This window comes from Hylobates moloch, unplaced genomic scaffold, assembly GCF_009828535.3.
Source record: "Hylobates moloch isolate HMO894 unplaced genomic scaffold, HMol_V3 SCAFFOLD_5, whole genome shotgun sequence".
In the NCBI taxonomy this organism is placed as follows: domain Eukaryota; kingdom Metazoa; phylum Chordata; class Mammalia; order Primates; family Hylobatidae; genus Hylobates; species Hylobates moloch.
In genome coordinates, this window is record NW_026652280.1 from 102,381,354 (window position 1) to 102,453,289 (window position 71,936).

A 71,936-nucleotide genomic window follows, 5' to 3' on the forward strand; every position below is an offset into this window, starting at 1 on the left:
TGGGCCCAGACTTTTCCCAGAGGTACGATCTTTTGGTAGCTGGTGTTTGAAATCTAAAGCTCAGTAAACTCAGCTGGTTTGAATTATCATGAAGACTTCGGGTTATGAACTGTGTCATATCTCTCATCTCACATCTGGCACTCCAGCCAAATTGAAATTCACACCATTGGCAAGTACCGCCCTTGTTATGCATTTGTTTATGCTGGATCTTCCACCTGGATGAACTTTCCTCTTCACTGCACCTCCTAGCACCAAAGTCTGCTATCTTTAGAGGTCTTGTTTAAATGCTTCCTGCCCCAGGGAGCCTCTTCTCCCCACTCCCAAGTGGGATACTCTCTTTCCTTCCAAGGCCTGGGAAACCATCTTTGATCCACACCATCAGAATGGTTCTCCTCTCTCTGCTGTCTTTGACCTAAGGTACTTTTTAAATTTCGCTTTAAGTTCTTTTGAACACAAATTGAGAGATAAAAATGAGTAATCAACTAAAATGATATTTACTAATCCACTTGTTTCTATCTGAAGTGTCCATTGCATCTCCTACTGGATTATAAGCTTTCTAGAGCAGGGACAAATTTCCCACTTACATCTGTAAACACAGTAAGTGCTCAACATATTTTTATTGTAGTCTTTGGTGCTAGAATCATGCAATGACATGGGTTGATGGCTGTGAGGCTGCTGGAAACTGGGACATAAATCTCAGAACATCTGCTTCTTAAAAATACCATCAGCTGTCTTAAGAGGAAGGAGGAGAAGCACCATGCACTTGGGTTGAAGCGGGGGTCTCAGCACATCTGAGCAGGGGTCTCAAGGACTCACAGAAGTCAGGGCTCCAAGTAAAGCAGCTTTATTGTGGCTGAGCTGAAGGGGTGAATGGAAGAGAGCAGTAGCAGCGTGGCTCAGCCTAGTTCTCGCCTCTCTAGGGCTGGGGATCAGGAAGTGTTTCTCAGCCCAAATGAGAGGTTGAGGGCCTGGCTTTCCAAGGGGGAATTAGTACTAAAATATGGGGTAGGGAGAGAGTAACTGCACCTGTGCCTCAACTCTTCTGGGCTCAGTCGCCTTCACACTCTTCCTCTTTGCAGTGGTAGATTGTGCCCCCACTTAGGCAGTGCAGCTTTTGATGAGCCCTCCTAGGCTTCTGAACCTCAGGCCTTTGGGAACTGGAATGACAGCCTTCTGAATGGGGAGCACCACAAGGAGTCGAGTAGGGAGCTAGGCAGGGGTTTGATCTTCGGGGAGGGGAGCATTTGGGAACATTTGGAAGCTTCCAAGATTGCTGCTTCTGCTGTGACATTGCTTGGCTACCAGGTCGAATCTGGAAGAAAAATAGTTATATCAGGGACCCAGGCAGCTTGGGCTTCTGTTTCTCTCCTCCATGAACTGGAGCTGTCAAAAATGGAGTCCAGCATTTACAACCCACTGAACTCCATCTCAGGAGGAGAAAAACAGACTTGAAAGGACTAAATATTTGGGAGTAAATCTTCCCAGGGGACTCACTTACTAATAACCATGTTAATGATATATGCTTCCTTTTTAAAAAAAAGACAAGTTTTACTTAGTTTAGCTGACAGTTTACTTTTCCCAGCCCAATGTCCACCTGGTCAAGTGCAAAGGAGAGTCAAGTCTCTGCTCTTTCTTTACTCTGTCTTATTCTGTACCCAGACTCCTAAGACTGACTGTCCCATCTCTGCTTTTCTGGCCCTCTAACTTCTATGGCTTTCTCCCATGTTAGATTATTTGAGGTCTTTCTTTTGCAGGGATCCACTTCCCTTCCCTTCTTTCTACCCCAAGCATCTCCTACCTGGCTTTTCATCTCCCTGGGAAGAGACAAGAGGAGAGATCAGGACTGCCTTAGCAGCACTTGAGCTACATCCAAGTGTCTCCTCAGCCAGAAGTAGCCTTACCCTAGTGGAAGATGTGTGGACAAGTTATCCCAGGAGGAGTCTGGAGGCCTTGTGTTGCCAGGAAGTAAGAGGCTCTTTAATATATCCCCCAGTTGAAGCCTCCAGGCCACATGTCATTGGAGGAGAGTCATGGAGCGGATGATTGATCTGGATATTTCACAATTCCCAGTGCTAGATTCCTCAGCTACATGTAGCTTGGATGTGGTTCAAAGGCATCTGCAGGTGCGTGAGTGAGCAGAAGTCTGGGTGGGTACACTGGCTAAGTCTGGATGATGTCCTTGTGGGGCTGGGCGGGTTGCAGCTGCTGTTGAATTATATGTAGGATTGAAGGGAAAAATCAGGTTCAACATCACCCAGGGTCTGAGGAAGACCTTCCTTGTCTACTCCTCACCCATCATCCATGACTGTCAGCATCCCATTCCGTGTCATCACCTCTGTGGAGATTGGCCCATTGCTCTAGCCACATGTGAGTCCTTCATCCTCTGACCTTTATAGATACATCTCACAGCCTTTACTATTGCTTTGGGTCATGTGACCAAGATACCTATCCTATCTCACCTATTAAACTGTTATTTGATGACAGGGACCTTGCCTTTATCACTTCTGCATTCCTAGAGCCTGATGTTGTTCCTGGCACAAAGAAAAGACTCATTAGTATTTGTTGAATGAAACAGTCTATGTGCCATTAGAAAAGACTTTGTGTTTCCGGAGAAAAAAAATAGGAATAAAATAAAGCCCAACTCATTTTGTTTTGTGGACGAGACCTTGCCTTCTTGTTTCCATCATTCTCCCCTAAGGCATTTGTGAACACCCTTTCATAAATACTACAGGGAACTCTGTGGGTGGACCTCACCTTACACAATAGGCTGAGCAGAGGGTGGAAAGCAAAACCTTCACACACCTGCTGTCTCTTAAATGCAAAAGGGGAGCTGTTCTTGGAATTATCAAGGGATATTGTGGAAAAAGCCTTCCACAGAGTGAAAAGTTCTTCTTCACCTTTCATGAAAATTGAGATCATCATGTTTTGGCAATGCTTAAATTGGGAACATTCTCATCTAAACACAGTCCCTCACCTCTGGATGCTTCCATCTCAGAATCGCTCCTAGTGTGCACAGCTAAGTTAAGAGGCACTGATGAAACTCCCTGCTGCTCAAGACTGTGCCTCACCTGCCTCTGGATTCCTGATGCCTGACACACAGTAGGTATTCAGGAAACAGTTGGGTAAATAAAAAGATGAGCAATTACAAGGAACATTCTGACTGTAGGGGCAGTCCTCAAAGGCCTTCAAATCATGTATAGGACAAAGGTGAGTAGGGTTGGGGTATGGGAGAGGGTATGAAGACCAGGGTGGAAAATAGGACAAGGCCAGAAAAGGAGCAGCTATTGGATCCCAAAATCCAGCAGGGCAGGATCATCAGGTTTCAATTGCTTCATCTGGGAAAACTTTGAGATGCAGTTTGGATGGAGGAAGAGAAGATCTTTGTGAGTGAAACAGCAGGTGGGAGAATGGTATGAAACCTCGCTCACCCTGTTAGAGCAGAGCCCTGGAGAGAGAGTGCCTGATTTAGACAGCCTCAGGGATAGACCCCATCTTCCTTTACTTCCTTTTCCCTCTTCTCTCTCCTTCTCTTTCCTTCCCTCAGACACCAGAAATAACTCTGATGGCGCCTCAGAAATGCTTTCCTTGCACTAAGCATTAGTAGGAAGGCAAAGTAACACTGGTCTCAATGCACCAGTTGCTCCTTTTCCCCACCCAAGACCTGCACCACTTAAACACATGCTTCAGAGACCTCACCCATCACAAATGCATTTCTTTCAGGTTAACTAGCAAGTACCCAACCCTTACTGTCTCTACCTAGGGCTGAGGGTTCTTTCTGGGTGCTCTGCCCTAGGCAAACTACACTTCCTGCCTCTTCTATATCTCTCCCAGACCACCTCCCATAATAAATTGCCCACAAAAATCTCTTAGTCCCCTCCTTTTCAGTACAGTGAATTTCATCACATATAGGATGGAGTGTGTCCAGCATCTAGATTTGCCTAGCTCATTAAGTGAGGCTGTTTGAGGCTCCTGAGCTGCACTGTCTTCCAGATAAACTTAAAAGTCCAGCCAGTTTTAAATCAGGACCACAGAAATGTAATGTTCTTATTCTAATCCCACTCCACTTCTCTTCCTGGTTCAGATTGTGTCTATAATTCTGTGATTTGATATTTATTAAGTCCCAACTGTGTATTGGATACAAGAAAGAATAAGATGTCTATATTATGTTTCAAAGCTTTCACTCTCCAGAGGGAATACAGACAAATTAATAGGTAACACAAGCTTGTAACTGAAAAATGGGCAAATAGGCAAATTGTAGTTGTAGCTTGAGAATAGAACTAGTCCTCTTAAATGTACCAAATTAGAAAGGTAGTGTCTCAAGTGATGTAGCTCCCACCATTATCAGAGTCCCCACCTGGTCTGAAGACAGGAGCCCATCTCTGAGAATAATCCCATCTCATTCCTGGTCTCCATTCAGGAGACTGTTTCTCTGAGCAACAGATATCTCCAGGTCCCCAGCCTCAAGTGAAGTTGCTTGGCTTCCCAAGTGTCTGGGTTTCTCTTTGGTCAATTTCTTTCTGATATCTCAAATCATTTGGCTATTCCTGAAGTAACTCCTCAAATATATTTTTAAAATCTCTTTTATTTTGCTTTATGTTTTTAATGAATAATTGCCCTGACTGTTAAGTGTTCATCCAGAACATTCTGATGTCTTCAGGATAAACCTAAATTCCTTTAGCCAGCGTTCAAGTCCCTGTGTATACTTGAACCTATCCCATCGCTTTATGCTTAGCTTCTGGAACTTCCTTTCATTATGTCTCCTCCTCTGCTGAATGGATGGATTTATTGTATGGTGAACTGGCTTTTATCCTGTCTGATGTCTGTCTGTCTCTACCTCTCTTTCTTCCTCCCTTTCCCACTCTGTCTCTTTGTCTTCCTCTTTTTATTTCCTCAGCCTGCCTGCCTTCCTTCTTCTTCTCTTTCTTTCTTTTTTCTTTCTTCCTTCCTTCCTTTTCTTCCTTCCTTCCTTTCCTTGCTTCCTTCCTTCCTTCCTTCCTTTCTTTCTCTCTCTCTCTTTCTTTCTCTCTCTCTCTCTCCCTTTCTTTCTTTCTCTCTCTCTCCCTCCCTCCCTTTCTTTCCTTCTCTCTCTCTTTCTCTTTCTTTCTTTCTTTCTTCTTTCTTTCTTCTTTCTTTCTTCTTTCTTTTCTTTTTTTCTTTTCTTTCTGTCTTTCTTTCTGTCCTACTTCTTGTCTTTCTTGGTTCCTCTTCTGAGAATACTTCCGAGGGCCAGTCCAAATCCCGTGTTCTCTGTAATGAATTTCTAGACAATGCCTGGCTGATAAAATCTTTCAGAGCATTTATTGCTTGTTATACATATAATTTATTATCATAAACGATTGTACTTGTATGTGATATTGTTAATGCCTTGAACATGGGGCTATGACCTGTATATCTCATGTCCCATTTCAGTGTACACAATGGTTCATTACAGTTACTAGTTATTAGGTTTGTTAATTATTAAGTTTTTAAAAATCCCCATCACAGATGTTTGCAAAGAACTTTAGTTTACAGAATGCTTTTCAAATGTTATGTCCTGAGTCAATTAATTCTGATGAAATATAGACTCAGGCCATGACGAAATCAGATACTTACAGTGAGGTTGGGATTGTCCACATCACACTGTGGACACCTCAACTATATTTCCTGAACACTATTATATTTTTACTTAGACTGTGCCAAAGAGTTTAGTTTGAGGGGAGTGTTCGAGAAATCTATATCATGTTTTCTACAGGTACTTCTTATTTTAGAACCCAGCCCTGCTCATGTTTTCTTAGAAAGAAGTGCCAAGAGATCTGGTCCTACCTCTTTCCTCCGGGTAGGATAGTATCCAAACCACTAATTATCCCTACTTGTACTCAAGACTGTAATATCATCAGAACTGGCTTGTTAATCTAGGCCAAGCTTGTTCAACTCCTGTGGTCCCCATGTGACCCAGGACGGCTTTGAATGCGACCCATTACAAATTTGTAAACCTTCTTAAAACATTATGAAATTGTTTGTGATTTTTTTTTTAGCCCATCATCTATTGTTAGTATTATTGTGTAGCCCAAGTATTAATAGTATTTTATGTGTGGCCCAAGACAATTTTTCTTCTTCCAGTGTGGACCAAGGAAGCCAAAAGATTGGATGCCCCTGATGTAGACCATTGGATATAAGTGATTTAGTTTCCATTTCAATAGAATAAATTGTCATTGGCAAAAGAAGAGCTTACTGTAGTGTTTTCTTCATCAGACGAGTAAGTCTCTTTTTTCCCTTTCTCACCATCCAAAGAAAGAGAAAAGAAAGTTTCTAAGATTTAGAAGAAAATAATTAAAACTGTGTCCACAGTAGGAAGGGGAACATCACACACCGGGGCCTGTTGTGGGGTGGGGGAAGCGGGGAGGGAAAGCATTAGGAGATATACCTCATGTAAATGAAGAGTTAATGGGTGCAGCACACCAACATGGCACGTATATACATATGTAACAAACCTGCACGTTGTGCACATGTACCCTAGAACTTAAAGTATTAAAAAAAAGAATTAAAAATAAATAAATACAAAAAAAACTGTGTCCACAGCTTAGGTTGTTCACAACTCTATGTTAAAAAAACTTTTAAAGACTAAATTATAAAAGAAATCTATAAGTACATAAAATCTCAATTCAGAGTATTTTTTAAAAGCCTTGTAGAAAACCTAAGACAAATTAAATAAAAATACCTTTAGGGAGGACTTTCAGAACAGTGGCATGAAGAACTCCTTGGACCCTTCTCCTAGCAAAATAACTAAGACTTGAAAAAAATTTTGCAATTGTCCTTTGCAAATTGTCCTAAGGGTATACAGCAAATTAAAAAACTTTTATTCAAGAAAATCTACTAAATCATAGTAACAATAGCAATAGTCTGTGGCACTTGAATCACAACTTGCACCCTCCCTAATCTCTTCCAGTTGGGCATGATGGTAGCTCCACTCTTGGAAGATGCAATCAATGAGATAAGGTTCCAACCCCCTTTAGTTCCAAATCATGGCCTCCAGTGTCTTCCTGTGATGGGGAGGCTGCCAACATTTCTTACACCTCTTCCCCTAGTTCTGTGGTATAGAGGCTAAATTCCAGGAGGGCGACTCTAGGAGATTGGGGGCTTTCTTACTCCCCGTCTCCCACTCATGGGGCAGGCAGTCACTCTACCTCAGGTGCAGCAGGGCAAGAATATTGGGACACCAAAGGCCTTTGTCCCAGCTCACTTGTAGGGTGGAGGATCGATGGTGGGAGAAACAATCCAAGAAGAGTAGTGGTTGCCACCCCGTTAAAGTGTTCTGCTCATTAATCAGCAGTGAGCTCCAGGAGACATTTGCCCTCAGCTCAAAAGCAGTGGCTAAGATAATTTGTCCAGGGAAGAGGAAGTCCAGAAAACCCAGAGAACTCCAAAGTTCTCACCAAAGGAACTGACTATATTTGGAAAAGAGTGTGGGGATGTTCAAGCATCAAGGCACTTTGGTAAATGGGAGAGATTTTGTTGGCAAGCATTTAAGAGGAGGCTGTTGAGTCATAAGAACAAAATGCTAAACCACAGGGCAGCTTGCTTACCAGAGAAAACCAAGGAAAGTGAGAGCTAAGTAGAGTCTTCCTGGGTTTAGAACAAATTTCAAACCTGGCCTCAAACACTACCCTTGCAAAGGGGCCTCACTTAATTGGCTTCAATTATGAAGCAATTTGTGTTCCAGGACATTATCAAAAATAATAAAGCAATCTGTCAGCAACTGTTGTGAAGCCTAACAGTTGTGTGTGATGCCAACAGAGATAGCTTAGCAGAGAAATCATCGAAGAGACAACCAAAGAAAGTTCTGCTAAACCTACTGTCATTCAGGGTAACTGTGAGCAAGCCCAGGGTTGAGTCCCCTGAGGAGTGACATCAGAGACATCATATTTCAGGAGAAATAGAATTTACTAATATAGTCTATCTAAATAGTCAAACAAATAAACAAGCAACGGCACACCTTGAAGGGAGAGGAGTATCATTACACAGAGTTGCTACATTCTAATATCTAAAATAACCACTTTTAAAGAAAAAACACATGATACATGCAAATAAACTGGAAAGTATGACCCTTACACAGGAAAAGAAGCAATAAACAGAAACTTCCTGGGAGAGGGCCCAAAGGCTGGACTTAATAAAAATTCCAAAGTAGCCATTGTAGCCACTTTTAAAGAATTATAGGAAACTATTTTTTTTATTATTATACTTTAAGTTTTAGGAACAGAAATTATAACAAATTGTCTCTCATACCACAGTGCAATCAAACTAGAACTCAGGATTAAGAAACTCACTCAAATCTGCTCAACTACATGGAAAAGGAACAACCTGCTCTGGAATGAATACTGGGTACACAACGAAATGAAGGCAGAAATAAAAATGTTCTTTGAAACCAAAGAGAACAAAGACACAACATACCAGAATCTCTGGGACACATTCAAAGCAATGTGTAGAGGAAAATTTATAACACTAAATGCCCACAAGAGAAAGCAGGAAAGATCTAAAATTGACACCCTAACATCACAATTAAAAGAAGTAGAAAAGCAAGAGCAAACACATTCAAAAGCTAGCAGAAGGCAAGAAATAACTAAAATCAGAGCAGAACTGAAGGAAATAGAGACATAAAAAACTCCTCAAAAATTAATGAATCCAGGAGCTGGTTTTTTGAAAAGAGCAACAAAATTGATAGACTGCTAGGAAGACTAATAAAGAAAAAAAGAGAGAAGAATCAAATAAATGCAATAAAAAATGATGAAAGGGATATCACCACCGATCCCACAGAAATACAATCTACCATCAGAGAATACTACAAACACCTCTACACAAATAAACTAGAAAATCTAGAAGAAATGGATAAATTTCACGATACATACACCCTCCCAAGACTAAACCAGGAAGAAGTTGAATCTCTGAATAGACCAATAACAGGCTCTGAAATTGTGGCAATAATCAATAGCTTAGCGACCAAAAAGAGTCCAGGACCTTATGGATTCACAGCCAAATTCTACCAGAGGTACAAGGAGGAGCTGTTACCATTCCTTCTGAAACTATTCCAATCAATAGAAAAAGAGGGAATCCTCCCTAACACATTTTATGAGGCCAGCATCATCCTGATACCAAAGCCTGGCAGAGACACAACCAAAAAAGAGAATTTTAGACCAATATCCTTGATGAACATTGATGCAAAAATCCTCAATAAAATACTGGCAAACTGAATCCAGCAGCACATCAAAAACCTTATCCACCATGATCTAGTAGGCTTCATCCCTGGAATGCAAGGCTGGTTCAACATATGCAAATCAATAAATGTAATCCAGCATATAAACAGAATCAAAGACAAAAACCACATGATTATCTCAATAGGTGCAGAAAAGGACTTTGACAAAATTAAACAACCTTCATGCTAAAAACTCTCAAAAAATTAGGTATTGATGGGACGTATCTCAAAATAATAAGAGCTATCTATGACAAACCCACAGCCAATATCATACTGAATGGGCAAAAACTGGAAGCATTCCCTTTGAAAACTGGCACAAGACAGGGATGCCCTCTCTCACCATTCCTATTCAACATAGTGTTGGAAGTTCTGGCCAGGGCAATCAGGCAGGAGAAGGAAATAAAGGGCATTCAATTAGGAAAAGAGGAAGTCCAATTGTCCCTGTTTGCAGATGACATGATTGTATATCTAGAAAACCCCATGGTCTCAGCCCAAAATCTCCTTAAGCTGATAAGCAACTTCAGCAAATTCTCAGGATACAAAATCAATGTACAAAAATCACAAGCATTCTTGTACACCAATAACAGACAAACAGAGAGCCAAATCATGAGTGAACTCCCATTCACAATTGCTTCAAAGAGAATAAAATACCTAGGAATCCAACTTACAAGGGACGTGAAGGACCTCTTCAAGGAGAACTACAAACCACTGCTCAATGAAATAAAAGAGGATACAAACAAATGGAAGAACATTCCATGCTCATGGGTAGGAAGAATCAGTATCGTGAAAATGGCCATACTGCCCAAGGTAATTTATAGATTCAATGCCATCCCCATCAAGCTACCAATGACTTTCTTCACAGAATTGGAAAAAACTACTTTAAAGTTCATATGGAACCAAAAAAGAGCCCGCATTGCCAAGTCAATCCTAAGCCAAAAGAACAAAGCTGGAGGCATCACGCTACCTGACTTCAAACTGTACTACAAGGCTACAGTAACCAAAACAGCATGGTACTGGTACGAAAACAGAGACATAGATCAATGGAACAGAACAGAACCCTCAGAAATAACGCCACATATCTACAACTATCTGATCTTTGACAAACCTGACAAAAACAAGCAATGGGATAATGATTCCCTATTTAATAAATGGTGCTGGGAAAACTGGCTAGCCATATGTAGAAAGCTGAAACTGGATCTCTTCCTTACACCTTATACAAAAATTAATTCAAGATGGATTAAAGACTTACATGTTAGATCTAAAACCATAAAAACCCTAGAAGAAAACCTAGGCAATACCATTCAGGACATAGGCATGGGCAAGGACTTCCTGTCTAAAACACCAAAAGCAATGGCAACAAAAGCCAAAATTGACAAATGGGATCTAATTAAACTCAAGAGCTTCTGCACAGCAAAACAAACTATCATCAGAGTGAACAGGCAACCTACAGAATGGGAGAAAATTTTCACAACCTACTCATCTGACAAAGGGATAATATCCAGAATCTACAATGAACTCAAACAAATTTACAAGAAAAAAAACAAACAATCCCATCAAAAAGTGGGCAAAGGACATGAACAGGCACTTCTCAAAAGAAGACATTTATGCAGCCAAAAAACACATGAAAAAATGCTCATCATCACTGGCCATCAGAGAAATGCACATCAAAACCACAATGAGATACCATCTCACACCAGTTAGAATGACCATCATTAAAAAGTCAGGAAACAACAGGTGCTGGAGAGGATGTGGAGAAATAGGAACACTTTTACACTGTTGGTGGGACTGTAAACTAGTTCAACCATTGTGGAAGTCAGTGTGGTGATTCCTCAGGGATCTAGAACTAGAAATACCATTTGACCCAGCCATCCCATTACTGGGTATATACCCAAAGGACTATAAATCATGCTGCTATAAAGACACATGCACATGTATGTTTACTGTGGCACTATTCACAATAGCAAAGACTTGGAACCAACCCACATGTCCAACAATGATAGACTGGATTAAGAAAATGTGGCACATATACACCATGGAATACTATGCAGCCATAGAAAATGATGAGTTCATGTCCTTTGTAGGGACATGGATGAAACTGGAAACCATCATTCTCAGCAAACTATCACAAGGACAAAAAACCAAACACCACATGTTCTCACTCATAGGTGGGAATTGAACAATGAGAACACATGGACACAGGAAGGGGAACATCACACTCCAGGGACTGTTGTGCGGTGGAGGGAGGCGGGAGGGACAGCATTAGGAGATATACCTAATGCTAAATGACTAGTTAATGGGTGCAGCACACCAAAATGTCACATGGATACGTATGTAACAAACCTGCACATTGTGCACATGTACCCTAAAACTTAAAGTATAATAATAATAAAACAAACAAACAAGCAAAAAAAAAAAAAAAAACATCAAAATGCTGAGAAGGAAAACAAAAAACAAGAATCAAAACAAAACTGTCAACTAAAGCTGCACACAAAGACCAGTGGAAGAGAATTGAGTGTCAAAAATAAACCATAAATTGATGGTTTAACGATTTTTTGACAAGGGTGCCAAAAATTTGACTGTTTCACCAAGGAAACAATAGTCTTTCAACAAATAATGCTAGGGCTACTGGAAAACCACAAGCAAAATAATAAAATTGACCCTTATCTTATAACGTTAAAAACATTTAACTCAGAACGAATCAAAAACCGAACTGAGGGCCTAAAACAATAAAAGTTGTAAAAGAAAATATACAAGAAAATCTTTATGACCTTATGGGAAAACACAGTCTTGGCTTTCATGGAACTCTGGTCTGAGATGGCTATATAGCAGCTGCCCTTAGGGAGCACGCAGTGCAAATTGTGGAGAGAAAAACCTGGACCTTAGCGTGTGTCTGGTCCCAGCTGGAACATTATTTCCTTTCTGGGGAATGGTATCATTTGTCATTTTGGCCACCAGTCAGCTCCATACTTATTAATATGCTAATTGAATTATTTGGAGAGGTCACCCAATATGTGCAGTGCTTGAGCTCCTTCTTGTTACTGAAGCCAAAGGGAATATATCCCTCATCTAGTCTCCTGGAATAGTCAAGAAGCAGGCATATGGCTGAGAATCATTGTACTGGATGTCCCTCGGGTGAGTCACCAAAGACACAGGGACATCTAGAGGTTGTATTAATCAGAGCATTTGTGAGGTGGACATCAGATTATTCCTACATGTTCTTGCTGTCTGATCTGCCAGACACCAGGGGGTTTTCATGGATTAAAAACTAAGTGTAGGGTATTGCCCACTTATCCAGTTCATAGTAAAACTATTGAGGCATAATACACACAAAATTAAATTAACAATTATTCAATCTCATGTAAAATTTGTAATTGAAAAAATATTGATGGAAAATCAGGACTTCTTCACAAAATATAAAGAGGAAATGTTTGACTGGAAAGATTGGACCTGGGACTCTGGGAGAGAAAACAAAGACATTGATTTTTAACATACTGACTCCTTTTCTACGGATTTTTAAGTTTTTTCAAATCGTATTTACCACATGTTCTATGCATACTTGTAGTTAGACTAGTCTAAGATTCATGGTCTATTTGCAGAAAGTTTATGTATAATTTCCTAATATTTTTTACTGAAAGAGAATGAAATTTGGGAGTGAGTGGGCAGTATTGTAAAGGGGAGGAGGGGTAGATGGATGAAAGGATGGGGTGCACATCTGTCTCCCTGCCACACCCTGGAGACCAAGTAGGACCCTGAAGAAAGTCCAAAGCACAAGGCTCTGTGTTCCTGAAACACCAGGAGGATGGGCACAGGCAGAGCCACGTAGTGATTCCTCTGACATAAGGTGTCAAAGTAGGAGCCAGAGATGTTTTTCTCTCCCCCCCTCCCTACCTTTAGCCATGCGACTAGCACATCTTTGATTTCCAAAGCTTCCAGGCAGCAGGAAAATAGAGAACAGTGAAAAAAATATTGGAGACACAAACAGGCAAGGAACAGTCCACAATAAGTGGCCAGAAGATCTTTTGCTTTATTGTTTCACTTGAGGCTGCAGGAAATGAGCTGGAGAGTGAGTTTGTGGCTTGGGATCCCAGAGTAAACAACACAGTTGGTGTCAGGGGCAGCAGATAGGTTTGTGGGAGAAGAGCCAAGTTTCTGGATCCCAGGGCAGAGGGATCCTCTAGGCCAGAGCTCAGAGCCTTCACGGGGGCATCTCAGCCACTCTTGCAGGCCCAGGAGGAGAAAGGTGAGGAGGAAATGTTTGATCATTCATTTCACCCAAGTCTGCTCTTCTAGGTGCAGAGTCCACTTCAGCAGCAGCCTCCAGAGTGCTGGCTGCTCCCCCCTCCACAGCAGCTGGAGCCCCCCGAGGGCTGGCTGCAGCAGCCAGAGCTCTGGGGTCTGTGGCAGTGGGACCTGCGGCGCCTATGGTGGCTCAGGCAGCAGCCACCTCCCCCAGAGCTGCAGCAGCCCCCAGAGCTGGAGCCACAGCCGCCCCCAGAGCTGGAGCCACAGCAGCTTCCAGAGCTGACACTGCAGCAGGAAGAGACTGGAGGACACTTAGGGGGACACTTTGGGGGGCACTTAGGGGTGGGGCACTTGGGAGGGCACTTGGGGGTGCACTTGGGAGGGGGCTGGCACTGCTGCTGGCTCTGCTGGCAGGACATCTGGGCGGTGGGTGTTCAGGAGCTGAAGGAGAATCAAACAGCAAGTTAGAGCCAGGCACAGAGGCCACCCTTATTGCCTTTTTACCATCATTTATTTTTGCTACATTTTTAAAACCTGTTCAAGTAAGTCAGAGAGAAATTATCTCTAAAATTGTTTGTCAGATGCTTTCACAATGTCTTATAGGATCATCAGGATGTTTTTATAAAATAGAAATAGACTATCTTATTTTAACCAGGCAACATAATGAGGACAACTGTATTAACAAACTTGCCCAAAATTAATGTCCTTTAAGTGGAAAAGGCAATTTGACATTCACAGAATCTGACTGAAGTCTACCCTTCTGCACCACTTAGAATTCTGAAAATGTCCAATCTAGGAGCCAGTTTAAACCTGCAGTTCTGCTTTTTAAAAAATAAACAAGACCCTATCTCTAAAAAGAAAAAATAGCTGGGTACGGTGGCATGCACCTGTAGTCCCAACTACTTAGAAGACTGAGGCTGGAGGATCATTTGAGCCCAGGAGGCCAATGCTGCAGGGAGCCAATGCCACTGCACTGCAGTCTGGGCAATAGAATGACACTTTGTCTCAAAAATAAATGAAATAAAATAATAAAATAAAAATAAAGATTCCTTTTTGGAGGAGCTTCCCAGATGGCTGTATTTGGTTGACACAAACACACAATATATTATAGTCAGAATTGCAAAGGGTCATCATATGAGTTGGCTATCCCAACTCATATTATAAATGGAGAAATGAGGTCTAAAGCTAATTGTAGCAAGCTGACACGTGACCCTAGATTTCCCGGTCTGGTGAACCGATGCCTAGTGAAGCTCCCTCTTAGAACCCACAGACTCCTCCATCTGCCACCCTGGCAACCATAAATTTCAATTTGTTATTTGCTGTTCAACACTGGGGCTTCTGATACAGATGCCCAGACACCACTCATGACTAACTGACTCCTGATGAAGGTGTAAGGGCCATGTATCTCTGTGTTTATCAAGCTCCAAATATGCTTCCTCTGGTCTCTGGTCTCCATTATTTGAGAACCACTATAATCCCAGTACAGGCTTCGGGGAAGAGACACAGTTGAATTGCTAAGATCTACACTCTGAAAGGAAAGTTTGTTTTAACTTATCTGGAATAGGAGACACTAAAAAAAATACAGAACTAATTTGGATTAGAGCATGAAGCACAGACATACAAATCATCCAGGTGCTTCCCATCTCTCCTGCCCCACAGCTTGAACTCCATCAGAATTTCTGGACATTCTCTACCTCTTCTAATCCAGCTACTCCTCCCCAACAAAGCCCTGCCCAGCCTTCCCTCCTGCCCTGGTCTGGGCATCCCTCTGTGGAAGCCCCTGCTCCTTTTCCCAGTGGACACTTACCGAGGTCACAGGGTCCTTCAGCACTTCAGGAGGTGAATGGATGGGGTGCTCCGGTCATGAGCCCTTTTATCCTGGCCTGGGCTCTGCCTCCAGCTGTGAGACAGGGCCTGGGAATGAAAGGATCTGTCTCCTGACACCCACATGGGTCCTGTGACAAGGAGTGACTGGCAGCTCCACATCTGCCTTTCTCTACGGGGCTCAGGGGAGCGGTTCCTAGTGTGGAATATGACTTAGAAATGGAGTGGGAGTGAATTCCTACCACCACCTGGCACCTTATTCTCTTAGAGGTGCCTACCTCTCAGTTCTCGCTCTTGAAGTGTGGTCCCCCAAATATTCTCCTTCTTCCTCTAGCAATGTTAATTTATGAGCTCCAGGCATCCAGGTTTGAACAAAGAAACACAGAAGCCTCTTAGTTTTTTCACGTGTCCCACCACTTTGCCACTGGGAGTTGTGTACGTGTGTGTGTGTGCCTGTGTGTGTGTGTGCATGTATGTGTGTTTCTTTTTTTTTTTTTTTTTGAGACAGAGTCTCGCTCTGTTGCCTGGGCTGGAGTGCAGTGGCAAGATCTCGGCTCACTGTGAGCTCCGCCTCCCGGGTTCATGCCATTCTTCTGCCTCAGCCTCCCGAGTAGCTGGGGCTACAGATGCCCGCCACCACACCTGACTAATTTTTTTTGTATTTTTTTTAGTAGAGACAGGGTTTCACTGTGTTGGCCAGGATGGTCTCAATCTCCTGACCTCGTGATCCGCCTGCCTTCACCTCCCAAGGTGCTGGGATTACAGGCTTGAGCCACCGTGCCCAGCCATGTGTGTGTGTTTCTTAGTGTGGCGTGTGCATTAGGTGTGCATTGTGTGGAGCACACGTTCAAAGTAGATCTGCCTCTGAAAATCAGCTTGGGCTTGGAGAAAGTACTTGGAAGTTAGCTTTGGGGATTTGGAGCCAGACATCTTGAGGATGAATCCTAGCTCTGATACTACTTATATAATGTAAGACAAACTAATCTCACTGCCTCAGTTTCCTTGACTGTAAAATGGGGATTTTAATAACCTCCCTTTATGAGTTTTTCAGGAGTATTAAATGAGATAACATACTTAAAGCTCATAGAACCGTTCCTTGCACATTTTATGCATACTACAAGTTACCATTATCATTATTTCTAAAAGTGTGTATATATACACATATATGTATGTACATACATATGTATATACACACACATTTATTTTTTGGTCAGGCGTGAAGCCAGCATTTGCATAGCACTACAGAGTTTATGAATAGTTATTCCACACGACTTAGGCTATCAGCATAAGAACCTGGAGCATGCAAACACACATGCTGAGGGTATGTCATCCTGCAGAGATCTGTACCTATGTTGCTTGAGTGTGACTCTTCTTTTCCTGCTCAGGTTGTTACAAAAGGCTTTGTTATAAGGGAGTGGCCAGGATATCAATCCCTTGGCTCATAGGTAAGTCTTACTCTGAAGCAGACTCACTGATTCTTAGAATACTTGGCCTGAGGGATCACATGATCCATGCGCCTAGTGATGTGGTACCCAATATGTCAATCAGTCTGATTTAGATCTGGATGGTAAGTTGGCAGCAGGTTTGAAACCTCATAAGGATTGGTCTGCTTGCTTTAATTGTATGATGTCAGTGACTTAAGTTTCATAAAATTTTTATTAAGCAAGTGACTGGCTTTTTAGATCTTCTGTTATCACGACTTGGATGTGGACATGGCTGAGATCTAGAATGTAGCTATGAGGCAAATCAAAAGTAAAGCATTATGTCCCACATTGTAAATTTATATGAATGACTGTAATTTTTTTTCTAATTGTTTCTATGTCCATCTGTAAACTGGTTATTAACACATTTATGGAAATGTTCAATTTTTAAAGAATCACTCGAACTTCATACTGAGTGGTATTGTACTTTATGCTTTGGAATCAGCACCTAGTATGTTAATGGGTTATTTTTTTCACCCATTAGATCCTTTTTTTGTAACATACATTATTAAATAACACTCTTAAAGTAGAAAAGGATAGTTCATTATTTCTTATGCCTGGTGGCTCCCAAAACCATGTTACAAAAGGAAAATGTGATGTTTATTTACTTCTGAATAAAAACTTCACGTAGAAAAGAGCAACATGTAAACACTCCTGAAAGAGAAGTGACCAAATGAGAGGAAATTACATCACATATCTCAGGAATAAGATTAACACTGTTGACATGCAAATATACTTTACAAAAGTAATAAGAAAAAAATTCCATGAAAATAATGGACAAAAGAGATAAGCAGGCAATGCAAAATGTTAAATTTATAGTGAAAAATACATGTATAAAAAGACTTATCTTTTATTTTTCTCTATGGAATTTATGCATTCATATTAAATAGGCAAAGATTTAAAAATTTTACAAACGAAGGGTGGATATGGGAGGGAAAAGTTACTCTGGATGGAATACCTTTCTGAAAGGCAAACTGGTTATTGATTCATTCAGATATTATTTACTGGTGAGTTCAAATAATTAAAATGTAGAATGTATATATATTTTGACCAAGTAATTCCAATTCTCAGGCTTTCATTTTGTGGAGGTTATTATAAAAATGTGAAAATCTAAATACTCAAAGGTTTTAACTATGGTATTGTAATAAGGTAAATTGGAAACGCTTACTACTAAGTACTTATTTTAATACTTAGGGTATTAAATTGTGAAACAGGCATATAAAGGCACATATGGCAATAATTAAAATTATTTTGTGGTTCTATATTTAGGCATAAAAAGATATTTCTTGACTGAAGCTGTTATGTTATAGAACACATATACACCAACAATAGGAAATTGTTATTTAAAAATAAAACCATAGGTATCAGTAATAAAAATGTGAGACATCTAAGAATCAATATCTCTAAAAGATGAACAAATGGAAAAATTACAACATTTTATTGAAAGGCATTAAAGTAGACCATAATAGAAAGAAACATTGTCTTAAAGACGTCAATTTTCTACAAGTCAACCTGTGGATTCCATGTAATTCTAATGAAAACCACAAGAGGGAATTCAACAGAACTTAATGAGCTGATTCTACGACTTGAAGGAAACAGCAAGAAGCCCAGAATAGACAGTATAACCATGAAGAAGAATGCATGGGAACTTATCTCACGAAACACCAAGCATATTATAAAGCAATTGTCGTTCAGACTGTGATCTATTGATTAAGGAACAATGTGACAGGTTATAGGAACTAAAAATCATTCATTCATGTATGAACCCCTGAAATATGTCAGAGGCAGGATTACAGAAAAGTGGGTTAAGAGTAATCAGTACAGTAAATGATACCATACCAACTGTTTATTCATTTGGGCAATAAATAAATACCTCTACTTCACACCATATAATTAAAATAAATTCCATAAATCAAAGATCTAATGTAGTAAAGAAAACTTTAGAAATATATTTAAAATTTTCAAAAATGATTTAATAGAATAACCTTATAGACTTTTGATGGAAAAGATTTCCTAAATAATATACATGTGTTCACATCAGAGACAAACACATTACAAACAAACAAAAACCCTTGAGTTTGGTTATGTTAAATTTTCTTTAACCAGAAAACATTACAAAAGATGAAACTACAGATTATGAAAAGATATTTGCAACACATATAATTGACAACAAATTAGTATCTAAATAAATAGCCCTACAAATCAGTGAGAAGAAAGCAATGACCCACAGGAAAAATGAGAAAAACACATGAAAATTGATTTCCAGAAGTGAAAACCTGAATAACCAATAACCAATACGTTTTTGAAAAAGCTTTTCAACCTTGCTAGGAATCAGAGAAAATCAAGAAAAAACCATGATGGTATATAATTTCACATCTATCACCTTGTTGAGAATGAAAAATTCTCACCATTTATTCTTCTCACTGATGTTGAATAACAGAAATTTTCATGTACTCTGATGGGAGTGTACGTTAGTACAACTTTTGAAGAGCAATTTGGCAATATTTAGTCAGGATGAAGGCAGATATACTGAATGACATGCTGATTCTTCTCGTAAGTCTGTGCCTTGGATGCAAAGGTTCCAAAGTATGTGTAAGAACGTTAAAAAGTAGCACTTTTTATAAAGTACAAAGTGAAAACAAGGTAAGTACCCAATTTCAGGTGAATGCATTTTAAGTAAAGTGTGAATATTCTTACACTGGAATGCTATACAATAGTGAGAATAAATTAAAATGAAATTGAGTCATCTGTATCAACATAGATAAATGTCTCAAAGTCATGGAGTAGATCACTTTTAGAAAATTAAAAATACAAATTATAATTAATATAGAAATAAGTTATAAATAAAATATAGCTAAGTACAAATAAAGTACAGAGGAATTGTTACATTTTTAACTTATAAATAAGTTATAAGTAAGGATAGATAAACACAGGAAAGTATATGCATTACACAGGAAGGAAAAACAGAAAATACAGAATAATGAATATCTCTAGGTAGAAGGGATATATAAGGGGATGGTTTCAATTGTATTTATGATGGTTTATTTCTTAATATGAGTGGAAAATACATGCATGCAGTGTTTACCAGGAAATCCTTTTAAGTTTGTATCTGTGTAAAATATTTTATTTAAGAAATTTATACATATGTAAAATTTAACACATACTTATATAGTAAGGTATTAGTGTATCATATTTCATATATATTAAAATATTTCAAAAAAGTATTTTACTTAATTTTGTTTTCTTCTCTAGTAAAATATTTAATTTAATATGCATGTATTTGTGCCTATTTTTCTTTATAATTTCTTTAATTGTTTTTATATTGAGAATGTTTCTCTCAATCCTGGGAGTAGATAAACATTTAGTTACAAGTACTTCTTTCTTTATAATTCAATTGCCTCAAAATATTTAATCCCATGGATTTTGTCTTGGCATCTAATACTAAATGAGGGTTTACATTTTCTTTTCAGTTATCAAAATTCCCTAACTCCAGGCATTGAATAGCCATCTTTTCCCCATTGATAACCATCACCTGCATCATCATATTTTAAATCTTTGTGTGTGTGTATATATATAGATTTAATAGTATATATGTATACATGCATATGTGTATACATACATAGGTATATGTGTGTATATACATACGTATATGGATGTGTGTGTATATATGTGTATATATATACTATTACATTCTTTTTTTTTTTTTTTTAATTTGCACCAGTCTCAAGGTTTGGGGTTTAATTACATGAAAGTTACAGATAAGTATTTTATCAGATTGGGACTTGTGGTGGATAAGAAAAATCCTCTAGATTTCTGGCAAACAAAAGGAAGAAAGAGAATTTCCTGGGACTAGAAGCTTAGGATACTGCCCTCTTCGTCCTTTGCCAGGGAGGAGCCTGCAGGTGAATTCCTGATATGGGGGATATACAGAACGAGGACCCAACTCTTCCCTCAGGAAACGTGGAGGAAATGAAACCAGTTTTGTCATCTAAGCAAAGATGAGTTTCTAGTTCCTCTGCAAGTGTGGGTCAAATGATGCATGAGTGCTTTCTATGACCAGATGTGGATCACATTGGAAAGACCAACTGTTCTTAGCCATTTATCCCCTGTTAAGAGAAGATTCTGGAACCAAGGCTGAACTTCGAGAAATTCACCCTGGAGAGGCATCACTCACATCACAGATAGAGGGGAGACACTAAAATGCCCAAGAGAGGAGGAGTCAGAAGTTGGATTCTGCTTCCTGGTTGCTCCAGTGTCAGAAGGAAATTGTGCCTACATGTCAGCCTGAGCCCCTTCTTTGTTCTCCATTCAGAAAATACATTTAGAAAGCTGGAGAAGGACAGATATTAGGTGGGGAATCAGTAGAAGGACCAGGCTCCCTTTCTCTGGTATGGTGGGCCAGCCCACTGGAGCAGGGATATGGGCAAATATGCCATTCAGTCAAATTTGGGGCCGGGCAGAGTGGCTTGTGCCTGTAATCCTAGCACTTTGGCAGGCTGAGACAGGCAGACCACTTGAGGCCAGGAGTTCGAGACCACCCTGGACAACACAGCAAAATCCTGTCTCTAAAAAAAAAAAAATACAAAAATCAGCCTGGCATGGTGGTGTGCACCTGTAGTCCCAGTTACTCAGTAGGCTGAGGTGAGAGGATCACTCGTTCCTAGGAGGTTGAGGCTGCAGCGAGCCGTGATTGCACCACTGCACTCCAGCCTGCACAACAAAGTGAGACTCTGTCTCAAAAAAAAAAAAAAATCAATCAACCAACCAATCAAATTTGGCATTGATATTGTTTTTCCGACTGGATATTTCATTACTGAAATGAAACCAAGTTTGTAATTTTTTTGTTTTAGAGATGGGGTCTTGCTTTGTTGCCACACTTGGTCTCAATCTCCTAGGTTCAAGTAATCCTCTCTCTCGGGCCTCCTGAAGTGCTGAGGTTATAGGCATGAGCCACTGCACTGGGCCCACGTTTATGATTTCAAGTAACAAATCACTTTCCATTACTTCGAAAGAGCTGTAAAATCAGTTGGCCTTTCATTTTTTCATTTAGGAATGGAAAACCATCCCACTGAGTAAAATTTTAAGGACAATTTTACTTTTAAAATTTTTAAATTTTTAAAAAGCTATAATTTTATTACATCCTCCAAGCTAAGCTTGCTCAATATGAGGGTTATAGACAGATTTTTTAACATGCACCAGCTTAAGAAAACACACAATCGGATAAGATTTCATAGAAGGATGACATTTGAGGTGAACCTTAAAAGAGGGACAGAATTACAAAATGTCCAGATGGTTGGGAGAGATTTGGAGGAACTTCGATAGAGGAAATAGCAAGTAATGCTGCTAATAGTGATAGTAAGTAGTGATTACAGTAGTTAGTAGTGATACTAAGAGTAGCAATAGTAGTAGTGGCAACACTTATAAAATATCAAGAGAAGCTACTGTTTATTGAAGACATAGTATTCTGGATACAGAGCTATGAATAGTAAATTCTACTTACAGCTTCTCAGAAAAAAAAAAAGGATGAAGACATACAAGTGTAAGTTGCTTAGTGCAGCAAAAACATGGGGTGTCATGGGAAGTATGAATGGTAAACCTTAGAAAAGAAGTTGGAAACAACTCCTCCTGAGTCCCAAATGTAATACTTAAGAAGCACATGCATTTTTCTATAGAAAGCCTCTGTTTTGCAGAAGTAGAGTGACAATTTCAGACATGTGGTATAGAGAATGTGTTCTGGAAAAAAGTGCAGAGAATTTAATGGAGATGGAAGAGGAAGAAAGAGATGATTTAATGGAAGGTTAATACAAGTGCAATTTTTACACAGAGATACGCCTCAAACTAAACTGATTTCAGAAGTAGTTAGAGGGAAAACTGTATTTTCAAAATATATTTCTGTTTTTTGCTTTCTATTTTGTTTTATTAATCTACTCATCTATTTTTCTTTTCTTTTTTCTTCCATATGCACACATTCATGTGTGCATGTGTGCGTGTGCATCTGTAAATATGCGGAAGTGTGTGTATTTGCATGTGATGTGTGTGTATGTGCATACATGTGTGAGGGAGGAAGGATGTTGGGTGGAGCTAGATGAGGAGGAGCAGATGGTGCTCACAGAGGGAGAGGAGCATGGAGAGACCAGTCAGGGCCTTGAAGGGGACCAGAGGCAAAGGAGCTGTGTTTACAAAAGACATTTCAGACTTGGTCACGTGCAACGCTGCTTCAGGCCAATTGACATAGGACAGACAGCGTTGGAAATCCCTTCCCACTCCTGCCCTCATTGACCTCAATTCAAGCCAGAGTGTCCCACTGGCCCCTGAAGTCCCAAGGCCACCACCTGCAGAGGACAGGGTGAGGAGAACAATAGCCACTCAAGGAGAATAGGGGAAGAGGTATGTACAGAGATCTCTTTAAATGAGCGAAAAATATAAGATATTTGTGTTACATATGAATGTTTACTAAACAATAACCTTAGCAGAGACTTTAATAAATAAGTGGATAGGATAACCTATTCTGTGGATACCAGTCAGACTCTTTGCCCAGCCTCTCCTGTTATTTCCCAATGAGCTCATGAACAAAGTGGCCATGGTGGAAGGTAAGACAATGAAGCTGTATTGCTGCCCTTGCCAGCTGAAAACAAACTGATTCTAGTAGTCATTACTAACAGGTAAGAAGAAAAAAAATCCAGATCAATAGCTGCATAATAGGGGATGTGCTAATTTGCTCAAGGAAATACCACACCTAGTACAACGCCTGTAAATGGAGTCACCCCCTGGCTAGGCTTATAATAATTCAGTGTATTAGTCTGCTCGAGCTGTCATAACAAAATACTATACATTAGGTGGCTTAAATAATAGAAATTTATTTCTAGTAGTTCTGGAGGCTGGGAAGCCCACCAAGGTCAAGGTGCCAGACGATTTGTTTTCTGATGAGAGCTCCTTTTCTGGCTTACAGATGGCTACCTTCCCATTGTGTTTTCACATGGCTAAAAGGCAATCTCTGGCATCTATCTCTCTTCTTATAAGGGCACAAGCCCTATGAGACGAGGGCCCAACACTCATGACTTTATCACCTTCCTAAAGGCCCTAACTCCAAATATAGCCAGATTGGAAGTTAGGACTTCAACGTATGGATTTTGGCGAAACATAAATCAATCCATAGGCACCCAATTTCATTCTTCAAGATTCGACTATTTTCTGAACAAGTTAAATAGGTGAATTGCATAGGGATGTGGTGAGAATTATCATCTCTGTGTCTTTCAAGTCCTTGATAATGGCACCAATATCTGCAATCTGTCCAGTAATATGGTGTTGCTTTTTGTTCATTATTTTCCCAGGTGGAAGCAGTTCTAAAGGCTTCCACTTGGCCTTTTCCACCCTAATAGCCGTCACTCCACAGGTCAGGGAACTGGTAAGAGGATTCTGCCAGTTGCCCAGCATGCCTGTTAAAATTATGCCTTCTGGAACTGAGTAAATAATCACAGAATGGGTACAGAGACACACTATGAGGTGGAACTGAGCTAAAATTCCATGGATCACTTAACTTCCATAAGTTCCTACTCTGAGTGGTGGAGTAAAGTGGCATTTTAAGTCTCTTGAAATTAGTGTCAATTTAGAGCCAGTGTCCAGTTATCCAAAACAGTCTGATTATTATTTCCTTTTTCCCATCCTGGCAAAAAGATGTAGGTCCCTTTGGGAGAAAGAAAAACAGTATAAATGTTTAGCAGTGTACTAGGCTCTTTCTTCAAGGAGATCTGGCCTCTCCTTCCTTCATAGAGTTCTGAGTCTATAAAGTAGCTCAAGCCTGGGCTTCGATTGAGGAACTGTGACTGTTTTTATGACTCAAGTTGGACTTTTTTTCACTTATCTAGAACTCTTCTCTTACACAGATCAAAAAATAATTTACTAGACTTCCCATTTATTTCACTTCCAGGGATAGCATGACCAACTAGCCAGCACTCTACATGCCTGTGGGTCAGAATATTTTGATTGCTGCTTGGATTCTGCTGTCCATCTGGTAGCCACACCCACCTACTTTGCCTTTGGTGATTAAGTGCCATTCCTTAGCCCCTGACACCCAGGGATCCAATTTTCCCCATCGTTTTCAGGTTTTCCAATTCACTAACAGCAGATCTCACTGAAATTGTTGATCTACAGAGAAAATGGCAATCTGAGCTTTTTTTTTTTGAAATTATACTTTAAGTTTTAGGGTACATACATGCAGGTTTGCTACATATGTATACACGTGCCATGTTGGTGTGCTGCACCCATTAACTCGTCATTTACATTAGGTATATCTCCTAACGCTATCCCTCCCTGCTACCTCCACCCCACAACAGGCCCCGGTGTGTGACATTCCCCTTCCTGTGTCCATGTGTTCTTATTGTTCAATTCCCACCTATGAGTGAGAACATGCAGTGTTTGGTTTTTAGTCCTTGTGATAGTTTGCTGAGAATGATGGTTTCCAGCTTCATCCATGTCCCTACAAACGACGTGAACTCATCATTTTTTATGGCTGCATAGTATTCCATGGTATATATGTGCCACATTTTCTTAATCCAGTCTATCGTTATTGGACATTTGGGTTGGTTCCAAGTCTTTGCTATTGTGAATAGTGCCACAATAAACATACGTGTGCATGTGTCTTTATAGCAGCATGATTTATAGTCCTTTGGGTATATACCCAGTAATGGCATGGCTGGGTCAAATGGTATTTCTAGTTCTAGATCCCTGAGGAATCGCCACACTGATTTCCACAATGGTTGAACTAGTTTACAGTCCCACCAACAGTGTAAAAGTGTTCCTGTTTCTCCACATCCTCTCCAGCACCTGTTGTTTCCTGACTTTTTAATGATGGCCATTCTAACTGGTGTGAGATGGTATCTCATTGTGGTTTTGATTTGCATTTCTCTGATGGCCAGTGATGATGAGCATTTTTTCATGTGTCTGTTGGCTGCATAAATGTCTTCTTTTGAGAAGTGTCTGTTCGTATTCTTTGCCCACTTTTTGATGGGGTTGTTTGTTTTTATCTTGTAAATTTGTTTGAGTTCATTGTAGATTCTGGATATTATTAGCCCTTTGTTAGATGAGTAGGTTGCAAAACTTTTCTCCCATTCTGTAGGTTGCCTGTTCACTCTGATGGTAGTTTGTTTTGCTGTGCAGAAGCTCTTGAGTTTAATTAGATCCCATTTGTCAATTTTGACTTTTGTTGCCGTTGCTTTTGGTGTTTTAGACATGAAGTCCTTGCCCATGCCTATGTCCTGAATTGTATTGCCTAGGTTTTCTTCTAGGGTTTTTATAGTTTACCAAAGCCTGGCACAGATACCACAAAAAAAGAGAATTTTAGACCAATATCCCTGATGAACATCGATGCAAAAATCCGCAATAAAATATTGGCAAACTGAATCCAGCAGCACATCAAAAAACTTATCCACCATGATCAAGTGGGCTTCATCCCTGGGATGCAAGGCTGGTTCAACATATGGAAATAAATAAATGTAATCCAGCATATAAACAGAACCAATGACAAAAACCACATGATTATCTCAGTAGATGCAGAAAAGGCCTTTGACAAAATTCAACAATGCTTCGTGCTAAAAACTCTCAATAAATTAGGTATTGATGGGACGTATTTCAAAATAATAAGAGCTATCTATGACAAACCCACAGCCAATATCATACTGAATGGACAAAAACTGGAAGCATTCCCTTTGAAAACTGGCACAAGACAGGGATGCCCTCTCTCACCACTCCTATTCAACATAGTGTTGGAAGTTCTGGCCAGGGCAATCAGGCAGGAGAATGAAATAAAGGGTATTCAATTAGGAAAAGAGGAAGTCAAATTGTCCCGGTTTGCAGGTGACATGATTGTAAATCTAGAAAACCCCATGGTCTCAGCCCAAAATCTCCTTAAGCTGATAAGCAACTTCATCAAAGTTTCAGGATATAAAATCAATGTGCAAAAATCACAAGCATTCTTATACACCAATAACAGACAAACAGAGAGCCAAATCATGAGTGAATTCCCATTCACAATTGCTTCAAAGAGAATAAAATACCTAGGAATCCAACTTACAAGGGATGTGAAGGACCTCTTCAAGGAGAACTACAAACCACTACTCAACGAAATAAAAGAGGATACAGACAAATGGAAGAACATTCCATGCTCATGGGTGGGAAGAATCAATATCATGAAAATGGCCATACTGCCCAAGGTAATTTATATATTCGATGCCATACTCATCAAGCTACCAAAGACTTTCTTCACAGTATTAGAAAAAACTACTTTAAAGTTCATATGGAACCAAAAAAGAGCCCCCATTGCCAAGTCAATCCTAAGCCAAAAGAACAAAGCTGGGGGCATCATGCTACCCAACTTCAAACTATGCTACAAGGCTACAGTAACCAAAACAGCATGGTACTGGTACCAAAACAGAGATATAGACCAATGGAACAGAACAGAACCCTCGGAAATGATGCCACATATCTACAACTATCTGATCTTTGACAAACCTGACAAAAACAAGCAATGGGGAAAGGATTCCCTATTTAATAAATGGTGCTGGGAAAACTGGCTAGCCATATGTGGAAAACTGAAACTGGATCCCTTCCTTACACCTTATACAAAAATTAATTCAAGATGGATTAAAGACTTAAATGTTAGAGCTTTTTTTTTTTGAGACAGAGTCTTTCTCTGTCACCTAGGCTGGAGTGCAGTGGTGCGATCTCGGCTCACTGCAACCTCTGCCTTCCGGGTTCAAGCAATTCTCCTGCCTCAGCCACCTGAGAGTAGCTGGGATTACAGGTGCGTGCCACCATGCCTGGCTAAGTTTTTGTATTTTTAGTAGAGACCAGGTTTCACCGTGCTAGCCAGGATGGTCTTGATCTCCTGACCTCGTGATCTGCCCACCACGGCCTCCCAAAATGCTAGGCTTACAGGCATGAGCCACCATGCCCGGCCAATCTAAGCTTTTTAGAGCTCTTCAAGGATGCTGACCTTCCCCTCACAAATATATGTTTCACAATTGTGATGAAAGGTGAATCATCTGGACCTTCCAAGGTGGGTGATTTGTCATTTCATGACAAATTAATTCTAATATTCCAGTTTCCCTAATGCTCTGAATCTCTTCCTCTGCAGCAAACCAAGGCAGGCCTGTCATTTCTAGGTCACACACACTGGGCCACCTTTCAGTCCATGTTTTGGCCAGCCAACCAAACAAACTCTTAGGGCCTTTTCTTACTCCCCAAACTGTAACATTGCCTAGAATCTCTGCAATCAATTCAGCCTCATCCCATCTTATATTCCTTCCACAATTGTTCCACATTCTTAATATCCATTTCCACATGTATTCCCTGAATGTCTGTCTGTAAATACTGTAGTTCTTTTGGAGGGCAGTGCACCTTGCCATGGGTCACATGTTGTATCTCACCATTGGGGACCTGCTGGGACTTCACTCTAGAAGCAAAACGAGGTGATAGGATGGGGTCCTGAGAAGAATCATCAATGTCTTTCAAGGCAACTGCCTCACAGGAGCCCATTACAGTTTCCTTAGGAAAATCAGGGTCAGTCTCCTCAAGTGGATGCGGAAAGGCTGCTTCTACCGGCAAAGAAGACTCAACCAAACCAAACTCAGAGGTATAGTGTTTCCACGGTCATCAAGATTTTCTCATTGGTCCTCATTCCAATTTTCAGGGTCCCATTTCTTCTTCTTCTCCTTTTTTTTTATTTTTTATTTTTTGAGACAGAGTCTCACTGTGTCACCCAGGCTGGAGTGCAGTGGTGAGATCTTGGCTCACGGCAACCTCCGCCTCCTGGGTTCAAGCGATTCTCCAGCCTCAGCCTCTAGAGTAGCTGAGATTACAGGTGTGTGCCACAATGCCAGGCTAATTTTTGTATTTTTTTTTTTTTTAGTAGAGACAGGGTCTCACTATGTTGTCCAGGCTGGTCTCGAACTCCTGACCTCAGGTGATCCACCGACCTCCACCTCCCAAAGTGCTGGGATTACAGGCATGAGCTACTGTGCCTGGCCCCCATTTCTTCTTAATCAGTGGTCTCATTTTAACGGTAGACATGCTGAGAGTTTGGAAATTTAATTGGCATTGTAATTCAGTCATTCACTGAAAAGATTTTGGGTTTAGTTTTTAGCAGTCTCAGCTCTGAGACTACAGAAGATAAGGGTTCTTTCAGAACAGACATAGAAACTTTCAGGTTATTTATGTGCTGCATGGTTATTTATGTGGTGCACAAACTGAGGACTCCAATCCTGGACCTCATCATTTTCTTCTCCCATCTTACTTAACACAATAAGGAGCAACCAGCCAATCTCTTTATATTCATTAGTTTGACAAAAGTATTCTCAGGTAGCAAATCCATAGCCACTCAAAACCTTGTGTCTTATAAGCATTTGATTAGAAACATCCAATAGTGATATTTTGCAAATCCCTATAGCCACATTTACTATCAGTGTTCTCTTCACTATGGGAAATAGGATTCATTAGTGCACTTAAATCTAGTTAGGCTAGAGAACAAATTCCAGAAATCCCAGAACTCATTCAGAAAACTTGTCCTTAAGATTCTATTCCTTTAGATTCTGTTATGTTTTGGTAAAGTAAGTGTGAGCAAGAAAGAGAGAAAGAGGACTATTTTGCAGCATTGGTTCAAGTGACTATTAGGGATGGCAAAACCAAAATTTGTAGGGAAGGATGGCAGGATGCAGATTCAGGGGAGAGCTGATGTTGCAGTCTCAAGTCCAAAATCATTCTGGAGGCAGATTTTGTTTTAACTTTTTATTTTCAGTTTAGGGGTACAAGTGCAGGTTTGTTACATAGGTAAACTTGTGCCATGGGGGTTTGTTGTACAGATTATTTCATCACCAAGGTACTAAGCCTAATACCTACTAGTTATTTTTCCTGATCCTCTCCCTTCTCCCACCCTCCACCCTCTGACAGGCCTTCTATGTGTCCTTGTGTTCTCATCATTTAGCTCCCACTTATAAGTGAGGACATGCAGTGTTTGTTTTTCTGTTCCTGTGTTAGTTTGCTAAGGATAATGGCCTCCAGCTCCATCCGTGTCCCTGTAAAGGACATGATCTCATCCTTTTTATGGCTGCATAGTATTCCATGGTATATAGGCACCATATTTTCTTAATCCAATCTATCATTGATGGACATTTAGGATGATTCCATGTCTTAGCTATTGTGAGTAGTGTTGCAATGAACATACATGTGCATGGGTTTTTATAATAGAATAGTTTATGTTTCTTTGGGTACGCACCTAGCGATGGGATGGGTTGGTTGAATGGTATTGCTGGTCTTTGAGGAATTGCCACACTGTCTTCCACAAAGGCAGAACTAATTTAGACTCCCACCAAGAGTGTATAAGCATTCCTTGTTCCTGGAGGCAGAATATTTTTTCCCTCTCTGGATATTAGTCTTTTCTCTTAAGACTTTTGACTGATTGGCTGAGACCTGCCCATATTATGGAGGGTAATCTGCTTTACTCAAACTCTACTGATTTAAATATTAGTCACATCTAAAAAAAAATATGTTCACAACAACATTTATACTGGTGAGTGGTGCTAGAGCAAGATCTAGGAAGCATAGCCTAGCCAAGTTGACACATAAAATTAACCATCACATATGTACATATACATGCAAATATAATGGCAAATAAAATTCAGAAAGGCTGGGCATGGTAGCTCACACCTGTAATCCTAGCACTTTGGGAGGCTGAGGTGGGTGGATCACCTGAGGTCAGGAGTTCAAGACCCACCTGGCCAACATGGTGAAATCCCATCTCTACTAAAAATACAAAAATTAGCAGGGCATGGTGGCAGGCACTTGTAATCCCAGCCACCTGGGATGCTGAGGCAGGAGAATCACTTGAACCCAGGGGGCTGAGGTTGCAGTGAGCCAAGATTGCGCCACTTCACTCCAGCCTGGGCAAAAGAGTGAAACTCCGTTTAAAACAAGCAAACAAAAAAATTTCAAAAAACATGTTCAATTTTACTGATATTCAAACAAATGCAAACAAAATAAAAAAGAAATATCTTGAATTTGAGAAAGGAGACTAACAGATTTATTTACTTATTTCAAAATGACAATTATTTTAATGACTAACAAAATAGTATGTGACAGTTGGTAATAAACATATTTTGAGATGGTAGTATAAATTCGCATAACAATTCTGGATAGCAATTTGGTACTTATTGAGGTGTAATGAGTTTAAATTTATAATAAGCAAATCTTTTTACACAAAAACATTGTGTTCTAGGAATTTACCTGAAAGTAGAGTTAAATATAGGAGAGATAAATGGATAAGGATGGTCATCACAGGCAATTAGATATAATAAGAGTTCAACAAGAAGAAATTGTAATGGCCTTCCTTCCAGTAGCTGTGTTGCAGGACATTGCTGATTTTGCTCAGGACCCATCGTCACCACCTCTCTTTGCTTTACATATGTACATAGATTCAGTGTATTAGATAAATATATGTTAAAAAACTATACTCAACGATACCAGCAACACTATAATAATAATAATTTTGTAAAAGAACATCAATTATACTAAAAAAGTTTGGGGAAAATGTTTGATACAAAATAAATGTTTAGTCTGGACACTGTGGCTCACGTCTGAAATCCCAGCACTTTGGAAGGCTGAGGTGGGCAAATAACTTGAAGTCAGGAGTTCAAGACCAACCTGGACAACAAGGTGAAACTCAATCTCTACTAAAAATACAAAAAGTAGCTGGGCATGGTGGCACACACCTGAAATCCCAGCTACCTGGGAGGCTGAGGCAGGAGAAATGCTTCAACCCAGGAAGTGGTTGTTGCAATGAGCTGAGATAGTGCCACTGCGCTCCAGCCTGAGTGACAGTGAGACTCCAACTCAAAAAAAAAAAGTTTAAATATTCTCTCCTTCATAAGTTTTTAATTCAAAGGAATAAGTATTAAATTTGCAATAGAGAAAGCTGGCAGATCAAGTGGTCGAAGTTATATCTCCAGGAATGGGACAATTAGACATCATGTAAGGCTTGATATCATGCTCTAAGGACAACACCACTTTTGTAGGATATTTGCAAAAATGTTTAATCTGAGCCTGGTCAAGAAGAAACATCAGACAAACCCAAATTGAGGGGCATTCTACAAAACCAATGGTTCTTTAAAAAGGCCAATGTCAAGGAAGACAAAGAAAGACTGAAGAACCATTTCAGATTGGAGGAGACTGAAGAATCATGGCAACTACGTCAAGGCAATGGAGGATCCTGGATTGGATTTTGAACCAACAAAATTGTCTTTTGTTATAAAAGATATTAGTAGGAAGATTGGCTAAATTTGAATAAGGTCTGTAGATACTAACATCTTGGGGGAGCCTGCAGGTGAGGACAGAGTATGAAAAGCAATGAAGAAATAACAATCAGTCAAGGCAAAAAGGAATGCATATTTCTGGTTTTATTGTTTCACATCAGGCTGAGCTATGCAAAAAGACAAGCTGTAAAGGGATATAGGTCTGTGCTTTGGGCTTCCCAGAGCAACCACACATATGCAAACTGAGGTCATTAAATGGCTTGGCTTTGGGGGAGAAGTTTTGGGCCTCTGAACTCCAAGACAGAAGAATCCTCTATGCTTGAGTTGAGCCCTCACCAAGACCTCTCAACCAGGCAGGCCCAGAAGGAGAAGGAAGACGAGAGGGAAATATTTGGCCATTTGTGTTCTTCTAGGCTCAGGATCCACTTCAGCAGCAGCCTCCAGAGTGCTGGCCACTTCCCCCTTCACAGCAGCTGGAGCCCCCCGAGGGCTGGCTGCAGCAGCCAGAGCTCTGGGGTCTGTGGCAGTGGGACCTACGGCGCCTGTGGTGGCTCAGGCAGCAGCCACCTCCCCCAGAACTGCAGCAGCCCCCAGAGCTGGAGCCACAGCAGCCTCCGGAGCTGACACTGCAGCAGGAAGAGACTGGAGGACACTTAGGGGGACACTTTGGGGGGCATTTAGGAGTGGGGCACTTGGGAGGGCACTTGGGGATGCACTTGGGAGGGGGCTGGCACTGCTGCTGGTTCTGCTGGCAGGACATCTTGGTGCGGGTGTTCACGAGCTGAGAGAGAGTCAGACAGCAAGTTAGACCCAGGCAGAGGCCACCCCTGCCTATTCTTGCCCTTTCAGCATCATTTCTAATCCCTACATTTTGATGAACTGTTTAGTGTAGTTGTAGCTAATTAATCACGGGAAGTTTCATTATGTCTAATAGTTGGCTAAACACACTTATAGCCTCTGTTTTGAACCTAATGCTTTTTATACACTTATAAAATCATAAAGCATTTTCAACTATTTTATAATTAGAAAACCAAAGCCAAAAGATATTAAGAAAGTATTCTCAAAATCAAGCATGTAGTATGTAGAGGAGACATTCTGCTTCAACTACACACCTAAATCATGAAAACAATCTAGAAAGGGGTTTGGAAATAAAATTGTTTCTCAAGGGAAACAGTCATTCTCTCTTGGAAGAATTTTCTAGATTACCTTGTTGTAAGGGCATAGAAGTTCAGAACTGCAAAGGATGTTGGAGAACTAACTGAGGAAAAATATCATTGAATTAAGTTGAGAATTGTATACAGGTTTCTGACTTAGTCTAGTGCTCTGACATTTTTCAGCAGACGAACACCTGTACCGAATGCTCAGCACTTATATTTTGTTTGTCTACTGTACTTGTCTCACCAAGTTAAATACCATTAAATGTGAGTTTAAGAGAGTTAGTTAGCTGTGATATTCTCTACACTGGCTGGGAACCACTGTTTCCATCTCATCTTTTCAGGAAAGGACAGCTATATTTTTCAAGGTAAACCTCCCTTTCTGAAAGCAGTTACAGGTGAACATGTCAGGCAATGTTGCAACGCCTTCAGACTAGAGACCCAAGAACTCTAGATCCATCTCATTTCTCCAGAACACCAAGTCACCATCACAGGACTCCTCATTCTCATGTCCCTGGTCTGTCCCCATTGCCTTTGCTCAGTTTTCTTGAGACTCCCTCCTTCACTCATATGGATGCCAGCACCACCCCAGCCCTGGAGGCCCTGCCTGCCCTCCCCTCCTGCCCTGATCTAGGCATCCATTTGTGGAAGCCCCTGCTTCAGTACCCCGGGAACACTTACTGAGGTCACAAGCAGCACAGGGTCCTTCAGCACCTCAGGAGGTGAGTGGTTGGGGTGCTCTGGCCCTGAGCCCTTTTATCCTGTCCTTTGGGCTCTTCCTGCAGCAGTGAGACAGGGCCTGGGCATGAGAGGATCTGCCTCCTGACACCCACGTAGGTCCTGTGACAGGTGGTGACTGGCAGCTCTGCACATGTCTGCCTTCGTGGGTGTTCAGGAGAGCTGCTGCCAGCATGGAATATGGCCACCTAGAAATAGAGGTGGGGTGGGGAAATCCCTAGCATCATCTCCTACCTTGATCTGCCTGAAGGGCACCTGCCTTTAAGGTTCTCACTTCTCATTCTTGGAGCTTTAAAGTTTTGGCCCTAATACTACACTTCTTGCCTCCCCAGTGTTAATGAACCCATGCAACCTGGTTCAAACCAAATTGTAATGTATTCCTTCCAATTTTATTCTGTACAGGTTACCCTGATACAATATATATTATGGATTACATGGTTTTAACTCTATAGAAATGGCATCACACTTAAGACACTCATTTTTGACTTGTTCTCTTCCTTAAACATTATTTTTGCTAGTTACTCAAGTTGATGTGTATAGCCATAGTTTATTCATTTTTACAACTGTGTAGTATCCATCTTATGAGTGCATCATAATTTGTTAGCTTCTCTGTTTTGGATGGACATTTAGAGTGTTTTCACTTTTCACTGTATCAATATTGCAGCTAAGGAAATTTTTGTGCATGTCTGTTTGTGTATTTGTGGGACAGTCTCACCAAGTTATGTACCTATAAGTGGAACTGTTGAATTTTGGATCACACCCATCTCTCCAAATTGCTCATATGGATTTCAGTTTGCACCTATGGTGTATAAGAATCATTCTTGCTGCACATTGTTGCTAAACTTCAATAATTGCCATTCGATGGATGTACACTGGTATCTGTCTGTAGTTTAATATGTGTTCCTCTGCTTTGTAGTGATCAGAGCATCTTTTAATATATTTTTGGTTAGTTGAGGTTTCCCTTCTGTGACTTGTCTGCATTTTCTCAAAAATGTTTTTCAATTTGTTTATCTCCTTTTGTTAGTATTTGTAAATGGTCTTTACATATTCTAGTTACTAATGTACTGCTATTAAATGCGTTGTGAATATCTTTTCCAAACAAATATGTTCTTGTTTGCATTTTAATGGTGTCACTTGATGAACTAGTGTTTTATTTTTAACATAGTTGAATTTCTGCAACAATAACTGTATTGTTTGCAATTTTCATGATTTTAATAAATCTCAACCATTTGTAAGTTTAGAAATCTTTTCCCTAACTTTAAAAAGTTGAAAACTTTTTCTTTTTAAAAACGACGGTTTTTATTCAATCAAGAAAGGGATTTTTGTACATTTTATATATTTTAAACATTTTTCTGAATGGATAACCAATTGTCTTAGTATTGTAATCAAATTTTCCATTTTCCCCCACTCATCTGAAATACCTATGGGTTAGAATCAATTTTTCACATTTCTGTAGATTTATAATTGGGTGAACAATTCTTGTCATTGCCAATTTGTCAACACCTCTGAGAACATCCTGCTGCCTGAATTACCATAGGTGTATAATCAATTGCAATATCTAAATCACACAGGTTCCATCATTCCTTAAGATTGTCTTGGTGATTATTAAGCCTTTGTTATTTTATATAAACATTAGAGCCAGTTTGTCACATCCCACACAATGAAGATGAAGCAAAACAAATCATTATTAGAATTTTGATGAAAACCATCATTGAGAATATGCATTAATTTATGAATAATTATTATATTTTATTATAATTTTTTTCTACTCACCCATAAATATGGTATATCTCTTTATTATGGTATTCTGTAATGCTGTTTAATAGTCTTCTCATTTTATTAAATATATTTTACATTAAAATTGTATTTTAGACTTTATGTATTTTTGCTATTTTAAATGGCAATTTTTAAAATTATATTTTTGAATTATTTGTTGCTGGTTAATGTAAATTTATTCTTATATCTTGCAACTTTTCTAACTCTTAATATTATTTTAATCTTCTATAGTAATCATTCTTGTCTGCATATCTTCTTTCTCAAAGTTTTTTCTCCTTAAGTTAAATTCTTGGAAGTACAACTGTTGGATAAAAAGTATGCACATTTAAAATTTTGATTTGTATACAGAAAATTATTATTTGTTGAGTAATGGGTCACCAAATGTCATCTTAATTTTCATTATTATGCCAATTTATAAGACCCATTTCCTATCACCTTCAGTAATACTGTTTTGTTATTGATTTTAAGTTTCTTCTAGTTCAATATAAAGGAATATCTTCTAATCCTTATCATCCTTGAAATGGATGGACTGTGCTTCTAGAGCAGAACTACTAAGGTAAGCTGAGTAACCAATGTCTTAACTACTCTCACATTAAATACATTGTTTGGAACAACATGAGCCACAGCCAGGCAATTCAGTGGCAGACTCAGACCTCATCCTTGAAAGACCATCCTTGTTTTATACACAAGTCTTTGGTTATTTGTATATGTAAATATGAAATAACAAATTTCAAAATGTATTGGTCATGTATTTCTTTCCAAGCTATCTGTTTGTTCATGCACTTTGCCCATTCATTTGTAGATAGGCTTATTGCTTTTCTATAAAGTTGTAAGGACTTACTATTTATCATAGATTTTAATACTATTCCTGACTTACATACTTTACTTTTTCTCAGCTGGTTATTTATATTTTTCATCTTTTAAAATTGTGCTTTCTGACATATAGTATTTCTTTCACTATGTGATGAGATTTATCAAGTTTTTTCATGCTTAAATGTTTTATCTAATTATTTATAAAGAAATAATTCGATAGTCTGTATATTCTTCTAATAATTTTGGAGTATCAGTTTATTGTTACTACTCTATGCAGGGGTTGCAGAGGAAGGAAACAAAAATCAGTCATGTGTGGTGCTGGCTCTGGGACACAGTAAATCCACTGTGTCTAAGTTAATTTTTACTGGGTCTCAGTATTCTTCCAACCAATCTCTTGTGATATGAGAGCCTGACAACATAGAAATGTATTCTCAGAAAATCACTCCTTTGCTAGTGCATATTGTTAGCATTAAAATGGTACCAAATTCAATAAATTTCAAATGCTATTGAAATCTAACACCAAACATAAGGAAACAATCCTCATGATGTTACATCATATTGCTACCTTATTAACCCAATCCATGTCAGATTAATTGACAGTTTGGGTGCTACTCTTTGTGGTATCAGAGTCATGGATAGAATAGCTTCTAATCCTCATCATCCTTGGAATGAATGGGCTGGGCTTCTGGATCAGAACTGCCAATGTAAGCTGAGTAATCAATATCTTGACTACTCTATTATTAAATACATTCTTTGGAACAACATGAACCATAGCCAGGTAATTCAGTGGCAGACTTCTGCAGGGCGATAAGGCTAGTATACTGTAATGTAAATGTCTCAGAGTGAGAATTCCAATGATGATGGCTTAAGTCATACACAAAGTAAAGATGATGCTAATAGAAATCAATTCATTTTTAAATTGCTTACCTATGGAGTCCACCTCTGTTTTAGAAACTGTTGAGGGGTACATAAATATAAGAACAAAGCTGCAGAATCAAGGGTAGTTTATTGTAGTCATATTTTAAAATTAAGACTCATAAAGAAGTTACAGTTGAATGGCACTGTTTTAGAAATGCATAGGTCATGGACTAAAGCCTGGATGTTGAAGAAGGAGGGTTACCCAAATGAATATAAATTGTTCTATCATAATGACATATAAATGTATATGTTCACTCCAGCACTATTCACAATAGCAAAGACATGGAATCAACCTAAATACCCATCAATGGTAGACTGGATAAAGAAAATGTGGTACACATATACCATGGAATAGTATGCAGCCATAAAAAAGAATAAGATCATGTCCTTTGAAGAAACATGGATGGAGCTGGAGGCTATTTTCTCTCCTTAGAAAGCAGCTGTAATTTAAAAATATTAATGCATTGGCATTTGTTTAGAGAAAATGACATGTTATAAGCTCTCCCAGAAATTCCTTTGCATTATTTCATTGACTCTCAGCCATCCCTGGACAATTATTTTTATATTATCTCTATTACAGAGTTGACAAACTGAGAACAAGAACGATGAGGTATTAATGTTTTTCATAAGGTCATGCAGGTAATAAGTGGCAGAATCAGGTCTCTCTCTAGGTCTGACTCTTTAACCAGTTACCTAATGGCTGTAACACAGAAACACACACACACATGCACACACACACAGTCTGTCTCTCTACCTCTGTCTCACACACACACACACACACACACACACACACACACACAAAACTATAAGATAGTTGAGGGTTGGAGGATTTATGAAACTTGAGTTAAGCCAGGTTGCCCAGAGCCACAGAGGTAAGATTTGGGAGTTAACAAAACAGAGAACTCAAGCTCAAAAACTAAACAGATTAGGTATTCTCCACGGAGAACAACACAGGAAATGATGGTAGGGATTTTCCCACTCCATTTCTACTTCTAAGTGGCCATAGTCCAAGCTGGGAGCAGCTTTTCTGAGCCCCATGGAGGAAGGCAAGTGAGGAGCTGCCAGTCACCACCCACCTGAGAACCCATGTGGGCGTCAGAAGGCAGGTCCTCTCATGCCCAGGCCCTGTCTCACAGCTGGAGGCAGAGCCCAGACCAGGATAAAAGGGCTCTGGGCCTGAGCACTCCATACACTCATCTCCCGAGGTGCTGTATGACCCTGTGCTGCCTGTGACCCTGGTAAGTGTTCTTTGAGAATAGGAGCTGAGGCTTCCACAGAGGGTTGCTCAGCCCTAGGCAGGAGGGGAGGCTGGGCAGGACCTTGAGGGCTGAGATCCATCTGGATAGAAGTCAAGACCTCAGAAAGATTGAAGGAGGATGTGCAGCACAGGAGGCAGGGAGAGGGCCAACTGGTAACACAAATAAGAATTAGATGTCTCTGTCTTTGTGCTTCAGCTGGCTGAGTTTTAAAGACAGAGGGAGTTGAAGCCCAGGCAAATAGACTCTGCTAGGACACCTTCAAATAGGACACTTACTTTTCAGAGCAAAACTGTGACACTCCTTGCAAATTTGAGCTGGAGATAGTAGTTCTCAATCAGTGGAGTAGAGATAGTTAATGGATCTTTTAGGGTTTTTTGAAACCCACTTATCTCTAGATTCAAATTGGAATTGAGAACCTCTTTAAGTAGTTAGACATAGCAAGCTAAGGATCACTATGCCAAGATGTTACTGTGAGGCCTTTGTGTGATGAATATGGCAGTGCACCAGCCTAGAGCCAGGGCGCCTGAGTTCACATCCCCTCTATGCACCAAAAATACTGTTCTTCAGCATCTTCCTTAACAAAGGGAGCCTGCGAGACCAGCCTGTCTCCAAAACCATTTACAATTGTACAAGCGCAGGTTTTTACAAGACAAAGTCTCCTAGGAAGTTACTCCAAGAGATAATCCTTCATTATCTTTTTCCAAGAAAATATTTATATCCTCAGGTTTCCACACTGGACAGTTTCAGGGTTTTATTTGACACAATGAGAAAAATTGCTTCCTTTAATTTACTAAATGTTTAATCTTGACAGATATTTTTTCATATGGGTTACTGCCTCAGTTTCCTTCTTTGTAAAAGATATAGTAATTCTTGACTGTCTTAAGATGAAATCGTGAACTCAAAAGATACAGTGTGAGAGCATTTGCCAAACTACAAGAAATAACAAAATTTTCAGTGATTAATGATTTACCAGGACATTTGAACAGTTCATCAAAATGAAGAAAATAGAAACAGTGTGGAAAGGACAAGAATAGGCAGGGGTGGCCTCTGCCTGGGTCTGACTTGCTGTCTGACTCTCCCTCAGCTCCTGAACCCGCCAAGATGTCCTGCCAGCAGAGCCAGCAGCAGTGCCAGCCCCCTCCCAAGTGCTCCACCCCAAAGTGCCCCCCAAAGTGTCCCCCTAAGTGCCCTCCTGTCTCTTCCTGCTGCAGTGTCAGCTCTGGAGGCTGCTGTGGCTCCAGCTCTGGGGGCGGCTGTGGCTCCAGCTCTGGGGGATGCTGCAGTTCTGGGGGTGGCGGCTGCTGTCTGAGCCACCACAGGCGTCGCAGGTCTCACTGCCACAGACCCCAGAGCTCTGGCTGCTGCAGCCAGCCCTCGGGGGGCTCCAGCTGCTGTGGAGGGGGGAGTGGCCAGCACTCTGGAGGCTGCTGCTGAAGTGGACCCTGAGCCTAGAAGAGCAGAATCCAGGACAGCAAACTGCCAAGGACATCCGCCTTCTCCTCCTAGTCCTGCTTGAGAGGCTCACAGGTCCAAGGGAAAGCTCTGAACTTGCCAAGAGCATATCTTCTCCCTGGAGTCCAGAAACTCAGATCCTCTCCTGGATCTCCATTCACTGGCCTTGGACCTCACCTTTCTGGCTACCCTCCCACCCTCTGTCTAAGCCCCTAGCTCACTCCATGTCATTTGCAGTGTGCATCTGCTGATTAAAGGAATAAAGCAAGAAATCTGCTCAGTGTCTTGTTCTATGAGGACCCTATTCTCCTTGAGTGGCTCTTGTTCTCTTCACCTTGTCCTCTGCAGTTGGTGGCCTTGGAACCTCAGGGGACAGGGGGGCCCTCTGGAGTGAATTGGGGTTAATGGGGGCAGGAGTGGGAAGGGACCATTGCTCCCAACTCTGTCTGTCCTATGTCAACTGGCCTGAAGCAGCACTGCTTCTGATGAAGTCTGAACTGTCTCTTATAAACATAGCTTCTTTGTTTCTGGTCCCTTTCAAGGGCTTGACCAGTCTCTCCATGCTTCTCTTTCTCTGTGAGTGCAGTCTGCTCCTCCTGACCTAGCCCCACCAACATCCTTCCTCCTTCACACACATCACATGCAAAAACACACACTTCTGCACATCTCCAGGTGCACACACAAACATGCACACACATGCATGTATATACATGGATAAAAAAGAAAAATATAATAAATAAACAAATGAAATAAAAGAGAACAAAACCCATGAATATATTTTGAAAATACAGTTTTCCCACTGACTACTTCTGCAATAAGTTTAGTTCCAGGCACATTTGCAAGTAAAAATTGCTTTTCTATTAACCTTCCATCAAATCTTGTTGCTTTCTTCCTTCTCCATCTTCATCAAATTATCTACACTTTATTCCAGAACACACTCCCTGTACCATATTTCTCAACTTGCCTGAGACTCTCTATAGAAAAATGCATTTGCTTCTTAAGTATTACATTTAAGGCTTAACAGAAAGTGTTTCCAACTTCTTTTCTAAGTCTTACCATTCATACCTCCCATGAAACCCCAGCACTAATACTGCTGACAGGATTTAAAAAGTTTTAACCACCCATGTGGCCATGACCTTGTACTAGTAGCTGATGGGGACTACACAATATAAGTCACAAACTGTGCTGTCCAAAGTTTTGTTAAAACCTGATTCATGAGGTATAACAAAAAATAAAAATGAAAAAAGGAAAATGGAGCAAGTGAGATTTGAACTGCAGTGTCTCAGAGAGAAAAAAAATATTGGAATAAAACATAGAGGTAAAGTAGGAAGAGACATCTTCAAAGTATAGCTAATAGGCAGTCCTGCTTAGCAAAGCATAATTAGAGGAATTGTACAGGGTCTTATGCACAGAGCCTTGAATGTCACTCAATGGACATTGACCTTGATCCTGAACACAGTGCAGAGCTCTGGATGAGATTTTCTTAATGGCCAGGGGTAATTATTTCTGGAGTGCAGGGTGGTGTGGAAAGATCATTTTTCGATTCCAGTGAAGATTAGAATCATGGAGAAACCCTAGAGAAGTGAGGCGTTGTAACTTCAGGGAAGGCCATGCATCTTGAGATACATGATTCTGTAATAATAGAACAAGGCCAAGTATATATCCATATCTATTTAATCTACTTCTATATCTAGCTATGCCTATGTTCATATACGTATCTCAGATATTGATTCTCTATACCCGTTATGACCTGGATATTGGTATTATTGTGGCCAGTTCTACCTCATCACACGTTCTGGAGAATTGTTTTGGACACTTCCTGAAAAAAGAACTTTTTCACATGATTACTCCCTAGTCTAATTTGCTTTCATCTAATTAGTTCTTTTATTTTTTAAATAATATTGCCCTCAAGATACAAAAGGAACACCTGTTATATACCAAATTAACATTAGTAAATCTTAATCTCCTAAAAATGTTTTTAAATAGACCTTCAGACAAAAACTTTTGTTCATGTTGAAACAAAGCAATAACACTAAAACTTTCCCTTTGTATTTCAAGTCCTCCTGTTTTTTCAGATCTTCCAGCCTCCTCCACTAGGGAACTCTTTTCCATGGGGTCCTTCACTCCACATAGTGCCTGAGACTTGGACCATCTCAAAAAGTGTTCATTCCCTTTAAAATTATTGATAGACAGGTGTTTCATATGAGAGTTCACTGTGTTACAGGCACTTTAATGGGCATTTTCTTTCTACAGTTTCATTGATCCTCACGACATCCTGGAGACTAATCTTTATTACCTTCATTTTAAATTTCAGGAAACGGAGGATGAGATAATTTGGGATTTTCAGAAGTCACACAGCTAATAAGTGACAGAACCAGGATTCTGTCCCAGGTGTGTCTGACTCCTACCAGGCTTGTAACTGTGATGGCATAGACACGTATTTGCACACGCATGCGTACACACACACACACACAGAGAATCTGGGACACATCAGGGACATTAAAAGACTTCTGTAAAATTTTGGTTTAAATGATACCATCAGGGATATAGAAAAAGAGGGCTTGGGAGGCCAAACTCCAAGAAAAAGGCCTAAGGCAGCTCCAAGAAAAATGAAGTGGCACTGATGGGAGCTATTCTGATCTCCTGTGGAGCAAGGCAGGTGAGAAGCTGCTGGTTATCACCTGGTCATACAACCCATGTGGGTGACAAGAGGCAGGTCCTCTTAAGCCCAAGTACTGCCTCACCCATCAGGAGCACAGCCCAAGGTCAGGATAAAAGGGCCTCCTTGATACTGTTCCAGTGTGAAATTCAGGAAAAGACTCTCTCATCTCCATAAATAATTAACACTCAATCAGTAGTAAAGTCTTGTTCAGGACTGCACACTGTTTAAGGGTAAATGTCCAAATTCCTGCAGTGAAATAAGACTTTGTGTGCTCCCTCTCATTTAAGCCTTTGTCATGTACTCTCAGAAATGACCTGAAGCTGAACTGGATTATTTTTTGTACTTTGATTATGCTTCTCTCTGCAATGCAAGCCATGGTCTCTGCCCTTCCAGGACAGTGTGGCTCAATCCCACTTTTTTTTCCCTTCCTGCAGCATATAACTCTAATGAGGTAATAGTAAATTATTTGATGGCCTGCCTTGGGTGTTTTATATTACTTTACCTCAATTATTCAACACAGTGCTATGCGCACAATGGATATTAAATGACTTTTAAATCCTCTCATTGGTAATAGCATTGACTTTACAGTTATAAACAGCTATTCCTTATGACTCAGGCCACCATCATAAGAGACACACTCTGAGACAGGCTCAGTGAGGTGTGTGAGCCACATCACCTTGAGAGGTCCGACACCGTCTTTCCTGGGTATGACGTTTGTTCTCCTGCTCAGATTGTTCCAAAAGGCTTAGTAATGGGGGAGTGGTCAGGACATTGGTTCCCAGGTTGTTACAATGGCAGGTCTACTCAGAAGTTCAACTCCTGGTATCTAGGATGATGGGGCTGGGATGCCAACTGGTCCATGCCTCTGCCTTCATGCAGGGCAACACCCAAGCTCTCAACCGACGTAACTCAGATGTAGGTGATGAGTCAGCAACATAGTTGTATCAGGAAGACTGGAAATTAAGTCTTGGCTTTGAGAAATCACAGCCTAGCTATCAGGTCAATACAGACATGTTGATCAGCAAAGCATTGATTTTTCTGAGGGTCAAGGCATTTATCTTTTACATCATCAATATTTTATCCTAACATGGGATGGAAGGAAACATTACTGAGCTCTAACTGGAAATATAATAATTTAAGCAGAGTTGTATTTTTATCTCTGTGCATCAGAGCCAGCACCAAGGAAACTGGTGATCTTGTTTTGCTTTCTCATCTTGACAAACTCTTAATAATTATACATGAAGGAACTCATAGAACTGAATGGCAACAACCAAACAACCCAATTTAAAAACGACCAAAAGACTGAATAGCTATTTCTCAAAGACATACAAATGTCCAACAGGTATACAGAAAAAGGTGCTCAATCTCACTAATCATCAGGGAAACGCAAATCTGAACCACAATGAGATATCACTTCATGCCTGTTAAAGTGGCTATTATCAGAAGGATGAAATATAACAAGTTCTGGCAAGGATGTGGCAAAAAGGGAATTCTTGTATACTGTTGGTGGAAATATAAATTGGTACAGCCATTATGGACAACCATATGGAATTTCCTAAAAGTATAGAAAATAAAACTACCTCATGATCTACTAACTCCACTTCTGGAAATAAAATCAGTATTTTCCAGAGATATCTGTACTCCCAGCATTATTTCGGCATTATTAGCAATAACCAAGATCTGGAAACAACCTAAATGTCTGTCAGTGGATGAATGAATTTTAAAAATTCTGAATATATATACTATATAGCAGAGGGAACATTATTCAGCCTTAAAAAAGAAGACAATCCTTGATTCTGCTGATGTGATGCATTATGTCTATTTATTTGCATATGTTGAACCATTCTTGCATTTCTGGGATGAATCCCACTTGATCATTGTGAATAATCTTTTTAGGGTAGTGTTGAATTCTGTTTGCCAGTATTTTGTTGAGGATTTTTGCATCTATGTTCATCAGAGATATTGGTATGTGGTTTTCTTTTTCTATTGTGTCTGTTTGATTTTGATATCAGTGTGATTCTGGCCTTGTAGAATGAGTTTAGAAGTATTTGGTGTTCTTCAAACAGTATGACCAAACACGAGACAACATATTAATAACGGTTGTCTCTGGGGATTAGAATTGTCAAAAGCAGAAAATGAACTTTCATTTTCTACTTTGTACTTACAGGTATACATATATGTATAGGCACACACACGGTATTTTCATAGAACCGTAGAGACAGCTATGAAAATAGAGAAATTCTAACGAATCCAATCATCATTTAAGTAAATAGAGCAATGAACTGTTACCAAAAGGCCCAGGTTCTAGTCCTGGACAGCTAACTTTAGACAAGTCACCTTTAAATATTAAGTATCTATCAGCATCCTTGACAACTATATGATATATGCTACAGCTTATAATAAAGAGACATAAACAAAGAAACATTTAATTTTTTTCCAAAGCACTATAAACTTTGAAAACCTCATACATAATTTCAAATAGGTGATTTTATCATAAGTGATTATAAATTATATCCTCAAATTATATTGTAATGCAGATTTTAATGCCAAAAATTACTCAGAGGTTATTATTGAAAATGTGACTAATTATTTGATATAGAATATAAGAAGTGGCACTCTATACTAATGTTTAAAAAAACTGTAAAAATAAAACACAAGATATGTTTATTTTATTATAGGACTTTTGAGGAATGGAGCAAAATTCCCAGACTACTCTTGCCATCTTTCTGGTTTAAACAAACTCATTCTCTTTTGTTTACAGATAAAAAAACCAATTATATATGTTAAAAAAAAAGTATTTGATGTTCTTCAGTTTTTTGAAATAGTTTGAGTAGAATCAGAATTAGTTCTTCTTTAAATGTTTGGTAGACTCCAATAAGGAATCTGTCAGGTCTGGGGCTTTTTCTTGATGCGAAACTTTTTATTACTGCTTTAATCTCATTACTCATTATTGGTCTGTTCAGGTTCTCTATTTCTTTATGGTTCAATATCAGTAGGTTGTCCAGTAATTTATCTATTTTTTTCTAGGTTTTCCAATTTGTTGGTGTACAGTTGTTCATAACAGTCTCTAATTATCCTTTATATTGCTGTGATATAAGTTATTATGTTTCATTTTTTATCTGATTTCATTTTTCTGGGGCTTCTCTCTTTTTTTTTGGTCTAGCTTAAGTTTTGTTAATAGATGCTGAAAAAGCATTCAATAAAATTCAACATCTCTTGGTGGTTAAAAGCCTTCAAGACATTGCATGTAGAAGGAACATACCTCAACATGATAAAACCCACACCTAATACCATATTGAATGAAGAAAAATGGAAAGGCTTTCTACTAAGTATGAAATAAGACAAGGATGCCCACTTTCACCACTTTAATTCAACATAGGGTAGAAGTCCTAACCGGAGTAATTAGCCAAGGAAAAGAGATAAGTGGCATCCAGATTTGAAAGGAAGAAGTCAAATTACCCTTTTTGCAGATAACATGATATTAGATTTAGAAAAACTAAAGACTCCACCAAGAAACTCTTAGAAATGATAAATTTAGTAAAGTGGCAGGATACAAAATCAACATACAAAAATCCGTAGTGTTTCTACACACTCATAGAAATCAATCTGAAAAAGAAATCAAGAAAACAATCTCACTTATAATAGCCACAAAAATAAAATAGCCAGAAATAAATTTAACCAAAGAAGTGAAAGAACTACAACGAAAGCTAAAAGCATTGATGAAGAAATAGAAGAAGACACAAACAAATGGAAAGATGTCTCAGGCTCATGAACTGGAAGAATTAATATTGTTAAAAAGTCTACAGTATTCAAAGCAATCTACAGATTCAATGCAATCTCTGTTGAAATACCATCCAAGCCAATTCTCCCTAATAAACTTCTTTTCATGTATACATATATCCTATTAGTTCTGTCCCTCTGGAGAACCCTGACTAATACAACAGAAAAAAAAGGCTTAACATTTTTATGGAACCATAGAAGACTCCAAATAGCAAAAGTGCTCCTGACTAAAAAAGAATAAAGCTGGAGGCATCATACTACCTGATTTCAAATTATACTACAAAGTTACACTAACAAAAACAGTATAGTACTGGCATAAAAACAGATGTACAGAACAAAAAAAAAAATAGAAAATCCAGAAATAAATCCATAAACTTACAGCTCATTTTTAAACCTTACTGCAAATAATGATTAATAAATAATCAACTACATTTTTAGAGTGTTCCTTGCAATTGTGGTTACAAGAGTGTATACATTTGGTAAAACTAATTGAATTGTATATTTTAAAAAAGGGTTTTATTGTGTGAAAGTTATACATCAAAAAAAGCGATTTAAGTTTAAAAACTAAAGATTTATTCCATATAATGTGAGTATATATAAATATGTGTGTATATATACACATATACACACACGTATATTTATATGTCTACTACCTGTACATACCATTTGAAGGAGGAGTCTGGGAGATTGTTAGTGAAAGGAGTGGGGAACGAGGAACACAAGAGTGAAGAGGTGACAGTGAGAAGGAGGATGAAGTCGGCCTCCTGGCTATGCCTGACGGATGCAGTTACATAGGTGAAAGGAACCAGAATTTGAAAGAACAATGCTTCTTAAAGCTACTTCGGTCCTTTGGTTTAAAAGGAAAACACAGAAAGAAGAAAAAACACACAACACACAAAAATGCAAGCTTTTTCCTCCTGACCCCTTTCCCCATCCTCTGTCCACCAAGGCCTCAGCAGCCACCAGCAGACACAGGGGAGGAGAACAAGGATGACACAAACAGGAAAATCAAGCAGGCTGGTAGCAAGTTGGGGGGCAGATTCTCGATTTTATTTCTTTAGTTCAGGCAGCAGAATACAGCAGCGTGAGCTGTGGAGGAACTAGGTGTGTGCTTTGGAGTTCCCAGGGCAGCCATGGATATGCAGAAGAAACTCTCTAAATGCCATTAAGGAGAAAGATTTTGGGTTTCCTGACACCAGAGCAGAGGGATTCTCCAGGCAAGACTTCAAGCTTTTACTGGAACCTCTCAGCTATTCAGGCAGAATCAGAAGGAAGAGGAAGTGAAGGTCCACTTCAGCAGCAGCCTCCAGAGTGCTGGCCGCTGCCCCCTCCGCAGCAGCTGGAGCCCCCCGAGGGCTGGCTGCAGCAGTCAGAGCTCTGGGGTCTGTGACGGTGGGACCTGTGGCGCCTGTGGTGGCTCAGGCAGCAGCCGCCACCCCCAGAGCTGGAGCCACAGCCGCCCCCAGAGCTGGAGCCACAGCAGCCTCCGGAGCTGACACTGCAGCAGGAAGAGACTGGAGGGCACTTAGGGGGACACTTAGGGGCGGGGCACTTGGGAGTGCACTTGGGAGGGGGCTGGCACTGCTGCTGGCTCTGCTGGCAGGACATCTCGGAGGTGGGTGTTCAGGAGCTGAGGGAGAGTCAAATAACAAGTCAGACCCAGGCAGGGGCCACCTCTGCCCCTGTGACACTCTTAGCATCTCTCAAGTATAAAAGCATCATCTTCAGTAGTTCTATTTCCAACAATTTCCTCAAAATCTCACATCATCTTTTTCAAGATATCTTTGGATGTCAGACAACTGTAAACTAAGACTAAACAATATTGCAAAATGCATCTAAGATTCTGATGTGTTGTCAGTGGAGGAGGAAATTATTACAAATATATCTTAAGACTGAAATTGTCTAATTTATGAGTCATTTAAGGGAAAATTATTTTTAAAGGAAAAGAAGCAGTCATTCTCTCTGGTCATAACTTGCAAGACGATTTTACTTTGGAAGGTCAGCATTGCACAGGATCTTGGAGACTACTAGGTCAGTAAACTCACTTCAATAGAGGTAGATAAACTTAGCAATGGCTGCAGACCTAGTACTTGAACCCTGACCCCCTGATCTCCGGTTGGAGCTCAGACTTCCTCACTCACCACCTGCTCAGGCTGATGGGCTGACACAGTGGGTCTCAGGCTTGGTGTGTCCTAACTAAGCTGGGAAGTTTGTGAACAAATCTCAGACCCATGAAAATGTGGGGTTCATAAACCCCAAAGAGTCTTTTGTCCCATGTCCACAGCTCTAGTTCTTCCCTTGCAGGCAGAGACAGGGTTGTATCTTCAGAGGTAGGCTTCCCTCCCATGGGCTGCCAGAGTGGAGCAGGTCTCTGTGCTTCAAAGTTCCCATTCTGGAACACCCACCTCATCCCAGAGCAGTTTGTTTACTGTAGAGTTCAAAGGCACGTGGCACAGCCAGCCAGCTCTTTTCCTCTTTTCCTTCCTGCTCCCAGTTAGCGCCAGACCCCTTTTTGCCCCCCGCCCCTTCAGTCTTTTCTAAACTCTCCACCTCTGATAACATGGCCCTAGCCCCCGAGGCCCTGCCCCTCCTTCCCTCCTGCTCTGTTCTAAGCATCCCTGCTCCTGTTCTTACCGGAGTCACAGGCAGCACAGGGTCCTTCAGCACCTCAGGAGGAGAGTGGATGGGATGGTCTGGCCCTGAGCCCTTTTATCCTGGCCTGGGCTGTGCCCCAGCTGTGAGACAGGGCCTGGGCATGAGAGGACCTTCCTTCTGACACCCACGTGGGTCTTGTGATGGGTGGTGACTGACAGCTCCTCACCTGCCTCTCTCCCCAGGCTCAAGGCAGCCACTCCCAGGTAGGAAAGTGCCTACTTGAAATGGGGTTCCAGGATGGCTCCTACCATCACCCACCTCATTTACTTGAAGGCTGCTTGCCCTGAAAGCCTCTCAGTTCTCAGTCTTAGAACTCAGGACCTATCTCATTTCTGTCTCTTCCAAAGTACCTGAAGCTCCATGTAGCCTGGGTTGAAGTTGAAGTCCTAATCCCTGAGGTTTCCGTGCATGTTTACTTCTGTCCCTGTGCACCACCAAACTGTGTGGCTGTGGGTGCATTGTAGACAGCTACACAAGTAAAACCCTGGAAGTAGAACCCGGCCCAGGACCAGGCCTGGCGAGATGGGACTGTTGAAACTATTTAGCCTGTACCGTTTTTTAAACCACAAAGCTTGAAGATGAAAAAGAATTAGTTACAGAAGAATTAGTTAGTTATGAAAGTCAATAAAGTAACACAAAAAAGAGAAAATGTGCCTGATAGAGAGACTGAAACGTTGTAGGCTCTGAATAAGTGAAACATTCATAACTTGCTGAATACAGAGTGAAGATACTGATCTTTGTTTAACAAATGAAGCACAGCTTTTTTCTAATGAGAGTGAGTCTGGCTGTTTGGTGATCTGTTTGCTTTTAAATAGCCCTTTTCTTCTGGTGGGGTCCTTGATGTGTCAGCACTGAGATGTGAACAAGGAAGCAGCTCATTAGAGAAACAAGAAGCAGCAGCTCTGCTCTTTGTATTAGTGTGAGAATTTGGACTTTTCTAGGTTCACACTGGGAGCACCGGATGATGGTCACAGATGAGAAACAGGAAGAAAAGAGACATGGTTGTGAGACATTATAAGTCTATGCTTCCATGTGGGGTCAAATGACTGGTGGAACCCCATCCCGGACCATAAGGGGACGGGTGCCTTTTAAGAACAAGAGTCCTTAATATTTAATATGAATGTGTTTATGCTGCTACTTTGGAAGCCCCTGTCCTCTCTCTCCACTAGAATCACTGGCTTTCTACATGTCCACAGGATTTATACGAATGGAGTGTTTTGAATTTATACATTTTTAGGATATTAATGAAACGGGCTGCTGTTCATTCTAGGACACACGAGTCACTAAGACAGCCATGACTGCAAAGTTATCCACAAATTAAACTATTTCTTCAGAGGAAGACCAAGAAAAGCCAGATTAAATCATATGAGGGACAAGTCCTTTTCTTCCCAGCCCCTGACAGACTCTGGATATGCCTAGAACTTGGGAATGGTATCTAGGTCAAAATGGACATGGTGACCCTAACCAAAATGTGGTGGAGATACATATGTATTTATAAACACATATACAGAGCTTACATATTGAGAGAGATGTATATGTGTGTGTACCACCTGTCTCAGAGCATCAATTATTACAGCTGCCCAGACTCCTGTGACAATGTAGTATCTCCAAACACTGTAGTGTGTCTTTGATTCTGTTCTTTTATGACATCCAAGAAAACACTCTCCCATCCCTGTACATAATTAACACTAAATCATTAGTAAAGTCTTGTTCATGATTGCACACTGTATAAGGGTAAATGTCCAAATTCCTTCAGTGAAATAAGACTTTGTGTTCTCCCTTTAGTTTAAGCCTTTGTCATCTGCTCTCAGAAATGTTCTGAAACTGAACTGGATTATATTCTGTACTTTGATTATGCTTCTCCCTGCAGTGCATGCCGTAGCCTCTGCCCTTCCAGGACAGTGTGGCTCAATCCCACTTTTTTATTTATCCTTCATGTGGCATATCACTCTAATGAGATAATAGTAAATGCTTTGATGGCCTGCCTTGGGTGTTTCATATTTCTTTACCTCTGTTTTTCAACACAGGGCTATGTGCACAATGGATATTTAATGACTTTTAAATCCTGTCATTGGTATTAGCATTGATTTACAGTTTATAAACAGCTATTCCTTATGACTCAGGCCACCCTCATAGGAGACACACTATGAGACAGGCTCAGTGAGGTGTGTGGGCCACATCACCCTGAGAGGTCTGACACCATCCCTCCTGGGTATGATGTTTGTTCTCCTGCTCAGATTGTTCCAAAGGGCTTAGTAATGGGGGAGTGGTCAGGACATTGGTTCCCAGGTTGTCACAATGGCAGGTCTACTCAGAAGTTCAACTCCTGGTATCTAGGATGATGGGGCTGGGATGCCATCTGGTCCATGCCTCTGTCTTCATGCAGGGCAACACCCAAGCTCTCAACTGATGTAACTCAGATGTAGGTGATGAGTCAGCAACATAGTTGTATTAGGAAGACTGGAACTTGAATCTTGGCTATGAGATATCATGGCTTAGCTATTAGGTCAAATAAGATATCTTGTCCAACAAAGCATTGACTTTCTGAAATTTCCTATTTGTCAAGGTTTTTCTCTTTTAGGTAGTCAAAAATTCACCGTCTCATGGGACGTGAGTGAATACTATTGAGATCTAACCAGAAATAATTCAAATGGAATAATTTTTTTGTGTGTGTTCTATAACCAGTAACAAGTTAAGTTAGTAACCTTTGTTTTGTTCTTTCCATATCTACAACCCTTTAAACAATTACAGTGATGAGAAAATACTATTAAAGTCTAGAAGAAAATTCTATTCTATTTAAATAGTATCTTTTAAAAATATTTTTCTTGCTGTTATTGTTATTTGTTAATATATTGATATAATACAACTGTGTTGAACTCCTCTAAATTTTTACAGTGAACACTTTTCTAAAAAAATTGGTAAAATACATAATCCAAAATCTACCGTCTTAATCATTTTTTTAGTGCAGTTTAGCAGTGTTAAATAGAATCACATCGTTGTGTAACCAATCTCTAGAATTTTTGTCATCTTGCAACACTGAAACTCTACACGCATTAAGCAACAGTTCTCCCTTACTCCCTCTCTCCAGCCCCTGGCAATCACCATTTTACTTTCTTTTTCTATGAAATGGACTACACCTCGTATCTCACATAAGTGGAATCACATAGTGTTTGTCTTTTTGTGACTGGCTTATTTGATTTAGCATATATTTAGGATTCATTCACATTGTAGCATGTGCATAAATTTCTTACCTTTTTAAGGCCATATAATATCACATTGTATGTGTATGCCTCCTTTTGTTTCTATAATCATCCAGCAGTAAATGCTTGGATTGCTTCCACCTTTTAGCTATTGTGAAAAATAAAGCTATGAACATGGGTGTACAAGTACCCTGTCAAGACTCTACTTTCAATCCTTTTGTACTGTATATACCCAGAAGTGGAATTGCTGGATCCTATATTAATTCTATTAACTTTTTGAGGAATCACCATGCTCTTTTTCATAGTAATTATACCATCTTACATGCTCAACAACAGTGCACAGGGGTTCTGATTCCTCCACATCCTCACCAACACTTGTTATTTTCTGTTTTGTTTTGCTTTATTTTGTATAGTAGTCATTCTCTTGGGTTTGAAGTGGTATCTTATTGTGGGTTTTACTTTAAATAATTTAATCTAATTATGAATGGTGTTGAGCTTATTTTCATGCATCTTTTGGCTATTCGTAAATTTCTTTTGGATAAGTGTCTATTCAGGTCTTTTTTTTCCATTTTTAATAAGGTTGTTTGTTTACTTGTTGTTTAATTGTGGGGGTTCTTTACATATTTTGTATAGCAACCCACTACCAGATACGTGATTTGCTGATATTTGGTTCCATAACAAAGATTTCCTTTTCATGGTATTGATTTTGTTCACTGATGCACATACATTTCTAATGTTTATGTAGTCTAATTTATCTATTTTTACATTTGTTGCCTGTGCTTTTGGTATCATAGTTAAGAAATCATTGTCAAATCCAATGTCATGAAGATTTCCTCCTATGTTTCCTTCTAGGAATTTTGTAGTTTTTTATTTATTTATTTATTTTGAGATGGAGTCTTGCTCTGTCACGCAGGCTGGAGTGCGGTGGCATGGTCTCGGCTCACTGTAACCTCCGCCTCCCGAGTTCAAGCGATTCTCCTGCCTCAGCCTCCCAAGTAGCTGGGACTACAGGTGTGCACCACCATACCCAGATAATTTTTGTATTTTTAGTAGAGACGGGGTTTCACCATGTTGGCCAGCCTGGTCTCTATCTCTTGACCTTGTGACCTGCCTGCCTTGGCCTCCCAAAGTGCTGGGATTACAGGCGTGAGCCACCGCGTCCAGCCTGTAGTTTTAACTCTATGTTTATGCCTTTGATCCTTATTGAGTTAATTTTTGTGTATGGTGTAAGCTGAGGGTCCAGCTTCATGCTTTTGCATGTGCATATCTAAATTTCCCAACACCGTCTGTTGAAAAGATTGTCCTTTCTCCATTGAGTGGTATTGGCACCCTTGTCAAGAATCATTTTAATCAGCTAGGCATGATAGTTTGTGCCTATAGCTCCAGCTACTCAGGAGGCTGAGACAGGAGGATTGCTTGAGTCCAGGAGTTTGAGTCCTGCCTGGGCAACATAGCAAGATCCTGTTTTTGGACAACAAAAGAATAATTTGACCATATATATGAAGGTTTATTTATTTTAAGTTTCTCTGCTACTCTTCTATTCTATTTCATTGACCTATATGTCTATCTTTATGCCAACAACACACTATTTTCATTACGGTTGCTTTGTTGTAGTAAATTGTATTAATTTATTTTTAGTTTTTTTTTAGAGACAAGGTCTCACTATGTCACTCAGGCTTGTCTAGAACTCCTGGGCTCAAGGCATCCTCTATCCTCTGCCTCCTGAGTGGCTGAGACTACAGGTATGCACCACTATGTCTGTCTGTGGTAAGTTTTAAAGTCAGGAAGTGTGTGACTCTAACTATATTTTTCTTCTTCAAGATTGGTTTGGCTATTTGAGGAATAATTCACAATTAGTCATGGTATATAGTCCTTTTGATGTGCTGTTGAGGATTTTTATCATCCCTCAATATCATCAGAGATATTGTTATGTAGTTTTCTGGCTTTGGCATCAGGATAATGCTGGCCTCAGAGAACGAATTTATAAATGTCCTCTTTTCTTCAATTTTTTGGAAGCATTGAGTAAGATTTGTGTTGATTTCTCTTCAAATGTTTGGTAGAATTAATGAGTGAAGCTGTCTGGTCCTGCACTTTATTCTGTTGGCAGAGTTTTGATCTTTGCTAGTTATAGGTCTGTTCAGATTTGTTTCTAGGGATCTATCCATTTCATCTAGGTTATCCAATTTAGCATACAATTGTTCATGGTATTCTCCTATAATTTTTTATTTCTATAAGTTAGTTGTAATGCCTTCCCTCTCATTTTTTATTTTAGTTCTTTGATTCTTCTCTTTTTTCTTCGTCAAGCTAGTGAAAAGTTTATCAGTTTTGGTGGTCTTCTCAAAGAGCAAACTTTTGGTTTTGTTGATTTTCACTATTGATTTTTCTAGTTTTCATTTCATTTATTTCTGTCCTAATCTTTTTTTATTTCCTCATTCCTTCTACTAGCTTTATGCAGACTGTTTTTTTTGTTGTTGTTGTTGTTTGTTTTGTTGTTGTTTTTTTTTTTTGGTTTCTTAAGTCTTAAGGTGTAAAACTAGGTTACTGATTTGAGATTTTTTTTCTTTTTTAATGTAAGAGTTTATAGGTATAAATTCCTCCCCTAGCACTGCTTTCTCTGCATCTCATAAATTTTGGTATGCTGTGTTTTCATTTTCATTTTCTCAAGGTATGTTATAATTTCCTCTGTAATTTTTACTTTGACCCATTGGTTGTATAAGAGTGTGTTGTTTAATTTCCACATATTTGTGGATTTTCCAGTTTTCCTTTTGCTACTGAATTCTAGTCTTATTCCATTGTAGTTGGAAAAATATACTTTGCCTAGTTTCAGTATTTTAACATTTGTTAAGACTTGTTTTGTGGGCTTCTGTGTGAGGCCTATCCGGGAGAATGTTGCATGTGTATTTGAGATAAATGTGTACTCTGCTAATCTCAGGTGGAGTGTTCTGCATATGTCTTTTTGGTCCAATTGATGTATAGTGTATTCCATGTCCTCTGTATACTTATTGATATTCTGTATGGTTGTTCTATCTATTACTGAAAGTGGAATATGAAGTCTCTTACTATTATTGAAGACCTCTCCATTTCTCCCTTTAACTCTGTCAATATTTGCTTCATATATGTTGGAGCTCTGATTTGAGGCACATGTGTGTTTATAATGGTTATTTCTATATTCTTGTTAAATTATTCCTTTTATCATTATGTAATGTCCTTATTTGTCTTTTGTAACAGTCTTTGAGTTAAAGTCTATTTTGTCTAGTAAGTCTCTTAGGTTTTTTCACTTTTCTTTATTTTCTTTTCATTTTCCTCCTCGAATTCAATAATTAAAAATAACTTGTCTTCAAATTTGCTGATTCTTTCTTCTGCCTCTTTGACTCTGCTGTTGAACTTCTCTAATTTTTCTATTAGGTTATTGTATTCTTCAGCCCCAGAACTTCTTTGTGAGTCTTTGTAAAAATAATTTCTATCTGTTGATATTTTTATTTGTTAATACATAATTTTCTTAATTTTATTAGTTGTCTCTATGTGTTCTTTAATTCTTTAAGCGTTTAAGACAGTTGTTTTAAAGCTTCTTCAAGGAATTCATTGGCTTGTGTTTCTTTAAAGTTAGTTTCTAGAGATATATTTTGTTTCTGTAAATAGGTCAAGTCTATGTCTCTTTGCATGCCTTGTGTTTTTTTTTTGTTGTTGTTGTTGTTGAAAATTAGATGTTTGCAAACACAGCCATGTCTCTCCATCTTTGGGAGCTGGCTCTGTGCAGTGGAAAACCTTCAGTGTAGTGTGAAGGCTCAGAGTCCTCTCAAAACTTTTCTGGGGATGCACCTTCCCTGAGCAAGTGTTTGTGCTTGTGTTTGTGTGTGTGCACAGACACTTTCGTTTCAGTTCCCTGACTGCTTTTAAATGTCTACATTTTTCAGAGTCTTACTCTTGCTTCTTCTTGGAGCCTTTGCCTATTTTGTTCCTCTGCTGCTAATCTCTTATCTTTAGGCAGTTGCAAGTCTGCAGTCTCCTTGCAGCTGTTTCATGCCACAGTGCAGCCTCTGCTTTCAGCAGCCTTCAACCGAATATTCAGACTATGCCACTGACTCATTGGTGCTCTAAAGTCAGGTGAGACAAAAACCAGTTCCTCACACAGTCCTCACACAACCCACAATCTTGCATGCAAGTTCCACTCTTTTCCTTCCATCTGTAAGAAAGCCTGAGAAATTGTGCAGCCTCCTCTGACCACACCACATTATGCATAAGATGGGATGGGGTAGGGGTGAGCAAAAGCACCACAAAATTTCCTGCCATTTGAGTATGGTTACTTTCTTTATTAAAACTTTGCTTGGTTGCTGAAGCGTCTTACTTTGTTTTTAAAGTTTTCAGAAAGCTGTTTTTGTCTGTATATCATTGTCCAATGTCTCTGAAGTGAGGTAGAGCCTGGAGGTTCCTTATTTACCATCTTTTTTTTATTGTACTTTAAGTTTTAGGGTGTCACTTCAGCAGTGAACACTCTTAAATATCTATTTATTATTATTATATTTTGCCTCATTTGCCTAATACTAGAAATCCAATAAGTATTGTTAAATGAATAAATTAATCACCAAATCTTTTGCATGAATTGTTATGCCAGTTAGCATTCTAAATTACAAAGAGTAAATGATCATTTCCACATAGCTTCAACAACGTTTTGTGAGCTAAAATGCTCACAAAAAGCTTGTGAACCAATAAAATGAGTTCTCATCCCCAAAAGATGAGCTGTGCTTTTATTAATGAGATTAAATTGCTTTTAAAATCTAATTTCAGAAGTTATTGGTTTTCTTCATTAATTGTTTGAGAATTAAATATGAATCCTGCCAAAACTTTTATAGGAACATTTATTTACTCAGTTTTTATGAACTCTATGTTTCTTACCAATATGAGTTGTCTCCCTGTCACATATATTATAATTTCCCAAAGTTAATTTTTTATCATTCCTTGCTTTTAGTGGTACTGATACTTAGAATTTCTTTTTTATTTTATTTTATTTTATTATTATTATACTTTAAGTTTTAGGGTACATGTGCACAAAGTGCAGGTTTGTTACATATGTATACATGTGCCATGTTGGTGTGCTGCACCCATTAACTCATCATTTAGTATTAGGTATATCTCCTAATGCTACCCCTCCCCCTCCCCCCACCCCACAACATTCCCGGTGTGTGATGTTCCCCTTCCTGTGTCCATGCACATGTATGTTTATAGCGGCACTATTCACAATACCAAAGACTTGGAACCAACCTAAATTTCTAACAATGATAGACTGGATTAAGAAGATGTGGAACATATACACCATGGAATACTATGCAGCCATAAAAAATGATGAGTTCATGTCCTTTGTAGGGACATGGATGAAACTGGAAACCATCATTCTCAGCAAACTATCTCAAGGACAAAAAACCAAACACAGCATGTTCTCACTCATAGGTGGGAATTGAACAATGATCATTAGAATTTCATTTCAATGTGGTTAACTGTATCCACATTTTCATTTATGTATTCTAGATTTTGTGTTATTTTGAAAATCTTCTCAATAAATTAACTACATTTTTGGCGTGTTATTGCATTTGTAGTTATACAGCTATAAATATTTGACAAAACTCATTTAATTTTACTTTTAATTTTATTGAATTTTGTTGCATGCAAATTATACAGCACTAAATGTGATTTAATTTTTTTACAATGCAGATTCATTTCATCTATGTGCATGTACACATGTGTATGTGAATGCACGCACATACAATATGGAGGAGGAGTCCGGGGAGATTGTTAGTGGCAGGAGTGGGGAACGAGGAACACAAGAATGAAGAGGTGATAGTGGGAAGGAGGATGAAGTCAGCCTCCTGGCCATGCCTGACGGATGCAGTTACATAGGTGAAAGGAACTAGAATTTGAAAGAAAAATATTTCTCAATGCTATTTCAGTCCCTTGGTTTAAAAGGAAAACACAGAAAGAAGAAAAAACACAAAACACACAAAAATGCAAGCTTTTTCCTCCTGACCCCTTTCCCCATCCTCTGTCCACCAAGGCCTCAGCAGCCACCAGCAGACACAGGGGAGGAGAACAAGGATGACACAAACAGGAAAATCAAGCAGGCTGGTAGCAAGTTGGGGGGCAGATTCTGGATTTTATTTCTTCAGTTCAGGCAGCAGAATACAGCAGCGTGAGCTGTGGAGGAACTAGGTGTGTGCTTTGGAGTTCCCAGGGCAGCCATGGATATGCAGACGAAAGTCTCTAAATGCCATTAAGGAGAAAGATTTTGGGTTTCCTGACACCAAAGCAGAGGGATTCTCCAGGCAAGACTTCAAGCTTTTACTGGAACCTCTCAGCTATTCAGGCAGAATCAGAAGGAAGAGGAAGTGAAGGTCCACTTCAGCAGCAGCCTCCAGAGTGCTGGCTGCTGCCCCCTTCACAGCAGCTGGAGCCCCCCGAGGGCTGGCTGCAGCAGCCAGAGCTCTGGGGTCTGTGACAGTGGGACCTGCGGCGCCTATGGTGGCTCAGGCAGCAGCCACCTCCCCCAGAGCTGCAGTAGCCCCCAGAGCTGGAGCCACAGCCACCCCCAGAGCTGGAGCCACAGCAGCCTCCGGAGCTGACACTGCAGCAGGAAGAGACTGGAGGGCACTTAGGGGGACACTTAGGGGCGGGGCACTTGGGAGTGCACTTGGGAGGGGGCTGGCACTGCTGCTGGCTCTGCTGGCAGGACATCTCGGCAGTAGGTACTTAGGAGCTGAAGGAGAGTCAGACAGAAAATCAGACCTAGGCAGAGGCCACCCCTGCCCCTCTGACACTCCTAGCATGACTTATAATTATAGAAACATTATGTCCAGTAGTTTCACTTCCAATACTTTCCCAAATTATCTCATTATCTCTTTGCAAGCTCAGGATACTCTTTTGTGTTATCTGCTACACAAAATAGTAAACTAAGACCAAACAGTATTACAAAATGCATCTGACAGTCCAAAGTGTTGTAAGTGAAGGAAGAAATTATTCCAAATATGTCTTCACACCCTGAAATTATATGATTTATAGGTCATTTAGGGAAAATTATTTCTTAAAGAGAAAAAGTAATCACTACCTTTTGTAACTTGCAAGGTAGTTTTACTCTGTAAGATACATATTACAAAAGATCTTGCATATTACTGGCTCAGTAAACTTACTTTGTTGAAGCAGAGACAGACAAACCCATAAATTCCTGCAGCCCTGGAATTTGAAACCTGGCCTCCTGATCTTAGGCTGGAGCTCAGACTTCCTCAGCTCACCACCTGCTCAGGCTGATGGGCGGGCATGGTGAGTCTCAGGCTTGGTGTGTCCTAATCAACCTGGGAAGTTTGTGAACAAATCCCAGACCCATAAAAATGTCGGTTCCATAAGCCCAAAGGAGCCTCTGGTCCCCTGTCCATGGCTCCAGCTCTTCCCTGCAGACAGGGACAAGGTTGTATTTTCAGAGGTGGGCTTCCTTCCTGTGGCCTATCAGAGTGCCCCAGGTCTCTGTGCTTCAAGGTTTCCCATCCTGAGAGGCCTGCTGTACCCTACAGCAGTTTTTTTGGAGCCCAAAGGCATAGCCAACCAGTTTTTCTTTCTGTCCCAGTTGTTACCAGTCTCCTCCCCGCCGGAGGCCCTGCCCACCACCCCTCCTACCCTGATCTGAGCATCCCTGTGTGGAAGCCCCTGCTCCTGTTCCCAGAGGACACATACCAAAGTCACAGGCAGCACAGCGTCCTTCAGCACTTCAGGAAGTGAGTGAATGGGGTGCTCTGGCCCTGAGCCCTTTTATCCCAGGCTGGGTTTCTGCCTCCTGTGGTGAGACAGGGCCTGGGCATGAAAGGACTCACCTCCTGATACCCACATTGGTCCTGTGATGGGTAGTGACTGGCAGCTCTTCACCTGCCTCCCTCCCTAGGCTGAGGGCACCTGCTGCTAGGTAGGAGTAGGGCTGCTTAGAAACAAAGGGTGGGGACAATTTATACATGACCTTCTGCCCCATTCTTCCTGGTAAATCCCAGCCTTGACCGCTTTTTAGTTCTCGTTTTTGCACATTGGCCCCCAATTCCTTTGTTCCTTCTTGTTGCCCATGGAACTCATTGGCTCTTGGCAGCTGAGTTTGGACTGTAATTTAGAGATTCTTTCACATTTTCCCTGTTAAGTCTAAGTAATCCTCCCAGGCTACCGGGGGTCAGCTAACTTCTTTCTGCAGCCCAAATCTGCCTGCTGCCTGATTTGGATAGCCTCCAAGGATTTTATGTGTTTAAATTGTTGAGAAAAGAAAGCAAAAAAGGAAAATATTTTACAACATATAAAAATTATATTAAATTCAAATTTCAGGCTTCTTAAAGTTTTATTTCTCTGACTCAGTTAATGAGCCACATTCATTATTTTATTGATTGTGTCTGTGGTACTTTTCACGCTACAGTAGAGAGCTGAGTAACTGGGATAGAGATGCTATGGTTCCCAAAGCCTAAAACATTTATTCCTTAGAGTTTGTAAAAAACAAAAAATGCTGACCCCTGATGCATTCCATTAAGAGCTTGCAGTCAGACAGGCTAGAAAACTGTCCTGGTTCTGCCACCTAGTAGCTGTGTATACTTGTGAAAATTACTTAACTTGACTCCTTTTTAGTTTGTTGTTCTTGTTTCCTCCTCAGTTTAAAAGTACAGATAGTGATACAGATATCTCACAGGGTATTGAGCTAGCCAGTAAACTAATACAAGGAAAAAGTCTGGTAGAAGATCCGTGACATGATAGACCCTTAAAAAATGTGACGCCTACGTATGCGTCATTAAAGGAGTAGGTATTTTGAAGTCATAGATGCTTTCCAAGATGGAGGGGGTGGGGTATAAATCTGGGATTTGGGATTGTTTGTTTTTTTCTATTATTTCCTTTTTTAATGTTTAAGACCCCTTTGTTCTGCCAAGTATATTGATGTCTTTGACTGTGAAGTAGGAATGACTGAATGTGAATAGGGAAGGCATTTGTGTGGAGTAGGAGAACTCTAGAACTCTATATCGCTCCACGTAGAGTGAAAAATCCCAGAGTTTCCAAGGACCCTGTGTTGGGAAGGAGGGAAGGGCACACATGGGGAGATGGAAGGGGAGAGGGGGACTTGGGGGAAGGCCAGGCCTGAGGTGCAGGACACTGTCCAAGACATGATGGGAGAGCCTCTAGAAGCTTTTGCACCTCAGCAGCTCCCTCCTCCTAGGTTTCCCCCTATTGTCTCTGCTTCAAAAGTGTTTTCTTTCCCTCTAGTTTGAGTAGATGAAGGGAAAGAGCAGGAGTTCCTATCTGGTTCAAGTTTGTGTACAACAATATGGTGAGCTTTTCCAACATAAAACTAATTCATGAATTAGAAGGTGTACTAAAGCCAGAATAAACATGTGAGGAAAAACCCTCTCTTTCCTGTCAGTGGTAGAAATACTGAGGGAGCATCTAAAATTCTCCAGAGCCTGAACCAATATAATGCATTAGTGATATCTAGGTCACAAGGGGAAGAGTGAAGATAGTTCACAAGTAATTGCAAAATATAAATATGTTTGTGCATGTGTATTGGGGTATCCAAATAATATATACACTAAATGTGTGTGTTTATATAAACATACACACACATCATATATTTTATAGTTACTCTGTGTGTACATATTTTCTTAGCTGTTTCTCTGCCTCTCACCTTCTTGGTTTCTCTCTCTAGCTCTTCTTCATTAGAACTGTTCTAGAAATAATTGCCTGTGACCTTAATAGAGTGATCAAACATCCCAGTTTGCCAGCAACAGTTTGGGATCATACCTTTTGTCTCAACATATATTATCATAAACCTTCTTTTTGATCTCAATTGTGTCCCAGTTTGGATGTAAATAGTCATGCTACCATTGAACAAGTCTTCTCAAAGTCTTTAGCTGATTCATGATAAAGCATTCAAGGACGTGTGTGATGTGACCTTATTCTATTTCTACAAGTTTTTCTTTTCTTTTCTTTCCGCCCACCCCCGCTCCCCCACTTTTTTTGAGACAAGGTCCTGCTCTGTCACCCAGACTGGAGTTCTGTGGTGCAAATCAGGGCTTACTGCAGCTTTGAACTCCTGCTAGAACTACAGGCACACACCATCATGCCCAGGTAATTTTTAATTTTTTTGTAAAGTTGGAGTCTCATTATGTTGGCCAGGGTCTTCTTGAACTCCTTGCCTCAAGTGATCCTCCTGCCTCAGCCTCCCAAAGTGCTAGAATTACAAGCATGAGCCACTATGCCCGGCCAACTGCTTTGCTTTTTCAGAGAAGAAATCCTGTACAGCTGACTTGGTCAGTTAACTCTACTTTGAACAGACTACTCCTTGCCTTACCTGTGTTTTGCCTTATGTGATGTATCTCTGAAACGAGATTGAATATTTTGTTTGGATGTGATGTGTGTATCTTTTATCAGCGCTTAGAGCAAGGATATGCATGTAGTCATTTCATCAGCATATCATAGCACCTGAGAGCTTGCAAATAGCTTTTCCATCTGACTTGAGATCATCCCATATGGGATTGATCCTAAGACAGGCACAGCGATAAGTGCTGGCCATATCCTTTGGAAAGATGCCTCTGTATTATTCAAGGATGATGTTTGTACTTAGGTTGTACCAAAGGGCTTTGTTATTGTAGGAGAGGTCAGGGTATTGATTCTGTGGCTTACACAGGAAGTACTACTCATACACCCAGCTCACTGATTCCTGGTATGATGGTATGATGGGGCTGACATGCCACTGAGCCATGCCTCTGTCTCCAGGAAGGGCAGCACCCAACATCAAGTACTCTGACTTGGGTTTGGTGATAAATCAGCAGCATGGTTGTAGTATCATGAGGACTCATTGCTAAGCCTTGGCTATTAGATTTAAATTGGCTGGATATCATCTCAATGGAAAAAAACATTTACTGACAAGTGATTGGCTTTCTGGGGTTATCTTTTCATCAGGGGTATCTGTCTCTTATAATCTTGGGAGATGAGAGGAAACATGACTGAGATCCACAGGAAGTAACTCTAACTGCATGGATATCACTCTGTTCCCTGGACCCTACAGCCCTTTCCAGAGAAGGATCTCTTACATTAGCAGTTTTTAGTTTATTCCCCTTTTTTTCCCAAAACTTTTATTTTGTATTGTAAATTCCTTTTAATGCATACTTACATGAAGATATTTATAGTTTCTAATTCATTGATAAAGAAAATTCATTGATAAAGGAAATATAAAAGAAAAATCAATAAGTGCATTTTTAAAACTTAGAAATCTATATAGCAAATAGCATCATAACTAAGACAGAAAGAAAAGTAATCGGTTGGGGGAAATTGCAATACATTTGCTAAGAATATAGAAAAAACAGTCTTTACAATTTAATTGGAAAAATGCAAGTCTGCCAATACAAAGAACAATCAAAGGCCGTGAACAGGCAACACACATACTAGAAAAGAAACACAAATGAGAAAAACAAGTTAAAAATATGTTCAATGTGGCCGGGAGCGGTGGCTTATGGCTGTAATCCCAGCACTTTGGGAGGCCAAGGTGGGTAGAATTTGAGACCAGCCTGGCTAACATGGTAAAATTCCGTCTCTACTGAAAATACAAAAAATTAGCCAGACGTGGTGGAGGCACCTGTAATACCAGCTATTTGGGAGGCTGAGGCAGGAGAATGACTTGAACCCGGGAGGCGGAGGTTGAAATGAGCCATGATCGGGCCACTGCACTCCAGCCTAGGTGACAAAGAGAGACTCTGTCTCAAAAAAAAAAAGGTGGAGCCAAGATGGCCAAATAGGAACAGCTCTAGTCTATAGCCCCCAGCGTGAGCAATGCAGAAGACAGGTGATTTCTGCATTTCCATCTGAGCTTTGAAGAGAGTAGTGGTCCTCCCAGCAGGCAGCTGGAGATCTGAGAACGGACAGACTGCCTCCTCAAGTGGGTCCCTGACCCCTGACCCCCGAGAAGCCTAACTAGGAGGCATGCCCAAGTAGGGGCAGACTGACACCTCACAAGGCCGGGTACTCTGAGACAAAACTTCCAGAGGAACAATCAGGAAGCAGCATTCACGGTTCACCAAAATCCGCTGTTCTGCAGCATCCGCTGCTGAGACCCAGGCAAACCGGGTCTGGAGTGGACCTCTAGCAAACTCCAACAAACCTGCAGCTGAGGGTCCTGTCTGGTAGAAGGAAAACTAACAAACAGAAAGGATATCCACACCAAAAACCCATCTGTACATCATCATCATCAAAGACCGAAAGTAGATAAAACCACAAAGATGGGGGAAAAAACAGAGCAGAAAAACTGGAAACTCTAAAAAATCAGAGCACCTCTCCGCCTCCAAAGGAATGCAGTTCCTCACCAGCAACGGAACAAAGCTGTACGGAGAATGACTTTGACGAGTTGAGAGAAGAAGGCTTCAGACGATCAAACTACTCTGAGCTACAGGAGGAAATTCAAACCAAAGGCAAAGAAGTTAAAAACTTTGAAAAAAATTTAGACAAATGTATAACTAGAATAACCAATACAGAGCAGTGCTTAAAGGAGCTGATGGAGCTGAAAGCCAAGGCTTGAGAACTACCTGAAGAATGCAGAAGCCTCAGGAGCAGATGCGATCAACTGGAAGAAAGCGTATCAGTGATGGAAGATGAAATGAATGAAATGAAGCGAGAAGGGAAGTTTAGAGAAAAAAGAATAAAAGGAAATGAACAAAGCCTCCAAGAAATATGGGACTATGTGAAAAGACCAAATTTATGTCTGATTGGTGTACCTGAAAGTGACAGGGAGAATGGAACCAAGTTGGAAAACACTCTGCAAGATATTATCCAGGAGAACTTCCCCAATCTAGCAAGGCAGGCCAACATTCAGATTCAGGAAATACAGAGAATGCCACAAAGATACTCCTTGAGAAGAGCAACTCCAAGACACATAATTGTCAGATTCACCAAAGTTGAAATGAGGGAAAAAATGTTAAGAGCAGCCAGAGAGAAAGGTCGGGTTACCCACAAAGGGAAGCCCATCAGACTAACAGCTGATCTCTCGGCAGAAACTCTACAAGCCAGAAGAGAGTGGGGGCCAATATTCAACATTCTTAAAGAAAAGAATTTTTAACCCAGAATTATCCAGCCAAACTAAGCTTCATAAGTGAAGGAGAAATAAAATACTTTATAGACAAGCAAATGTTGAGAGATTTTGTCACCACCAGGCCTGCCCTAAAAGAGCTCCTGAAGGCAGCACTAAACATGGAAAGGAACAACCGGTACCAGCCACTGCAAAATCATGCCAAATTGTAAAGATCATGAAGGCTAAGAAGAAATTGCATCAAATAACAAGCAAAATAACCAGCTAACATCAAAATGACAGGATCAAATTCACACATAACAATATTAACTTTAAATGTAAATGGACTAAATGCTCCAATTAAAAGACACAGACTGGCAAATTGGATAAAGAGTCAAGACCCACCAGCGTGCCGTATTCAGGAAACCAATCTCACGTGCAGAGACACACATAGACTCAAAATAAAAGGATGGAGGAAGATCTACCAAGCAAATGGAAAACAAAAAAAGGCAGGGGTTCCAATCCTAGTCTCTGATAAAACAGACTTCAAACCAACAAAGAGACAAAGAAGGCCATTACATAATGGTAAAGGGATCAATTCAACAAGAAGAGCTAACTATCCTAAATATATATGCACCCAATACAGGAGCACCCAGATTCATAAAGCAAGTCCTGAGTGACCTACAAAGAGACTTAGACTCCCACACAATAATAATGGGAGACTTTAACACCCCACTGTCAACATTAGACAGATCAACTAGACAGAAAGGTAACAAGGATACCAAGGAATTGAACTCAGCTCTGCACCAAGCAGACCTCATAGACATCTACAGAACTCTCCACCCTAAATCAACAGAATATACATTTTTTTCAGCACCACACCACACCTATTCCAAAATTGACCACATAGTTGGAAGTAAAACACTCCTCAGTAAATGTAAAAGAACATAAATTATAACAAACTGTCTCTCAGACCACAGTGCAATCAAACTAGAACTCAGGATTAAGAAACTCAGTCAAAACTGCTCAACTACATGGAAACTGAACAACCTGCTCCTGAATGACTACTAGGTACATAATGAAATGAAGGCAGAAATAAAGATATTCTTTGAAACCAATGAGAACAAAGACACAACATACCAGAATCTCTGGGACACATTCAAAGCAGTGTGTAGAGGGAAATTTATAGCACTAAATGCCCACAAGAGAAAGCAGGAAAGATCCAAAACTGACACCCTAACATCACAATTAAAAGAACTAGGAAAGCAAGAGCAAACACATTCAAAAGCTATCAGAAGGCAAGAAATAACTAAAATCAGAGCAGAACTGAAAGAAATAGAGACCCAAAAAACCCTTCAAAAATTAATGAATGCGGGAGCTGGTTTTTCAAAAAGATCAACAAAATTGATAGACCACTAGCAAGACTAATAAAGAAGAAAAGAGAGAAGAATCAAACAGATGCAATAAAAAATGATAAAGGGGATATCACCACCGATCTCACAGAAATACAAACTACCATCAGAGAATACTACAAACACCTCTATGCAAATAAACTAGAAAATCTAGAAGAAATGGATAAATTCCTCGACACGTACACCCTCCCAAGACTAAACCAGGAAGAAGTTGAATCTCTGAATAGACCAATAACAGGCTCTGAAATTGTGGCAATAATCAAGAGTTTACCAACCAAAAAGAGTCCAGGGCCAGATGGATTCACAGCTGAATTCTACCAGAGGTACAAGGAGGAACTGCTACCATTCCTTCTGAAACTATTCCAATCGATAGAAAAAGAGAATCCTCCCTAACACATTTTATGAGGCCAGCATCATCCTGATACCAAAGCTGGGCAGAGACACAGCCAAAAAAGAGAATTTCAGACCAATATCCTTGATGAACATTGATGCAAAAATCCTCAATAAAATACTGGGAAACCGAATCCAGTAGCACATCAAAAAGCTTATCCACCATGATCAAGCTTATCCACCATGATCATCCCTGGGATGCAAGGCTGGTTCAACATACGCAAATCAATAAATGTAATCCAGCATATAAGCAGAACCAAAGACAAAAACCACATGATCATCTCAATAGATGCAGAAAAGGCCTTTGACAAAATTCAACAACCCTTCATGCTAAAAACTCTCAATAAATTAGGTATTGATGGGACATATCTCAAAATAATAAGAGCTATCTATGACAAGCCCACAGCCAATATCACATTGAATGTGCAAAAACTGGAAGCATTCCCTTTGAAAACTGGCACAAGACAGGGATGCCCTCTCTCACCACTCCTATTCAACATAGTGTTGGAAGTTCTGGCCAGGGCAATCAGGCAGGAGAAGGAAAGAAAGGGTATTCAATGAGGAAAAGAGGAAGTCAAACTGTCCCTGTTTGCAGAAGACAGGATTGTAAATCTAGAAAACCCCATTGTCTCAGCCCAAATTCTCCTCAAGCTGATAAGCAACTTCAGCAAAGTCTCAGGATACAAAATCAATGTACAAAAATCACAAGCATTCTTGTACACCAATCACAGACAAACAGAGAGCCAAATCATGAGTGAACTCCCATTCACAATTGCTTCAAAGAGAATCAAATACCTAGGAATCCAACTTACAAGGGATGTGAAGGACCTCTTCAAGGAGAACTACAAACCACTGCTCAATGAAATAAAAGAGGATACAAACAAATGGAAGAACATTCCATGCTTATGGGTTGGAAGAATCAATATCGTGAAAATGGCCATACTGCCCAAGGTAATTTATAGATTCAATGCCATCCCCATCAAGCTACCAATGACTTTCTTCACAGAATTGGAAAAAACTACTTTAAAGTTCATATGGAACCAGAAAAGAGCCTGCATTGCCAAGTCAATCCTAAGCCAAAAGAACAAAGCTGGAGGCATCACACTACCTGACTTTAAACTATATTACTAGGCTACAGTAACCAAAACAGCATGGTACTGGTACCAAAACAGAGATATAGATCAATGGAACAGAACAGAGCCCTCAGAAATAACACCACATGTCTACAACCATCTGATCTTTGACAAACCTGACAAAAACAAGCAATGGGGAAAGGATTCCCTATTTAATACATGGTGCTGGGAAAACTGGCTAGCCATATGTAGAAAGCTGAAACTGGATCACTTTCTTACACCTTATACAAAAATTAATTCAAGATGGATTAAAGACTTACATATTAGATCTAAAACCATAAAAACCCTAGAAGAAAACCTAGGCAATACCATTCAGGACATAGGCATGGGCAAGGACTTCATGTCTAAAACACCAAAAGCAATGGCAACAAAAGCCAAAATTGACAAATGGGATCTAATTAAACTCAAGAGCTTCTGCACAGCAAAACAAACTACCATCAGAGTGAACAGGCAACCTACAGAATGGGAGGAAATTTTTGCAACCTACTCATCTGACAAAGGGCTAATATCCAGAATCTACAATGAACTCAAACAAATTTACAAGAAAAAAACAAACAACCCCATCAAAAAGTGGGTGAAGGACATGAACAGACACTTCTCAAAAGAAGACATTTATGCAGCCAAAAAACACATGAAAAAAATGCTCATCATCACTGGCTATCAGAGAAATGCAAATCAAACCACAATGAAATACCATCTCACACCAGTTAGAATGGCCATCATTAAAAAGTCAGGAAACAACAGGTGCTGGAGAGGATGTGGAGAAATAGGAACACTTTTACACTGTTGGTGGGACTGTAAACTAGTTCAACCATTGTGGAAGTCAGTGTGGCAATTCCTCAGGGATCTAGAACTAGAAATACCATTTGACCCAGCCATCCCATTACTGGGTATATACCCAAAGGACTATAAATCATGCTGCTATAAAGACACATGCACACGTATGTTTACTGCGGCACTATTCACAATAGCAAAGACTTGGAACCAAGCCAAATGTCCAACAATGATAGACTGGATTAAGAAAATGTGGCACATATACACCATGGAATAGTATGCAGCCATAAAAAATGATGAGTTCATCATTTTTTTCATCCATGTAGGGACATGGATGAAACTGGAAACCATCATTCTGAGTAAACTATCACAAGGACAAAAAACCAAACACCGCATGTTCTCACTCATAGTTGGGAATTGAACAATGAGAACACATGGACACAGGAAGGGGAACATCACACTCTGGGGACTGTTGTGGGGTGGGGGAGGGGGGAGGGACAACATTAGGAGATATACCTAATGCTAAATGATGAGTTAATGGGTGCAGCACACCAACATGGCACATGTAAACATATGTAACAAACCTGCACATTGTGCACATGTACCCTAAAACTTAAAGTATAATAATAATAAAATAAAAAAATAAAAAACAAAGTTCATTGTGACTCACAATCAAAAAATGAAAAATCACAAAAGGAAATATTTTGGATTTTTCTGATGTAGGTTGTCTATCCAGTTTATTCATATCAGATTGGCAAAGATTTATTACCTAATAAAAACTCAGTGTTGGAGAGGATTTGTGGAATGGAACACTCATGCTTTATTAGTGTGAAAGCAAATTGCCATAATTATTCTTCATTGTAATGTGATGATTAATTCATTCAACACATACTTGATTGTGTGTAAATGAATTAAAATGTAAAATGAACATACTCTTTTACAAGGTTTGAATATCTAGGAATTTCACCTAAGGAAATAAGGGAATGAAGGAAAGAATATATGCATAAGAATGTTTACAGTAGCAAATTAGAAATAATAGGAGTTCAGTAAGTTTTCAGAATACAAGACCAATATTCTTATATCTCTGAAAATAATAGAAGATAAAAAATTTAAAGATGCTATTTTAAACAGAAAAATGCATGTTATATAATAATATGTATATTTTTAATGAACTACATACTCAGGAAAATGGATCACATGACTACAATGAGAAACTATTTCACACTCATCATTGGATAATTATATAAACATCTAATATCACACAGTGTTACCAGCATGTGAAGCTACAGGCATTCTCACACTAGCGGAGGGAGTGTGAGCTGGAGATCAATGTGACAGCATATTGTAAGGTTAAAGATGAGCCTATCCACAATTCAATTGTGTGATCCCTCAGCACATATCCTAGAGAGACTTACCTAGGCATAGACAACAGAGAATTTTAAATAGTGGAATTATTTAGATTTGCAAGATAATTAGAAACAACTTAAATATTCATTAAAAAGAGATTTCTTAAATATGTAGTAGTGTGGTTGTAAGGTGAAATATTACATAGCGGTAAGAAATGCACTAAGCTAAACCAATTAATAGGAATATCTCACAAATGATTCTGTGATAGGAAAGCAAGTTTGGGTAAGATTGCATCAAGTGTGTAATGTTTGAGTTGAAAATATGTAAACTAAATTGCATATTTTAAAGAAACTTACAATGTAATAGAAGTTTAAAGAAATACATAGGAATACTTAACTCCAAACTCAGGATATTCCTCTGGAGGGGAGGGAGAAGATAGGTGTCAAATGTATAAAATTGTTTGCATCTTTGTTGGGTAAGGTGCAAGGAATTATTTATTAAACAAATATTTATATTTTTTAAATATCAATTTCTCATAACAATTACAAATATTTTAACTAAAACTTTAAATTAAATAAGAACTTTTAAATTTTAACTTTTATTTCAATAATTTAATTTAAAATTTAATTTAAAATTCTGACTTTAAAATGTGTATATATATATGTAAATTGTATATATGCCCTTTTAATTATTAAAAAAAGAAAAAAATGAAACATTTTGTCTTTTTCTGATGTAGGGTGTCTATTCAATTTATTTATTTATATCAAATTGGCAAAGATTGAGTGCCTAACAAGAAATTTATTATATTTTATTATATGAAAATTCTGAAATAGTACTCACTGAAAATCTTTCAATAAAATCAAATCTATGCGTGCAGGAATCTTTTTTCTATTTGCTCACTAGTATGCCTCAACTGTCTAAATAAACTCCTAGAATATTTTAGGCTCTTAGTAAACATTTATTGAATGTTTTATTTATAGTATTATGGCTTTCTAGTTTGTTTCTTTCATATGATTTTCAATGTACTGACAATTTTATTTTGATGGTATTAGATCTATCAAAATTTCTCACTAACATTTTTTCTGTTTCTTTTGTGCATAAAAAATATTTTTCCATTGAGAGTTCTACTTTGTGATTTGATTTTAAAAATTAGCTCCTTAATTCTCCTGAAACTTACTTTGTTAAAGAATATAACTTGTTTTTTTTTTTCTCCAGTTCAACTTACTAAGTAAGCCATCCTTTCTCCACTGATCTATATGTTAACATATTTTAAATTCTTTTCACACTAAAGGGTCTTCTGGCTATTTGTGGTACTCCATTTCCTCCCATTGTATGTGTTCAAGATGAAGA

General features: G+C 39.6%; 6 protein-coding genes across 7 annotated transcripts; 1 reads left to right on the forward strand and 5 right to left on the reverse strand.

Moving 5' to 3' along the window:
- Positions 1–828: 828 nt before the first annotated feature.
- Positions 829–1,954, reverse strand: LCE6A (late cornified envelope 6A). The gene is made up of 2 exons (XM_032151940.2): positions 1,799–1,954; positions 829–1,312 (listed from the first exon to the last, which is right to left on the reverse strand). The coding sequence occupies exons 1-2, from the start codon at positions 1,808–1,810 to the stop codon at positions 1,049–1,051; spliced, it is 276 nt and encodes a 91-aa protein (XP_032007831.1). The 5' UTR covers positions 1,811–1,954; the 3' UTR covers positions 829–1,048.
- Positions 1,955–13,238: 11,284 nt separating this feature from the next.
- LOC116468324 (late cornified envelope protein 1C) lies at positions 13,239–13,887 on the reverse strand. Its single transcript, XM_032151941.2, has one exon. It carries the CDS (start codon positions 13,885–13,887, stop codon positions 13,531–13,533), a length of 357 nt encoding a protein of 118 aa, XP_032007832.1. The 3' UTR covers positions 13,239–13,530.
- An 18,311-nt stretch (positions 13,888–32,198) lies between these two features.
- Positions 32,199–33,307, reverse strand: LOC116468325 (late cornified envelope protein 1C-like). Its single transcript, XM_032151943.2, has one exon. It carries the CDS (start codon positions 32,830–32,832, stop codon positions 32,500–32,502), a length of 333 nt encoding a protein of 110 aa, XP_032007834.1. The 5' UTR covers positions 32,833–33,307; the 3' UTR covers positions 32,199–32,499.
- A 5,351-nt stretch (positions 33,308–38,658) lies between these two features.
- LCE1C (late cornified envelope 1C) lies at positions 38,659–40,454 on the forward strand. 2 transcript variants are annotated; one of them, XM_032151944.1, is made up of 2 exons: positions 38,659–38,709; positions 39,815–40,454. In XM_032151944.1, the coding sequence occupies exon 2, from the start codon at positions 39,832–39,834 to the stop codon at positions 40,162–40,164; it is 333 nt and encodes a 110-aa protein (XP_032007835.1). In that variant the 5' UTR covers positions 38,659–38,709; positions 39,815–39,831; the 3' UTR covers positions 40,165–40,454. The 2 variants fall into 2 exon arrangements, with proteins under 2 accessions (XP_032007835.1, XP_032007836.1); XM_032151945.2 differs by lacking the exon at positions 38,659–38,709 and having other exon boundaries at positions 39,815–39,875; positions 39,942–40,454.
- Positions 40,455–47,875: 7,421 nt separating this feature from the next.
- Positions 47,876–49,360, reverse strand: LCE1D (late cornified envelope 1D). The gene is made up of 2 exons (XM_032151990.2): positions 49,259–49,360; positions 47,876–48,254 (listed from the first exon to the last, which is right to left on the reverse strand). The coding sequence occupies exon 2, from the start codon at positions 48,230–48,232 to the stop codon at positions 47,918–47,920; it is 315 nt and encodes a 104-aa protein (XP_032007881.1). The 5' UTR covers positions 48,233–48,254; positions 49,259–49,360; the 3' UTR covers positions 47,876–47,917.
- An 8,741-nt stretch (positions 49,361–58,101) lies between these two features.
- Positions 58,102–60,243, reverse strand: LOC116468327 (late cornified envelope protein 1C-like). The gene is made up of 2 exons (XM_032151946.1): positions 60,193–60,243; positions 58,102–59,224 (listed from the first exon to the last, which is right to left on the reverse strand). The coding sequence occupies exon 2, from the start codon at positions 59,200–59,202 to the stop codon at positions 58,870–58,872; it is 333 nt and encodes a 110-aa protein (XP_032007837.1). The 5' UTR covers positions 59,203–59,224; positions 60,193–60,243; the 3' UTR covers positions 58,102–58,869.
- Positions 60,244–71,936: the final 11,693 nt, after the last annotated feature.

Excerpts from the sequence above, each read along its gene's own strand:
- LOC116468324 (XM_032151941.2), bottom strand. The coding sequence starts at position 13,887 with ATGTCCTGCCAGCAGAGCCAGCAGCAGTGCCAGCCCCCTCCCAAGTGC.
- LOC116468325 (XM_032151943.2), bottom strand. The coding sequence starts at position 32,832 with ATGTCCTGCCAGCAGAACCAGCAGCAGTGCCAGCCCCCTCCCAAGTGC.
- LCE1C (XM_032151944.1), top strand. The coding sequence starts at position 39,832 with ATGTCCTGCCAGCAGAGCCAGCAGCAGTGCCAGCCCCCTCCCAAGTGC.
- LCE1D (XM_032151990.2), bottom strand. The coding sequence starts at position 48,232 with ATGTCCTGCCAGCAGAGCCAGCAGCAGTGCCAGCCCCCTCCCAAGTGC.
- LOC116468327 (XM_032151946.1), bottom strand. The coding sequence starts at position 59,202 with ATGTCCTGCCAGCAGAGCCAGCAGCAGTGCCAGCCCCCTCCCAAGTGC.